Below are 72,089 nucleotides of genomic sequence, written 5' to 3'. Positions count from 1 at the left end.
CAAACCAATATTGTCATTTATTTAGGATTGCGTTAATTGATTTTTATTGAAATAATCCTCTAAAATTTAGTTTATTGCATTTTTTATTTATATTTATAGTATAATTTTTTAGTTTAATTTTAATTTCTAAAAATTACAAAGGTATTAGTTGGGCCGGGCCGGGTTGGGCTTGAAAATTAGTTCTCTTAGTCCGGCCCAACCCGATCCAAACCCGATGTAAATATAGTACGGACTAGGTTGGGTTTGGATAAAATAATTATGTAACAAGTCCGGTTAATCCCAGCCCGGTCCAGCCCATAAATAAGTCTACACTCGGACCAACCTTCATTGGTAAATAAAGATTGAACATCAGCTTCCTCAACTAAAACACAACAGATCATGACGACAACAACTATACATTTGAGTCTAATAAATGATCATCCCCAAGTCCTTAATCCAAACCTTCAAAACATTAGCAATCCAGTTTGTAGAACATCATAGTCGTCCATGATTAGTCGATTAAAAATAACAATAATTAAAATAAAAAGTTTATAAAAATAATAATGATTCTAATAATAATAATAAAAATAAAAAATAATTATAATTATAATACGTAATGATAAGTTTCATTAAAAAAAAGTAATGATAAGTTATTTAACTGAACTGATTGATACTAAAATTAAGTAATAGAAGTGGGCATCGAAAGCTTATGTTTGGATTTGGAACAAATTGGTTCATTGATTCTCCAGTATGGAATAAAGTTTGGAATCTTAAAGTGCCCCCTCAAGTTAAGAACCTTCTTTAGCGGGTTCTTGCTAACTGTTTCCCTTCTAAAGTCGCGCTGAAAGCCCGGATGGTTCCTATCTCAGATTTATGTGAGCTCTGTCATGGGGCGGTGGAAGGTTCTTATCATATTTTTTTCAAATGTACTATGACTCGAGCTATTTGGACTCTTTCCCCTATTGAGGATGTGGGAACCCAATTTCATAACATTTTTTATTATTTGGTGTTATAGAAACGACATTGTGTGGAATCGGATGGATTCACAAGCCTCGATCTTGTACCTTTCGCTCGGTTCCTTTCTACAGGCCTGGAAGAAAGCGCAGGCGTCGGTTTCTCCTTCAGACAGTCCGGCTGTGCCAAGCCCGACAGTGTGGCAGCATCCTCCAACAGGTTTTCTAAAACTGAATGTGGATGGTGCGTCATTTGCAGACGAGAATGTGGCTGGGTTTGGGTGTATCGTTCGGGATGAGTTGGGCCGGTTTGTTGCGGCTAAAAATGGTATCTTGGAGAATTATCAAGATGCATTGTTCATTGAAGCGCTATCGGTCCGTGAAGCTCTCAGTTGGATCAAATACCGTGGATGGAAGGATGTAATCATTGAATCAGATTCTTTGATCGTGGTACAGTCTATGGCCCGTCCGTTAGAGGTTTCATCTCCTTTTAATGCCTTAGCCAATGATTGTCATTTTTCATTGAACGAGTTTTTTAATTGCTCTATTTGATTTGTCTGTCGTTCCGCAAATTCTGTTGCTCATTTATTAGCTAGAACTATTTTACCTTTACATCGGGGTGAGTGGTTTTCTGTACTCCCTAATTTTATTTGTAATATGCTTCTTCTTGATTCTTAATATATGCTTCATTGGTTGTCAAAAAAGTAATTAAAAACAGAAACTTCATGTATTCTAATCATTAAATTCCATTCATTCTTATTGTTTTTTTTTTTGTAAATAATTTTTTTTAAAAAAATTATAATTATTTCACCCAAATAGAAAAAATAGTACAGCTTGACATAAGTAAAGACAAAATTACAATTTAGAAGTTTGAATCTGCATCTTCAACAAGGGCGGCTCTATGGGAGGCTGTATAGACGGTCGCTTAGGACCTCTTAGGAGATCCAAAAAAAATTTGAATTTTTTTTACAAATTTCAAAACTAATTTCAATTATAATAAAACAATTATTGAGATTTCAATTGTTGAAAAATTATCTTCGTAAATAATTATTATATAATGTTGGAATTTAATAGTAGTCATATATAGAAAAATTAGAATACACTCAACTAAGTGGAATCGAAAAATTGATAGCAATAATATAAATTGTCTCATTTTTTTTTGTAGCTTCGTCTCTTAACTATAATAGCACAACAAGGGGTTTCAAAATTTATTTCACAATTTTTTTCTTAATAATATAGAGATGAGATACAAATTTAGTCATATGGTTTCGAGGGAAAGTAAATTTAGCATCTACCTACAAAATAGTACAATTTTAAGTTTAAAATTACAATTTTAAGCTTAAGATTCACGCGATGATAGTTTTATTCGGTGATAGAAAAAATTTATTGGGTGGTCAACATGCTAGAGATTGAAAAATAGCCCGAATATAAAATTATACATGAAACAAAAACTCATCTTTCATTAATGAATCTCGAAATTGGATTGTTTTATACATCAATGTTAAATCAGTTTTCATCCAACGACCATATGGATAAATTCATATATAATATAACAATTAATTATTTCATTCTCTGCTGATTGTTAAAAAGTTTGATCTTCAATTAGTTCTCTTATTAAGTCAAGAATTAATTATATTTCATATATATTAAATTTAAATTTGTAAAAAAATGGAATATGGGAGCTGCCTATGGCCCCTAAAATACTGAGGCCACCCTTGATCTTCAATATCATAGATCGCGATAAAGCAATAATAGACAGTGCATGAAATTGTTTTTTGGCACAATAGAGAGAAACAAACTCCATCCAGAATCGGCTTCATATAGTCTTTTTTTTCTTGATACAGATTGAAAGCGATAAATGAAGGTTTTAATCGTAAACCAACAAAGATGTTCTTCTCTAGATAGACTAGAATGAGTGAATCTCAAGATAAAGGTATAAACCTTGAATTCTCAAAGAGAAAGAGTTGATTGATAAAAGTTACCTCATCCTTACAAAATGGGGGTTTAAATAACTCCCGAAATGACAAGAAATACCCCTCCTAGGGTTACAACAATGCACAAAGAAAGGGTAAGATTGGTAAAGCGTCCGGACAAGTAGTACAAAGGTACAGGTACGGATTGTCAGGGTTGTTAGTGATTTTCTTCGTGAGGAAGTAAGCCTGAGCATCCGCCTAGGAGTTGAGGTTGATACGCTGAAAGGGATACGCCCTTTCGTACACTCCTAGGATCCGCCCCGATGGGTACAACCTTGGGTGCATGTGCTGTTCGTGTGGCCTGTGGTATCTGAGGATCCGCCAGGTTGTGTTTGGGCGGTGGCTCTAGGTAGGATGTCCACATCATTCCCTCATTCTTTGAAAGAACTGGACACTGATTTGTTCTTATCAAGCCCCAAAAGACCATTAGTCTTCCATTGACTAAGGTCACGGATGTTGAAAGCTGGTGACGTTTTACCAAGCCAGTTTGGCAAAGCTATATGATAGGCATTGGCATTGACCTTCTTGGTGACTTTAAATGACCCATATTTCCTGGGTCGAAGCTTGCTGCTTAGGGCGTTGGCGAGTCTCTCTTTGCCTAAATAAACCATAACCTCGTCCCCAACTTTAAACTATAAGTCCTTACGGTGTTCATCCGCCTTAGCCTTCAATTTCTGGTTTCTCTCCACAAGAGTTTCCTTCACCTCCTGGTGCATCTGTACGTAGTCCCTGCCTAGTTGGTTGGCAGTCACGTTCCCTTTAGGAAGATGTGCTACATTAAGGGTATGATCCGGGATCTTCGTATATGATGCGGGTTTCGTCTAGCGGTGTGTTTACGGATGTAGTGTGATATGAGTGTGCTATGGGACTATGGATGTGGTCTTTCTAATTGCTCTAAATTCACTAGACGTCACTACTTAGGGGCAAGTGTACCCCGTCGTATCAAGTAATAATCCGGTTAAGACCGGGTATCGAATCCACGGGATTTATAATTACAAGTATTAGACTACTCGGTTTCGTATGTTATTTAAGCGGTGATTACTTTGGGGTAAAGTAAGACACAACTACAAACTACTCCTAACTATGGTGAGACAGATTCATGTAGCAAATACTCTGCGAAGTGCAATGGCGACGATAAGTTATAAATATGACAAACAAAGACTCCGAATATATACGATTAATGGTCTACTCTTGCAAAGACGACTACGTGTAGTTCGACCGATCCGTGAGGTACTTAGACTACGTGATTCCTAGTCAAGGCGTGTCTAATGCTGGGGATCAGAAACTAGGGCCCGTAAGTTCCGTGGTGTGTCAATTCCTACGGTTTCCGGAGCGTCACTTCCGGTAAGGCAACACCTATATGAATCCCTAAAGATAGCCCGGATGGCGTCAGAAGTCGCGTTCCCCTACACAATAGTCAATTATAAGTATCAAAGCAAGTAATAAACATTAACACGTATATAGAAACGGAAATTGCAAATCATATATTATAAATATGGAGAATAAAAATGATGAATACAACCAAGCCTAGTACATAGGAAGAGTGCAAGATAATTAGCAAGCGAAGAGGGAAGAATCGGCCCTCGGAACTAGCCAACCGGACTCAAGGCCGTCGCTTAGGACTTGGAGGTGGAACTCTCGAGCTTGGTGACGAATGATGGAGCGGAACGTTGATGGAACGCCGGAATAACCGAACAAGCTCTCGAGGTGGGAGAGTTTTTATTACATAAAAACTGAATCTAAAACCAAAACTATACAACAACTATCTAGGTAAGATAGAAGTAGAAGATAGAAAGTAGAAGGTAGAAGGTAGTGCTAGTCACTCTTATTTATACATCAAGCTAGGGGTAGAATTGTAACTTGACAAGGTACAAGTATGGAGCAACATTATTTGGTGCAGAAATCCCATAATACGCCCCGCGTATATGCCCATTCCGTCAGAAATCTCCTGCATGTGGACCAAATTCAGATCTTGCTGTCTCAGACACGCCCTGCGTGTCTTGCTATACGCCTTGCGTGTCTTGCTATACGCCCTGCGTGTTTGAGCTCCTGACGTTTTATTGCTGGAATTACCCCATGTACGCCCTGCGTATCCCAAAACACGCCCTGCGTATTGATAGTTGACTTAGGGGACAATGCAGTCTGACTTTCAGGATTAGGCCAATCATTTTCGACATGTGTCATACGCCCCGCGTAAGGTGTCATACGCCCCGCGTATGCTGAGTCATTTCCACATGGTGCATGCGGATAAGGCAATTATTTCTGACACCATGTTTTACGCCCCGCGTAAATGACGGTATGCCCCACGTAAATGATGATACGCCCCGCGTATTTGAGTAGATTTTCACTCCTTCCTCGTACCTGAAATACAAATCTTGAGGGCCGAGTTAGCTTGACGTTTTATTCTCTAAATTCAACTAAAAATAAAGGAAATTAACCGAAAGTAAGGAATTTATTTTTATTTTGTTATTTTATTAAAACACTCTATTTTTGTAATTAAACTTATTTATTTCTTCTAAAATTAAACCGTAAATCATGCTAAAAGATAGGGGTAAAATACCCCTATCAAACCTCCTCGGACTTTAAAGTTTTACTTGTCCTCAAGTAAAAGAAATCGAAAGACAAGGGATTGAGAAAATTAAGAAACAAACCGAAGGTTGGTTTTGCCAAGTGCGTGATTTCAAGTTACGGTTTTATGCAAAGGGTTTGGTAAGTACCTACGCCAACAATTGAGTACAAAACTTGTTTGAAACCTCCATGATCAAGATTAATAGGCAATATTAATGGGGGTTGATTATCTTTTGAGAACCCAATAGTACCTCACCAAGGGATTTCGCTCTTACGCTCAATTTTAGGTGGGTCGGTGTTTAGCACTCCTCTTTGCAGTTACTCGAAATCATGTTGAATTTGCATTTTCATCCGGGTTTTTCCTCCTAAAATATGGTTAGGCAACATTAAAAATGAACCCGGAAGGGGGTTGTAATGTGGGTGGCTTTTTAGTGGTTAGTTTAAAGAAACTCAAGTTCGAAAATACCGTTTTGTGATTGCACTGTGTTTTTGTTCCGGCCTTAGCGATTTTTACAAAATATACTTCAAAATTGCTCGGGTGGAGCTTTGAGAATGCCTTTTTGTTTTTATTGTATCCTTTGTTTTGATAGAGGCACAAAAACAATATTTTGAAGGCTTTTGGTGCTCGTTTGTTAAGGCCTTTGGCTTATTTCGGGTAATTTTGGTGCGATTTGATTTTGTCGGTATTTGAACAAGAGGAAAAAAGGGTTAAATGTTAAAAGGGTATTAACAAAAAAGTTGGTTATTAGGCTCGAAGGGGTTTCCTAAGGGTTAATGAAAACGAGAAAAAATAATTTAAGAGAAATTAGCCTAAGTGGGTTCATTTTATCATCTATTGCCTTTTTTACCAAAAATAAGTGTACTTAACCCGGTATTGGATGCAAATTCTATGAGTCGAGTTCTCGAAAAATTGTGAAAGAATTAGAGTTCTCGTACGAACTCTTTTAGGCTCAAAAATACCTCACAAAGATTCGGGTTTAAATTGTGTACTATCAAGTCTTCGCTAAATTCTCAACTATCCCGTCTTTATTGCCTTTTTAAAGTTTATTATGGAGATGACATGTGAGTTAAGACTCAATGCTTTTGTTTAGTACTAGCCTAAGCTTTTCATAAATTCTCTAACTTCAAAACTAAGACTAAAATTTCTCAATTAAACCATCCTTTGTGTTCCGATGTTTTTATTTTTAACGACAAATAACGGAACTTTAAATAATTTCCGAGGGAGGTAGTGTGTCGGAAAAATTTAAGAATCAATAACTTAGTTTAATTATTTTGTTGTTTATTTGATTTTTATTTTTGTTTTTGTTAGTGCAAAACAAACTAAAAGTGCGCGGTTGCACGGCCCTCCGCGTTATTAAAATGACGTCTATTCCAAGGACGTCGCAAAAGAAAAGAAAACAAAAATTAAATTGAAAGATAGAGGGTTATCTACCCTATCCCTCCTCACACTTAAAAACGCAATAAGTTCCAACATTGCGAAATAAATTTGAAGCACAAAGTGTAAAGAAAAAGAGTAAGGTAGAGAAGACTCCCTCAAACATCTTCCGAAGGTGGTGGATATGACATGTTCCGCTCCTGATAGTAATGACGTGTGAAGTGTTCGAGGTATCAATTCTCGAACTCGGTTGGCATTTATTTAAAATTTAAAATTTAAAATTCAAATTGGATTGAAAGATTATGAATGTAAATATATATATATATTTTTATTATTTTTATATATATATTTTTATTATATATAAAAAAAATTAAAGAAGAAAAAAAAACAAAATTTCAACTCGTTGCGGCCGGCGGGTGTCGCACAGCGGCGGTGCCCAGCGCTGCCTGCCAGCGTTGGCCAGCGCAGCGCGCGCCCCGCGTGCCGCAGCTCCTGGAGCTGCGGCAGCGCTTGCGCACGGGGCGTGCTGCCGTGCACGCCCCGCGTGCCGCAGCGGCCAACAACATTTTTTTTTTAATTTTATAAAATCAACATAAATATATTATATATATAAAAAAATAAAAATAAAATAAGATAAAAATAAAATAAAATAATATTTTCATTTTTTTCCATTTTTTCCATTTTTGTTTTATTTTTACCAACGTCAATACTTACAATTCTCTTCAAACTCGTCCCACCGAAACGATAAAATTACACGAACACCTAATAAAATGAAGAAAAAATAATTAATCACACAATAATAAATTAAATGCAAAAACTTAAAAGGTAAATTAAAGACAAAATTAAACTTTATTCGAGCTTGGGTTGCCTCCCAAGAAGCGCTACATTATAGTCGGTGAGCTCGACTTAGCATTTCATCCTAGGTGTATGCTTCCACTCGCGTTAGGAATGCAAATTCTTGAATAAACAATCCGTACCTACAAAACGGATTGTTAGCTTCAAAAAAATTTAACAAAAACCAAAAACTATATTTACAGAAATTATTGAAGAGTTTCGTTTGCTCCCTTTTTGACTCTTTTGGTAGTTCAAAAAGAGTGAAATATTCCGAGTTAGAATAACCCTCAAACTCTTCTAGCTTTGGATACTTTTCCATGGGTTCACACGCAACCAGCGCATCGATTAGGATTTCCGGTTCCTCGCAACTGAGGCGGCCTTCGAAATTTGGGGGGCTCTCTTGAGAAGGCTCAATTAACTCGAGCACCACATTTTGATCACCCGAATTAGCGTCTCTAATTGATTCGTCCGCGGTTGAATCGATACGAGACTTCAATCTAGCGATTTGATTTCCCAAATCCCTACAAAATACCTCAGTGTTAGATAATCTCACATGAATATCTTTAAGCATAGAGATTACCACATCGAGTTGCAAGGGTGATTATTGGTGCGAACATCCGTCATCCTTGTGGTCATCCCACAGATGACGACTATAAGGCATCATACCATGAAAAAGATCATTAATAACAACAAAATAAATTATTCACAAAAAGAGAAAAAGAAGTCGATTTAAACAATTTGTACAAAAGGAATGCTTAAACTAACAATAAAACGTTTTTGTCTAATATTGCAAGAAATTATAAATCCCCGGCAACGGCGCCAAAAACTTGATGCGGGTTTCGTCTAGCGGTGTGTTTACGGATGTAGTGTGATATGAGTGTGCTATGGGACTATGGATGTGGTCTTTCTAATTGCTCTAAATTCACTAGACGTCACTACTTAGGGGCAAGTGTACCCCGTCGTATCAAGTAATAATCCGGTTAAGACCGGGTATCGAATCCACGGGATTTATAATTACAAGTATTAGACTACTCAGTTTCGTATGTTATTTAAGCGGTGATTACTTTGGGGTAAAGTAAGACACAACTACAAACTACTCCTAACTATGGTGAGACAGATTCATGTAGCAAATACTCTGCGAAGTGCAATGGCGACGATAAGTTATAAATATGACAAACAAAGACTCCGAATATATACGATTAATGGTCTACTCTTGCAAAGACGACTACGTGTAGTTCGACCGATCCGTGAGGTACTTAGACTACGTGATTCCTAGTCAAGGCGTGTCTAATGCTGGGGATCAGAAACTAGGGCCCGTAAGTTCCGTGGTGTGTCAATTCTTACGGTTTCCGGAGCGTCACTTCCGGTAAGGCAACACCTATATGAATCCCTAAAGATAGCCCGGATGGCGTCGAAAGTCGCGTTCCCCTACACAATAGTCAATTATAAGTATCAAAGCAAGTAATAAACATTAACACGTATATAAAAACGGAAATTGCAAATCATATATTATAAATATGGAGAATAAAAATGATGAATACAACCAAGCCTAGTACATAGGAAGAGTGCAAGCTAATTAGCAAGCGAAGAGGGAAGAATCGGCCCTCGGAACTAGCCAACCGGACTCAAGGCCGTCGCTTAGGACTTGGAGTTGGAACTCTCGAGCTTGGTGACGAATGATGGAGCGGAACGTTGATGGAACGCCGGAATAACCGAACAAGCTCTCGAGGTGGGAGAGTTTTTATTACATAAAAACTGAATCTAAAACCAAAACTATACAACAACTATCTAGGTAAGATAGAAGTAGAAGATAGAAAGTAGAAGGTAGAAGGTAGTGCTAGTCACTCTTATTTATACATCAAGCTAGGGGTAGAATTGTAACTTGACAAGGTACAAGTATGGAGCAACATTATTTGGTGCAGAAATCCCATAATACGCCCCGCGTATGATGATACACGCCCCGCGTATATGCCCATTCCGTCAGAAATCTCCTGCATGTGGACCAAATTCAGATCTTGCTGTCTCAGACACGCCCTGCGTGTCTTGCTATACGCCCTGCGTGTCTTGCTATACGCCCTGCGTGTTTGAGCTCCTGACGTTTTATTGCTCGAATTACCCCATGTACGCCCTGCGTATCCCAAAACACGCCCTGCGTATTGATAGTTGACTTAGGGGACAATGCAGTCTGACTTTCAGGATTAGGCCAATCATTTCCGACATGTGTCATACGCCCCGCGTAAGGTGTCATACGCCCCGCGTATGCTGAGTCATTTCCACATGGTGCATGCGGATAAGGCAATTATTTCTGACACCATGTTTTACGCCCCGCGTAAATGACGGTACGCCCCGCGTAAATGATGATATGCCCCGCGTATTTGAGTAGATTTTCACTCCTTCCTCGTACCTGAAATACAAATCTTGAGGGCCGAGTTAGCTTGACGTTTTATTCTCTAAATTCAACTAAAAATAAAGGAAATTAACCGAAAGTAAGGAATTTATTTTTATTTTGTTATTTTATTAAAATACTCTATTTTTGTAATTAAACTTATTTATTTCTTCTAAAATTAAACCGTAAATCACGCTAAAAGATAGGGGTAAAATACCCCTATCAGTATACACTATCTCAAATGGAGACTTCCCACTACCTGAATGTACAACTCCATTGTAGGCGAACTCAGCTTGAGCCAGAACCACATCCCACATCCTAGGCTTATCCTTACACTTGCTGCGCATTAAGTTTCCCAAAGTTTGGTTGACCACCCCTATCTGACCGTCTGTTTGAGGATGGGCGATAATACTGAACTTCAGAGATGTATCAAAGAGAGCCCACAATGTTCGCCAAAAATGACTTAGGAACTTCATATCTCGATCTGAGACAATGCTCTTTGGTACGCCATGTAGTATGATAACCTCTTGGAAGAATAACTTAGCAGTCGATGAGGCATCGTTAGTCTTCCGACAGGGTATGAAATGTGTCATCTTTGAAAACTTGTCAACCACAACAAAAATGGAGTCCATTCCCCTCTGAGTTTTGGGAAATCCGAGGATAAAATCCATGGATAAATCCTCCCACATAGTCTTTGGAATAGGCAGCGGTAGATGTAGGCCGGCGTTTGTCATGTCCTTTTGCGGTCTGGTAGACATAGCATCATTCTACTAAATAGGCAACATATCTCCTTATCTTAGGCCAAAAGTAACGGGAACTCACTGCCTCATATGTTTTGTCCCGCCCAAAATGTCCACCCAAGCATCCACCATGTAGGTCCCGAATAACCTTCTCACAGATGGAAGTGCATGGTAAGCAAAGTTGGTTGCCCCTCATAAGATATTCGTCCATCAAGTGATACGCCCCATCACCATGTTGGTGCTGACACTTTTTCCAAATACTGCCAAAATCAGGATCCGCCCTGTATTCTCCTCGGATGTGTTCAAAACACTAGACCTCCAGGTTAACTGTCTTTAATAGTGCCATCCTCCGGCTTAGGACATCTGCCACCTTGTTCTGTTTTCCAGCCTTATGGATAAGTTTATAGGGGAACTTATCTATAAAGGCGGACCATCGGGCATGCATGGAGCTTCGGAGCTGCTTCTGACTTCCCAAGTACTTAAGAGCTTGGTGGTCAGTGTAGAGGATAAATTTTTTCCCCACCAAGTAATGTTCACATGTCTTCAACGCCCTAACCACAGTTTTGTCTTGCTTCACAGAGCTTTTCACTAAAATATGTAATAGGTCTCTTTTCTTGCATCAAGACGCCATCAATCCCAATTCCACTAACATCACATTTAACTTCGAACAGTTTATCAAAATCGTGATAGGCTAGTACGGGAGTTGTGCTCAACTTTTCCTTAATCAAGGTGAAGCTGTCCTCTTGAGCATCCACCCATTCAAACCCTCTTCCCTTCTTCAAGCATTCCGTTAATAGGGCTACTATAGAACTGAAGTTTTTAATGAAACATTGATAAAACATTTCTAGCCCATGAAAACTCCTGAGATCCCCCACGTTTCTAGGGGTAGGCCACTCTCTTATAGCTCTCCCCTCATCAACTTGGATTTTATCGCCACTAACCACGAACCCAAGGAAAACCAGGCTTTCCATGAAAAAATCATACTTCTTAGTGTTAGGATATAACTTGTGTTTCCTCAATAAGTCAAACACTACCTGCAAGTGCTCCGTATGTTCGGCCAAGCTCTGGCTATGAATCGGAATATCATCAAAATACACAACTACAAATTTTCCAATTATTGGGCGAAGCACATGATTTATCAGCCTCATAAATGTACTGGGGGCATTAGTCATTCCAAATGGCATACTAGCCACTCATACAACCTATCTCTGGACTTGAAGGCAGTCTTCCACTGATCCCCAACTCGAATTCGTATCTGATGATGCCCACCAAGTTGATCCAGCATATCATCTAGCCTTGGGATAGGGAACTTGTACTTGATGGTGATTTTGTTAATAGTCTTGTTATCTACACACATCCACCAACACCCATCCTTCTTGGGCGTAAGTAAAGCTGGAACGGCGCAAGGACTCATACTTTCCCTAACGTATCCCATCTCAATGAGTTTCTCCATCTTCTGTCTCATGATGTCACTCTCCTTTGGACTCATTCGATAATGTGGGAGGCTTGGTAAACTAGCCCCAGGCACAAGATCGATGTGATGTTGGATGTCCCTCAAAGGTGGTAAACCAATTGGCAATTCTTCAGGGAACAGATATTGATACTCGTCAAGCAGGCGGGTCACTTCATTCGACATCTCTCTTTTTCCCTCTTGGAATGCTTTGTGATTCGCCTTAACCATTACAACATACACCATCTGGCTCTCATGACACTCGCTAACGAATGATTTGTGTGTGGGACAGACTACTAAGGTAGACTTCTCGTTGATTTTTGGCTTTCTCATCATTGGCGTGAGTACAGACTTCACCCCATCCTTTATAAATCTGTAAGTATTCCGCCTTCTTGTATGGATGGCGTCCCTATCAAACTGCCATGGCCTTCCCAACAAGAGGTGGCAAGCGTCCATATCAACTACATCACAATATATCTTGTCTCTATAATCTCCAATCTCAATGGGCACTTTGCACCTCTGATCTATTTGGAGCTTACCCACGTTCTTGATCCATCCAACCCTAGAAGGGTCAGGATGCGCCTCTACCAATGACCCGAATTTTCGAATGGCGTTGCTGCTCATAATATTCTCTTAGCTGCCACTATTTATTATAATATTGCATCGCCCTCCTTTCACAAGATAGCGAGTCCTGGATAATTGGTGCCTCTAATCTCCCTCTACCCGGCTGGAGACCAACAAACGCCTTACCACGTGAATGGCGTGTCTCTCCTCATCCGCCTCGTCATATCTCTCCACCACGTTGGCGCTCCTCCGCCTAGGACACTCATTGGACCTATGACCTGGCTCATTGCACTTAAAACATTTAAAAGGTGCTGGCCTGGTGTATGGGTTGTTGTTTTTAGGCGGTATAGGTACCTCTTTGTAAGGTCTGGTATCTCCTCCAGACCCTCTTCCTATATTGTTGCCATTTGCCCCACTAGCACTCCCCACCTGTTTGCCTTTGTCATAGGACTTCAAATTATCTCTTCCTCCAGGCGTATGCTCAGCAGTGGTGGATCTCCTGGATCTCCCGGTCAATTGAGATTCGGCCTTAAGAGCTAAATTCCTGGCATCTTGCACTCGAATCACCATCTGTGTACCAATACGATCTTGGATGTTGTATCTCAACCCTTCTAGATACCTAGATGTCTTTTGACTTTCGGTTTCTGACAAGTTAGCCCTTGTCGAAAGTCTCAAGAACTTCGAGGTATATTCATAGACACTACGATTTCCCTGAGAACATCCTCTGTAGGAACTATATATGTACTGCTCATAATCTAGCGGTAGAAACCGCTCCCTCAACATCGCCTTCATCCATAGCCAAGATCTAATCGGATCTCTGCCCCCTCTTCTTCTTTCTTCCCTCAACTAATCCCACCAAACTGATACGCCACCCTTCAAACAATATGCCACCAGCCTCACTTTCCTTTCATCAGGAATCCCAGCATACTCAAAGAAACGCTCAACTTCAGATAACCAGTCTAGGAATCCTTCTATATCTAACTCACCTCCGAAGGATGGTAAGTCTATTTTTAGCTTAAAAGCATCATCTCTATCAAAGTTCCCTAGACCTGGGTCTGCCCTAGCAACACCCATATGTCGGTTGCCCATAGGACCAACATCCTTCATATTTCTAAAGGTGCCATCATCCCTAATACCCTCAAAATCATCACTATCTGCATTATATACAAGGACATAGTTGGGTCTTCTTACCTCAGGATCCCTAGGACCCATCAGTAGGGGCGGTACATTTGCCAAGGGCAGTCTAGGTGCGAGTGACTGTGGTGGTGTGGGTTGCCTTTGGGACTGTTGTTTAAGGACTCCTTCCCTCCTCTGGTTTGACTCTCCGGAGGCTGGTCTGATCAAGCCCAGAACCTCCAGTTTGAAGTTTTCCAGGGAAGTGGATAACTCCTGGAACCGTTGGTCGATTTTCCTTTGCCGCTCAATGCTGACTTGGATCTGCTTCATGAGGTGCTCCCTCAGCTCTTCATACCTCCGGTCACTGGCCTCCGTGGAATCTTGCGATTGTCGAGGTTGAACCATTGCCAATATAAGTTTCGGGTCAGGAAACGATTGGCTCTGATACCAACTCATACAAATTGAAAGCGATAAATAAAGGTTTTAATCGTAAACCAACAAATATGTTCTTCTCTAGCTAGACTAAAAGGAGTGAATCCCAATATAAAGGTATAAACCTTCCATTCTCAAAGAGAAAGAGTTGATTGATAAAAGTTACCTCATCCTTACAAAATGGGGGTTTAAATAACTCCCGAAATGACAAAAAATACCCCTCCCAGGGTTACAACAAGGCACAAAGAAAGGGTAAGATTGGTAAAGCGCCAAATAAGTAGTACAAAGGTACATGCACGGCTTGTTAGGGTTGTTGGTGATTTCCTTCGTGAGGAAGTAAGCCTGCGCATCCGCCTAGGAGTTGAGGTTGATACGCCGAAAGGGATATATCCTTTCGTACACTCCTAGGATCCGCCCCGATGGGTATAACTTTGGGTGCACGTGCTGTTTGTTTGGCATGTGGTATCTGAGGATCCGCCAGGTTGTGTTGGCGGTGGCTCTAGGTAGGATGCCCGCATCATTTCTCCATGAATGACTTCATGAATGAGATGATACATAAAACTTTTCTTTAATATAATTCATAAAATTTAGCTTTTCATGTTCGAATCATGGAGCTGGGAATCAGGCAGATCAATTAGGGAGCGATTCTGCACAAAATTGCGACAGACGAGTGTTAGACAAGGTGCCGACGGCCTCGCCCGGATGGACCGGGGGGTGGACACCTCATGGCGACGTAAGCGGTGATTGGCGCCGAAAGCAACCAATCGTGGAATCAAGCTGCTCGGCAGGACCGAAGCCTAGAGTATGGAAGAGTCGCCACCCACGAATGGGAAAATGAACACCGATCCCTTGCGGGAGACCGGTGAGGGTTCGGGAAACTTAGGTACGAGTCGAGAAGGCTAGCTCCTTTCCGGAAAAAGGCTACCAGGCACCCCGACATCGCCTGGTTATGAACCACCGGCCTCCTACTCAGCGTATTAGGCGATAACGGACTAATCGCATATTTCTTTAAGTTTAAAATTCATTTGAAACCTTTTCTTTCTCATTTTGAAAACCGTTTTGAGCATGTCATTAAAAGCCATTTTAGTAAAGAATCACCCATTTTGCATAAATTTAAAGTATATAGGAGAGAGAGGGGGAGAAGAAAGAATTGATTTATTCACAGCGTGATTTATGCTTTATATCGTATGTTACATCTACGCTAATCTCACTCCCAAAAAAACGAGTTTATTTACATGGTTCGTACCTTAATCACCGTTGGAACGATTTAGGTACGTTTCAAAACCCTGTTAATGATGTTCATTCGAATCGCCGTTGGAACGACTCGAGCGTTTGAAAACGTTGAACAAACGGTTTTAATCTAAAACGTGATTAAGCATACAAGTCAATTTATTTTGTGCAAAACCATTTAGTTAGGAAAACAATTCAAAACTTCGTTATTCACAAAGAAACAATTTTAAGTACAATGTTCGCTTAATCCGTCGTTGGAACGAATTAAAGTTTTAAAACGTGATGTTTTAGGAAACGGTTTAAAGTAATAGGAAAGCCTTTTATTTACATTAGGAACTTATAGAAAACTTAAGTTTAAATAAGCAAATTAAAATCTCTTTTTGTGGTTTATTTTCACCCTTTTCACTCAATTATCCTTCATTTGAATATAATGACAACAATTAATAAATTAAATCCAAATTCACCCAACCAAAACATTTTCCAAATCGTATATACATATAGGAAATTTAAAAAGGGAAGAAAGATATATATATATATATATATATATATATATATATATATATATATATATATATATATATATATAATAGAAATGATAATTATACGTATACATTTAAAAGAAAAGGTAAATAATAAAGACTATGATTAATAGATGAAAATGACACTAATATTCACAAATGATAAGAAATTAACTTTTAACCCCAAAACAACTATTATGACAAGTATATATAGAAAATAACCCTTAATAATCCCAAAATGGCAAATATGTATAGTTTAAATGAATTTAAAGGAAAATCTATATATATACATATAATTTTATCAAATCAAATTAATGAAAAATAATATCTAAACATGTTGAATAAATATAGATACAAAATAATTAAAAATAATTTGAATGCATATATTACATAATTATACATATATATATATATAAAGGACCAAAAGTCTAAAAGGTGAGAAAGAAGGATCAAAATAGCATTTTTTTTACATTTCAGCAGCTTTACCGATGGAAATTCCGTCGGTAAAGTGCCCTTTGTGACAGAAAATGGAAAATTACAGAAACAGTACCTAACATTCCAGATTTGTTCAAACACTTTAAATTAGATCTATTCTATCGTTTTGGACCTCCGAACTACCCAAATAGGATCATAGTCTATAACGGAGACTCTGAAAACGATGTTTTATTTTTAAAACGTTAATTAGAAAGGCTTTTCTAAAATCTATACATATACAACGTCGGAATTCCTGAACTACCCTCAAACGGGATCACGGTTCATATTGGGATGTTAAAACGAGGTTTTTTGATTTCAAAACCCAAACAAACGTTTATTTAATACGAGACGAGAATTAAATAAATACGGAAAAGTAAATAAATGTGATAAATAAATAAATAAAAACTAACAATAAAAATAAATGAACAAAATAATTAAAATAAATGACACGAGTCTAGTCCTCGGATAATACCTCAAGATCGGTATTGACAGTTGAAGTCGGTTGATTCCACGACGTGATTTTTCGGTGTTTTGGTAAAATATTTAACTTTTAGGAATTTCCAAATTTTTAGAAAAAAAATGTTTTTTCCCAAAAAAATCACTTTCTCTCTCTAAAAAATGTTTTAGAGTGAGAAGCTCTCAAAATCCCACCCCCCCTCAATGCATGGGGATCTGTGCCTTTTATAGGCACAGATCCCAAAAAAAATTTGGGCGTAGCCCGAAGGGCGTCGGGCTACGCCCAAAATGATTGGGCGAACGCCCATCCAGTGTTTGGGCGAACGCCCAACAGAACCCAACGTTGGGCGTGCGCCCAACAGATGTTGGGCGTTCGCCCAACAGACGTTGGGCTGGGCGCACGCCCAACGACGTTGGGCGAACGCCGGACGTCGTTGGGCTGGGCGCACGCCCAACGACGTTGGGCGAACGCCCGACGTCGTTGGGCGTCCGCCCGACGGATGTTGGGCGCACGCCTAACGTAGGTTGGGCGTGCGTGCCCCGCTGCCGGGCGCGCGTCCAACTGCCGTCGGGCGCGCGCCGGCTGCCGCTAAGCGCTCATCCAACGCCGCTGAGCACCCGCGAGCCGTCCACTCAACGACCGCAACCCCTACAGATCCTCTCGTGATTTTTATTATTATTTTTGCCTTAAATTATCAGAACCAACCGCTTCAACCGTCTTGTTATCGGTTTTCGTCACAGGTCCTTCGACTCGGTGTCTACAACGGGCAGGAACTATATCGGATGTTGCGGGTAATAGAATCGGGGCACATGTGGGGAGAAAAGGTGTTTCGAGGAGCGGGGAGGGGCCGAGGGGACAATCATAGCAGAGGAAAGTGGATCAAACTGGGAGCCAAAGCGTGAAATGTAACTTTGATGCGCCTTTGTTCATAGAGGAGGGGATCATTTGTGCAGGAGCAGTGCTGAGAGATAATGCAGGCAAGTTTCTAGACAGATCAAGCACTCATATGCAAGGTATCGTATCAGCTAAAATGGCGGAAGCATTGGCACTAAAAGCGAGCTTGGAGTGGCCATTCTCTTTGGGATATATCAGTATCACGTTTGAATCCAATGCAAAGGAAGTGGTAGACAGTATTGGAAAGAGGAAAAGAGACCTTACGGAGTCTGGTTCGGTCGATTTTTATTCATAACCACCCGAATTGTTTAGTGGCATTTGTTCCAAAGTTAACGAATAATGCAGTCCATGTTATGGCACCCAACACACATTCCTATTGTAGGTGTCGCGGCCTCGCCCGGAAGACCCGGGGGTGGACACCATTAACGACAGATGTTGTGATTGGCGCCGAAAGTAACCAATCGCGGAATCAATCTGCTCAGAAGGGCCGAAGCTCGGAGTATGGAAGAGTCACCACCCACGATTAGGAAATGAACACTGATCCCTTGCGGGAGACCTGTGATGGTTCGGGAAATTTGGGTACGAGCCGAGAAGGCTAGCTCCTTTCCGGAAAAAGGCTACTACGCACCCCAACATCGCCCGGTTCTGAACCACCGGCCTCCTACTTAGCATGTTAGGCGCTAACGGACTAATCACATATTTCTTTAAGTTTAAAATTCATTTGAAACATTTTCTTTCTCTTTTTGAAAACCGTTTTGAGCATATTATTGAAAGCCATTTTAGTAAAGAATCACCCATTTACATGAATTAGAATATGTAGAAGAAAGAGGGAGATAGAAGAAAGAATTGGTTTATTTACAACATGAATTATGCTTTAAGCTATACATTAAATCTAAATTAATCCCACTCCCCGAAAGAAGGTTTATTTATATGGTTCGTACCTTAATCGTCGTTGGAACGATTTTGATACGTTTCAAAACCCCGTTAATTTACTTGCTTTTCACTCGAATCGTCGTTGGAACGACTCGAGTGCTGGAAAACGTGAAAAATGCATATTCAACCGAAAACGTGATTAAGCATACAAGTCCATTTATTTTTGTACAAAACCGTTTAGATAGGAAAACGATTCAAAACACTATTATTTACAAGAAAAATGATTTTAATTACAAGGCGCGCTTAATCCGTCATTGGAACGGATTGAGGTTTCAAAACGTGATGTTTTAGGAAGTCGTTTGAAAATGATAAAGAACTAAAAACCTTTTATTTATATTAGGAACCTCTAGAAACCTTTAGTTTTAAATAACCAAATTGAAATCTCTTTTTGTGGTTTATTTTCCCCTTTTTTCATTCAATTAATCCTTACTTGAACACAATTACAACAACTAACAAATTACATCCAAAACCCACCCAATAGAATACATTTGAAATATATATACATATAAAAGTCAAAATAAGAAAGAATATACATACTTTTATATATATATATATATATATATATATATATATATATATATATATATATATAGCAGTAAAAATAGTAATAATACCTATAGATTAAAAAACATGTAAAAATAATAAATAGGTTCATAAATAAGAAAATAACCCTTAGCTCAAAATAGTTTTATACAAAATGGATTCATAGAAAATAACCCCTCAAAATAATAACTAATCACAGTTTAAATGAATTAAAAGAAAACATATACATATAGTTTTGCAAAATCAAATTAATAAAAATGATACACAAATATACAAAATAGGTAAATATATAATAATTAATTATTAGTCATATAACCCCAAAATGATTTTAATAAATTAGTTACATACTTATGCATATATATGTAAGAGACCAAATATCAAAAAGTTAAGAAAAGGGCTTAAAATGGTATTTTTTGATTTCCAACAGTTTTAGCTAGGGATTGCAACGGATAGGGTACCCGCGGGTAGTGTCAATCTCAAACCCTTACCCTTTTATTTTTTAATTACATGTACCCTTCCCATTACCCTAACGGGTATATGTTTTGCATCCCATACCCTTACCATTTAATTCACGGGTACCCGCGGGTACCCTTACCCGTTAAGAATCAATAAATAAAATAAAAAATATTACAAATTTAACAAAGTATAAATTTAATAAATCATCGATTTAAAAATTGAACAAATTGAACCTTAATCAATAAAAATAAAATAGTTTAGTGGTATCACTTAATGGTTAAAGAACAAAAGTTTAGTATTCAAATCTCACATCTTACATCCAAAACACAATAATATTTTTTAATATATAAAAAATTTAAGACGGGTACCGGGTACCCTGGGGGGTCTTCCCATACTTGTTCCATTACCCTAACAGGTAATGGTTTTGATCCCATACACGTCCCATACCTTTTTATACAGGATACGTCTAGTCCCATTAGGGTCGGGTAGTGCCGGGTACCCGCGGGTAGAGTACCCGTTGCCATCCCTAGTTTTAGCGATGGAAAATCCGTCGCTAAACTGCTTGAAAACGAAGAATTACAGAAACAGTCCAACAGTTTTCAGATTTATTAAAAAGCTTTAGATCTATTCTATTCTATCATTTTGGTCAGGTCATAGTATATAGTGGAGCCTCCCAAAACGATGTTTTACTTCAAAACGTTAATTAGGAAAAACACTTTTAAATTCTATATTTACAACGTTTTAGTCTCGAACTACCCTTAAATCGGATCACGGTTCGTGTTGGGACTTCAAAACGAGATTTTTATTTAAAACCAAAACGTTTATTTAATACGAGACTGAAATTAAATAAATGGGGAAAAAATAAATAAATGTGATAAAATAAATAGAATAAACAAAACTATAAATAAAATAAATAAACGAAATAAATAAATTAAATGAGTCTAGTCCTCAGATAATACCTCAAGATCGGTATTAACAGTCGAAGCCGGTTGATTCCACGAGTTGTGATTTTTTTGGTGTTTTTTGTAAAATATTTAACTTTTTGAAATTTTCAATTTTTTAGGAAAAAAAAATGTTTTTTCCCCAAAAATTTACTTTCTCTCTCTAAAAATATTTTTTTAGAAAGAGAAGCTCCCTTGATCCCCCCTTCAAATGCATGAGGATCTGTGCCTTTTATAGGCACGGATCCCGAGGTTGAGTGGACGCCCAACAATTGTTGGGCGCACGCCCAACAGCTGTTGGGCGCACGCCCAACGCTGTCGGGCGTGCGTCCAACACTCGGTGGCGTACGCCCAACGATCGTTAGGCGCTACCCAACGAATTGGGCGTTCACCCAAGGGGAGTTGGGTTACCGCCCAACGAGCGTCGGGCGTGCATCAAACACCCGCTGGACGAGCGTTTGACGTGTCGTGTGCCGTGTTTGGCGTCTGTGGGACGCTCGCCTGCCAGGGGACCCCTCGAACTTAGACTTGTGACAACTAACCCCCCAACTTGCTTATTTGGACCAAATAACCCCTCAAATAGGTTATTTCGGGAGTTTTTCTCTTTACTTAATATATCACTTGATTAGTTAGATGTAGCAAACGACAATTTGAAATTAATCTTTTATTTCTGATGTAATATTATGTTGAATATTTTTTGGGGTTTAGGGGTTATTTGTTCTAATAAATAAGCAACTTGGGGAGTTATTTATTACAATTGAGCAATTTGATGAGTTATTTGTTCCAAATAAGTAAGTTGAAAGGGTTAGTTGTCACAAGTCTAAGTTCAAGGTCAGTTACAGTATTGGGACAACTTAAGAGGTCTGGAAAGATATTACGCCTTCATTCATTTATATGTTTCTGTATTTCTGTGACAACATGCAGATTCAGGATGCATTCGTTCTTTAATAATAAAGAGTCCATTACAATTAAAAGAAAAAACTATATTTGTCTAATTAATTATATTCATGATAGTAGACTATCGCAACCACTGCTGGCCACGTTTATTCTTAATTATTAACTTATTAACATTATAATATTTCTTCAAAAAAAAAAAAAACATTATAATATCATGTACTTAATCGATTATATTGTTATTTCCAAATTTAGATAGACTTTTATTTTGACATATATCCATATTTCTCACTGAAGATTTATAAGATTGACTTTTACATGAATGACAGTGACATAATTAATTTCTTAAAACATAAGTTATTTCTTAGAAATTTGATTTATTAATTGGTTCAAAATTAATTTAATTAAGGTTTTCTTTTCTAAACCACGAGTATTTTTAAGGTACGTATAATACATCTTTTACATATAGTTTATTTTATTTTAACTTTTTGTAGCAGGTTGATTATTGATTATAATTTACGCACATTGGGGAAGCTATTTGAACATTTTATACAAGTTGAGGGAGCTATCAAGACATCTTGAAAGTTCAAGGACCAATCAAACTTTTTGGAAAAATCCAGATGATATTTAGCCCTTACTTTATAACCATCATTTATGGGTAAATTACACGCATGGTTACTAAACTTTACCCATTTTAACAGTGTGGCCAATGAACTTCAATTTTTAACAGTATATCCACTGATTTTTACACTTTTTAATACCAGTGGCCACTCACCGTCTCAAAACGACTGTTGACAGTCTCAAAATAAAAAAAACTCGAAGAGTTAATGATATTTTAAGGAACTTTAATTCTTGAATTCGTTTTGAGGTCATGTAAGTTTGTTTGGTTAGGAAAGAGATTAAATTTTTAGAGAGAGAAAGCTTCATGGTAAATGTCATACTGAACAACTGTAATTCTTGAATATTTTCATTTTGAACTTGTTAACGGTCATTTTGAGGAGTTAGCTAAAATTGAGTGGTCGCCAGTGTTAAAAAGTATAAAGTTCAGTGGCAATGTCGTTAAGAATTGAAGTTCAGTGGCTATAATTTTAAAATGGTAAAATTTAGTAACCATAGGTGTAATATACCCCATCATGTATGTAAAAGTCAATTAAAATGATGAAATGGAAATGACGTACATATTTATATTAATATTATATATTATCAATATTTGAAGCTCAATTAATTCTATAAATAGCTACCTTCATTCTTTGCATTTCCTCATCTCAAAAACATTCATAAATCAATTCTTTAGCTAAATATATAATCAAATATGGGTGTTGTGACTGTTGAGAGGGAAATTACCACTTCAGTCCCCCAAGCTACTATGTTTAACATTTTCTGCCCTGAAAACCATCATCTTCTTCATAAAAGTATCCCACATGCCAGTGTTGAGACCCACGAAGGAAACGGAGGACCTGGAACCATCAAGAAGGCTACTTTTGCTGCTCATCCAGGTAATTTAATTATAGGATATTGCTATTTACCGTCCCTAGATTATTTATCATTATCTCCATTTGGATAATTTTGCCTTTTTTATAAAAAAAAAAAAAATCAAAACTGAATTTTTTTTTGAGAGAATCGGCCAAAATTTGGCCTAGGCGGATGTGGCATCTGCCTAGACCAAATTTTACCCGGTGCAAAATCGTAAAAATTTTAGTGACGAAAAATATCATTCGATTTTTTATGACGAAAAATATAAAATTCTCCAATTTTTTAAGGTGGAAAATACAAAATCATCATAAAAAAATGTATTATTTTCATGAGTTAACGTAAATTTTAATGTTTCCGACTTGTAATCATCCATTTCCGGGGTTCGGGTTGTCACACATCAATTATTTTCATAATTTCAATTATTGTTGTTCGGGTTTATGATTTTGGAGAGAGAATTTTCACTTTTTGATCAAAATGATGAGAATGGCAAAAAAGTCCAAATAGAAGCCACGATAAGTAATTTGATAGTGGTATTTAGCAGTCCACTTAAATTACTTACTTAATTCAAAAGTTTAAAAAAAAAAAACTAATGATGTATATAGAGTATAGCCGTTTGATCTAAAAGTGATAAATGAATTGATTTTATATTAATTCCTGACATATCTCGTGCACAAATGCCTCTGGATTTATAGGGCGTACAACATATGCTCATCTTATTATGTGTTTTTAATTCCACCAATTAATGAGGGTGTCAAGATCTTAACAGTTTGGTCTAAAAAAACCTAATATCATCTCATGGAACCGTTTGAATTAAAAGTTTAAACTAATAATTAAGGCTCAATCATAGACAAGGACGGATACAGGAAAGAGCCTGAGGGGTCGGGCCCCTCCGACTGCCGGAACCACCATGACCAAGGGTAGTTCCGGGTCCTGTCTCCACAAAATTTGATATTATAGGATGCTAAATTGGTGATTTGATTAAACTTTGATTGGATATTTGATAAATTGAAAATTTGACCTAAAATTTTGATTGGGGATTGTTATATGATTAATACAAAATTAACTCATTGAGGTTGTATTTAATTATCCAATTTGAGGTGGTTCCGGACCCATCTGTCTCTAAATTTTTTTAATGAGGTGCTGAATTAGCAGCCCCAAAATTGATTCAAGAAGGACCAAATTCCTAACATTTTTGGCATGTTAGATCGTTCTTAAATCCAAATTTCTAAATTTTTTTGGTATATTAGACATTTCTTAAATCCAAATTTCTAAATTTTTTTGGATGCGCTTCTTAAATCCATATTTCTAATTTTTTTTTTGTGTGCATATTTGGCCCTTTCTAAATCCAATTTTTTTTATTAGAAATCTAGTTTAATTTTGAGAAGTTTTAAATTATACTTAAAATTTGATTTTTGACAACTCAGATTATATATATATATTATATAATACACACGGAAAAAAATTGAAGATTTAACAAAAAAAAAAAAAAATAACATGCACGTATCAGTCTCCCAACCGACCAATCCTGTATTCATCAATGTTATATTGATGTTATATTAATCTCTGACAATATATCATATCATTGATGCAGATCACGAATTCAAGTATGTTAAGACAAAAGCAGAAGCAATAGATAAGTCAAACTTTACGATTGGGTACACTATAATTGAAGCAGATCCATGGTCCGACAAACTTGAAAAAATAACAGTTGTGGTGAAAGTTGAAGCTTCCTCTAATGGAGGTTCCATTATCAAGAGCTGCTTCAAATATGTTCCAAAGACTAATTGTGAACTTGATGGAGCTGAAATCAATGCTAATGCAGACAAGATAATGAACTTCTACAAAGTTCTTGAAAATTAATTCAAGAAGGAAGATAATAATGTTTGTGTTTCTATGTTTGATGCTTTCTGTTTTCTGTCTCTTTGCTTTTTGGGCTTGTGTGAGGCCAATTATCTTTTGGCCTGAGATTGAGAATAAAAGTTGTATGTTGTGTTGTGATTTTCAATTAATCTAATGCATATGCATATCTTATATTTACACTCTTCCATGCTTTGTTGTATCTCTTTTTCATAATTTGGAGGCTTTTAGCCCGTCACGAGTAGGAGTGGCAATGCTGCGGGAGCAGAGACGAGTATGCATTTACTATTCCGTCCCCAAATGTTTATGGGACGGTTTCGGAGAATCCCCATTAAATGATTCGGAAATTTTTTCATTTTCATCCCCTCTTCATACGGTTTCGGAGAATTCTCATGCCCAATAAATTAATAATATTAATTTTTATATATACAAAAATTTAGTCATAATATTAAAAGATAACCAAAAACATTTAATATTGTATTGGTTACAAATTAATCTGTAAACAGTTTGCTGGTTACTCTTTAATCTGTAACTAGCAAACTAGTTACAGCAATTGTTGGTTACGAATAATGTAACCAGCAACAATTGCTGGTTATATTGCCCATGCACATATTTTTTTAATAAAAAGTTACTAATTTATTTTGATACATTGATATAAAAATAATGGTTAGAAATTAAAATTAATGATTTTGTTCGGGGATCCCCATGAGAATTTACATGGTAACGGAGCAGGGATCCCCACGGTGTGGATATAGTAATCCTCATCCCCATCTCTAATTAGGTTTCGGGGAAAAAAATTTCCCGTCTCCATCCCCATCCTTAATTTTTATGGTTATTTTCCATCCTCTTCTGTTCAGATAACCGCAATTTGCGGATAATCCCCTCCCCATTGTCACCGCTACTCACAGGCTAGACTTTGAAAAATTACCTCCAAACCTAAGGCTAAAATTGGCTGTCCAATATAGATTCCTATCTCCATCGCTATTGTGAATCATATATATATATAATTAATTAGAAAAATATAATTAAGGGATAAGTTTTTTTAATAATTTTTTGGGTAATTAATTTATTAGTCCCTATATTTTGATAAAACACACTGTTTAGTCCTTATATTTTCAAAAACACATGGTAAAGTCCCTATCATTTTTCTCGGTAAACTGTTTAGTCCCTAACGTTTTTCTCGGTGAACTGTTTAGTCCCTGCCGTTAGACTCTCATGAAGATTCTGTTAGTCAATTTGGATTTGCGTTCTTCTTTTCCTTTATTTTTCTTTCCTTTAAACTCTAATGCATCTGAAATCAACTTTGAGTGTTCTTCTTCTTGATTTTCTTCTTAATCGTTCAAATTCGCAAGCATTGAGTCTGTTCTTTTTATTGTTCTCCATACAAATAAATAGCTTCTTCTTCTAAATTGGATTTCCTCTTCTGAAGTTTGAAGGTAACTAATAAAGGGTAATTTAATCATTTTCAAAGTCATAAACGTTAAAAAATCTAACAAACAGATGGAAGGACTAAACAATTCACTGAGAAAAAGGTTAGGGACCTTACCATGTGTTTTTGAAAATACAGGGACTAAACAGTGTGTTTTGTCAAAATATAGGGACTAATAAATTAATTACTCTAATTTTTTTTATATGGTTTCATATTTCTTTGAGAATGATGGTGTTTCTTTTTTAACAAAATGGTATCTATAATTTTTAATGTTGGTGATATCATGCGAATATAAACTTATACGACACTTATGAAATCCAGACTATCACCCAAAAAAGAGAACATATGGAGTCACCACTGTGAAGCTGGTTAATACGATCTTGTCTTAAGATCTTGATTTAGGAATTTTCCAAAGACTGCATCAATGATCCACCCGTTACAACAATCACATCTGATCCAACAAATCAAGAACCTAGTAGGCTTGAGGGATATTGAACTCCGATATACGGTCACACATTCACCTATCGACATGTGTAGACACTGGAATCAAATGACATATGATAAAAACCTATAATAAACGATCAAAACCGTTATTCACCTAAAAGAAAAAAAATAAAATCTAAAAAATCAGAAAAACGGGCTGATGGCTCGTGGCCGACACCATGGGCCCATTTGCTCGTGGCCGAGCGCTCGAAAATATCTGGCGTCGGGCCCGTGAAAGCTGGCCCGTCGACCCCCTCATGGGCCGTGCGAATGGGCCCAGGGTGTCGGCCACGAGCCCTCAGCCTGTGACGACAAAGTCATATACCATGGGGCTGGACGACATGCCCGCTCCGAGGCGGGATGCCCGAAAACTGGGCGTCACGCCTAATTACTGGGCGTGACACCCGGAAACTGGGAGCTTAACTATGATAAAGCCCCGAACATTACTATCTGATAATACTTGTTGTTTAGGGGGAAAAAAGCTTAAATTAATCCTGAACAAATTAATCAAATTTATAAAAGATTAATTATGTCACAATCACTTATATAAAAGTCAATCTTACTATTCTTCTTTGAAAAAAGAGTGAGAAATATGGATATATGCCAAAATAAAAGTCATAATAACAATGTACGTTTTTTTTTTGGAGTAACAATATAATCTATTAGGTACATGATATGATTTTTTTTTTTTTTTTAAACAAGGTACATGATATGATAATGTTAATAATTAAGAATAAACGAGGCTAGTAGTGTTTGCAATAGTCTATCATCAAATATAATTAATTAGAGAAATATAGTTTATTAGTTGATATCTGTGTATCTGAATTTCTATTAGAGAGTTCCAACGTCTTGTTGCTTTCTGATCTAACCTATAAAATGGAACCAAACGTTAGAGAGGGGTCGAAGTCCGGTGAACCCGCTTTGACATTTAAGTCAATAAATGCTGAAGGGTTGGAGAGTAGGACTAGTTGTAAGTTGTAGTGTTAGGATCCATTTGTTTCACATGCTCTTGTTTACTGTTTGTTTGTTGCTACTGCTAGCTGTTTGTTGTTTTGTTGTTACCGATAGATATTAGATATTAGTTGATTTTTCTGTAAAAAACAATTGTTTCGAATTTCTATCAAACAATTTTATCTCTTGTTTAGACTTAAAAGAGAAAAAACAGTTTCGAAATTTGAAAACAAAAATGTATCCTAGGATGTAGTCATATCTGTCAATTTATAAAGCCGAGGCCGAATCTTTCTTCTTCTAGGAATCCTTTTATTATCAAGATTCATTCTTCTATTAGGAGTCTGGTTCTAGAAGAAGTCTTCTGTAGTGTTGAGTTCTTTGATATGGCTGATGGAGATTCCCTCTAGAAATAAAACGTTCCATAGAAGCTTCTCAATAGATCCGAAAGACATGTTTTGAAATATGTGGTGGTTGATCTAAAAGCTCCCAAAATACCACGTGTCTGATTCATTTTTATACGATTTCATTAATCTAAAAAATCAATAAAATTAAATTCAATATCGATTAGTATTAATGTAGTGTGTTTAAAAATCTTAACATGGAGAACTTCAAATATTCTCCGAGTAATATATTAACTAATTAAAAAACTAATGCATTATACTATATATGAAATTTTCAGTATCGAAAGAAAAAGTGTGTGGGAGTGTTTGATTACTCTGTTTGTTTTTCATAGTTGAAAAGTAGTTTTTTTTATAAATCAGAAAATCTTTATTTTTTGAAAAAATATTTTTTTTTCTAACAGCAAACGTAATAACGAACATCAAACAACAATAGCAAAAAGCAGGTAAACTAAACCAACTCTAAATAATAATTGATTGGTTGAGTATTACACACAAAAAAATTATAAAATTATTTCTAAATTATAACTTAATTGCATTGTTATGAAAACCGGACCGGTGGATTCAACCATGAACCGGCCAGATCTTTGGTCCGGTTAATACTGGTTTTAATAGGCTTAATAAACCGGACTAAACCGTTTAAATCGGTTGGGTTAACTATGAACCAATCCGGTTAAGCAGTTTGATCTGGTTAGTCATTCATCCATATTTAATTAAAAAACAAATTTCTTGTAAAAGGGATTCAAATTTAGACTATTAGTCATTATATACATCTTACCTCTAAATTAGCTTTCAGTTTATAATTAATAACAACACCATATGCTTATATATTATACTATTACTTAAAATTTACAATTTAAAATCTTATTTAATATTTATTTTTTATATATTTTGATAAATATTATAAAAATTTAATTACTTTTTACAATATGAACAAAGTTTACTCAGTATTTAAATTTTAAATATACATAAAATAAATTTAAAACTCTTAGTAAATTTTATAATTTAAATTAATATATATATATATATATATATATTATTTATGAGGTCATTTGATTCAACCAATCTGAATTAAATGGTTGAACCAATTAATCTCTGACCTAGTTATCAATTCGGTTCGATTTCTGATTCGGTTTCAAAATTATTGGTTAATTGGAGATTTTTTTTTTAATTCTAACCAATCTTGATTAGATTAACCAGATCTATGACAAAACATACATTTTAAAATACTTATGTCATTATCATTTAAAATCTAGAAAAGAGTGAGAAAGATAGATACATTTAAAAATAAAATAAGGTCAACTTTCTAGAAATAACAACATAATCTCACGTAAGATAATGTTAATAAGTTAATTAAATTCAAGTGAAACCATATATACAGTAAAACCTCTATATAGAAATACTCTATATAGGAATAACCTCTATTTTGTTATAAAAAAAACTCGGTTCCAATTTGAGCCAGTTATAAATAGGAATAACCCCCCAAACGTAATTTGTTATACACTTTTTAAGTCCCACTACTCTCTTGGACGAGCATGCCCACTAGGTAAAATGATGATAGGATATGACCAGCACACCTCGTGTCGTCCAATAGACCCATCTTCCGGTGACATGACATAGCTTACCCTCTATATGCTGGAAAACTTCATGTCCTCATCTCGTTAGGTGTGGCATTTTATCAAAAGGAAATGATTGGACAAATAGACCAATAATATCTCTTTTGCGCAGTGCCATTCAAGCAACTTTTCTTTTGACAGAGAGAAGCTTCAAGCCGAGTCCACTAACCTTCGTAACGTAAGGCTCTATCAAGCCTAATTACCAATCCCTAGTTAGTAAGCCGACTTCCTCTATTATCAGTCATTTTACGCTAAAAGCTCTGACAAAGGCAAGAAGCCTATGGCATTAGCAGCTGTTTAAAAGTCCCCCGCCCAAGGAAAAGAAAGCCGTAGATCGTGAACCCTCGGCTTTATTCGTATTCGTGGGAATTGACAACAGCTGCACGAGCCCTTCCCGCGTGCCATAAATGACCTACGAATAGGAAGAACTACAGAGGATAGTTCATTCGTGGAGCAGTATAAGGGCATATGGCACGCAAATGGAAGCTCCCCCTATCACCAACTAGCCTAAGCTTTGAGAGGAATATCCTTCTTCGAGGGTGTGGAAACAGCTGACTCTTTTTAGTCTTATCTCTTTGGCTAGCTTCTTCACTCCTTGCCCTATATTCGCTTCGAGTGGTTTCACCCCAATCCCTACTGGTTGGTTTAGTACCAGACTCTTAGCTAAGGCTGTTGGGGGAAGTCAGCATTTAGCTGCCAGATCAGTCCTATCTTTAGACAGGAGAGCCAAAAAACCCGAACCTGATTCTGTTCGTTTGTGCGACAAGCCTTATTGTGTGACAAGGACTAATTTTGTAATTAACCAAAAGGAGGTGGCAAATTTGTAAATAAAAGGAAAGAGAAAATTGTTTTATTTTTTTCTTTAAAATGTATTTTCCCAACTTTTCCAACCTCGTTTTTCAAAAAATTTTATACCGTTGGACTCGTCTTAATTAAACGGTCATTTTAAGATCCATGAAGCTCAAGTAAAAAAAATCCCGGTGAACGGAATCCGGGTGGGCGTTTTTCGGCAAGCAAAAAAGTGCTCATAAAATTCTCAAAAAATTTCAGAAAATATAAAATATTATTCTAAGAAACTTTAATTCTTGGGTTGAAGTGATATTTCTTACGGTTTAGTCCCAATAAACTTTTTCCTTAATTTTATACATTTTACATGCTTCAACAATTTGTTGGGTAAAAACTGTAAGGAATCTCGCTTTGAGCCAAGAATTAAAGTTTCTTAAAATAATGTTTTACATGTTTTGGAATTTTTTGATAATTTTCTGAACACGTTTTTTTGTCCTACTTACGTTGTTCCAAATCAATGTACCATTTGTTCCAACATAATACTTATATTGTTCCAACAGAAAATTGTTTTATTTCTTTTCTTTAAAATACATTTTTCTGACATTTCTAACCTCGTTTTTTAAAATTTTTTATACTATTAGACTCGTCTAAATTAAACAGTCATTTTAAGATCCCTGAAGATCAAGTAAAAAAAATTCCGGTGAACGGAATCCGAGTGGGCGGTTTCTGGCAAGAAAAAAGTACCCATAAAATTCTAAAAAAATTCCAAAAAATGTAAAACATTATTATAAGAAACTTTAATTCATCGAAGCGAGATTTTTTACGGTTTAGTCCCAATAAAACTTGTTCCTTAATTTTGTCCATTTTACATGCTTCAACAATTTATTGGGTCAGAACTGTAAGGAATTTCACTTTGAGCCAAGAATTAAAGTTTCTTAAAATGATGTTTTACGTGTTTTCAAATTTTTTGATAATTTTCTGGATACGTTTTTTATCCTACTTATATTGTTCCAAATCAGTGTACCATTTGTTCCAACATAATACTTGTATTGTTCCAACAGAAAAATGTTTTATTTCTTTTCTTTAAAATACATTTTCCCGACATTTCTAACCTTGTTTTTCAAAAATTTTTATACTATTAGACTCGTCTAAATTAGACGGTCATTTTAAGATCCCTGAAGTTCAAGTAAAAAAAATTCCGGTGAACGGAATCCGGGTGGGCGTTTTCTGGCGAGAAATAAAGTGCCCAGAAAATTCTCAAAAAATTTCAAAACATGTAAAATATTATTCTAAGAAACTTTAATTCGTGGGTCGAAGCGGGATTTCTTACGGTATAGTCCCAAAAAATTATTGAAGCATGTAAAATGGATAAAATTAAAAAAAAAATTTTATTGGGACTAAACCATAAGAAATCCTATTTCGACCCAAGAATTAAAGTTTCTTAGAATAATGTTTTACATTTTCTGAAATATTTTGAGATTTTTCTGGGTACTTTTTTTCTCGCCGAAAAACGCAAACTCGGATTCCGTTCACCGAAAAAAATTTTACTTGAGCTTCAGGGATCTTAAAATGACCCTCTAATTTAGACGAGTCTAATAGTATAAAAATTTTCGAAAAACGATGTTAGAGATGTCGGGAAAATGTATTTACCAATTTGCCACCTTGCCCTTTTTAATTATCATCAAAACTACGTAGTTTTGTTATGTCACACAATAAGCTCCTTGTCACAACTTAAGCCCTTGTCACGCTGGATCTCACCCATATATATATATATATATATATATATATATATATATATATATATATATATATATATATATATATATTAAGAATTCAAACTAAATTATGAAATATTGAAAAAAACTATTAAAATTATCTACGAGTTGAAAACACAAACTATAACTTGAAATTCTAGATATTTAGTATTCTCATTGATGTTTACATTTTTCCCATAAAACTCTTCCAATTATCTATATATTGAAAACCTAAATTCTAAATATTTAATTTGTTCCCTTAATGTCTATTGTTGTTACATTATATATAAACCATGCATGTCTATGATAAAAATTTAGAATTTTATGTGGTGAGAAATTTTATTATACCAAACTCTATTTAGTAATAACCTTCCAATTGTTATACGAATAACCCGGTCCCAAGCGTATTCTTATATAGAGGTTTTACTGTACATAGAAAGGTGTTGTCTATACCAATGTAGAAAGGTATTGTCAATGAGTTAATTTAGAAATAACAATGTAACCTTTTAAGGATAAAAATGTTAATTTCAAATAATGTCCTGTAGTTTCATAGATTTACAGATGGGTATTTTTAGTATTTTTTGTTACAAATGCAATCTTGTGATTTGTGTCGTTACCAAAATCAAGATAAATAGATGGAATCAACAAATTTATCAGATGGATACGTGTATTTTTCAAATTTGTATTTCTTCATCCATTGATACGAGGCATACATAAAACTTTTATTCCCAGGCCAAATCAACAATAATAATTGGCCTCACACATCCAAAGGAAAGAGGTACAGAAAACAGAAAGCATCAAACACAGAAACACACATTATTATCTCCTTGAATTAGTTTTCAAGAACTTTGTAGAAGTTCATTATCTTGTCTGCATTAGCATTGATTTCAGCTTCATCAAGTTCACAATTAGCCTTTGGAACATATTTGAAGCAGCTCTTGATAATGGATCCTCCATTAGAGGAAGCTTCAACTTTCACCACAACTGTTATTTTTTCAAGTTTGTCGGACCATGGATCTGCTTCAATTATACTGTATCCAATCGTAAAGTTTGCCTTATCTATTGCTTCTGCTTTTGTCTTAACATACTTAAATTCGTGATCTGCATCAATCATACATATATATGCATATTAATATAAGATTTATGATTGAATTTTAACTACGAGCTTGAGCTTTTAGTTCAAACTGTCACACAAGAAATCACTCTTTTTGTGAGGAAAATCTAGTGGGGAGAAATTAATCGCCATTAAAATTAATAGATTTGTAGGGAATATAATCAATGGCGATATAAAATATTCCCTATAAAATAAAAATCGATTGTGACAAACTTCTTGTCACCCAATATAACTCATTAATGGCGAAATATATTCCTCATAACATATATATCAATTGTGATGAAACATGTAAGTCAACAATGACGAAATATATATTTCTCATAACATATATATCAATTGTGTTGAGTTTTTCGTCACACAATGTCACTTTTTAGTGGCAATATCCCGTGGTCCCTATAAACTATGGAATTTTTGTGGTGAATTTTTTTCCCACAAAACTAAATATTAAACCGTATAAAATATTTATCCGTGGGGAAATAAATGAGATGAGTGAGGATACATATTTCGTCATAATATAATACCAATTGTGACGAAACTAAAATTCACCATAAATACCTATTGTGGCGCCTATTGGATGGCGAACTGGGGATGAAATCTGATTTCGCCACTAAGGGCTTTTATGACGAAAAATAGCATTCAGTGGTGAAATATTTCCCCACAAAATCCACGATTTCTTGTAGTGATGTTTCATAACTACATGGTATCAGAGCTTCTTAAACCAAACCGTGGAGGATTCGAATTGTGACAATCTCATTAATTTTTGAAATTAAAAACACATGGTGAAATGAGTCTATATTGTACACGTTGCAAACCGAGACATTTGCACGAGAGGGGTATCAGATATTAATATAAGATTTATGAGGTTGGGTGGACGCCAACAAATCGTTGGGCTTTAACTATCCATTTCAACTTTTAGTTCAAACAGTTATACAGCATATACATCATTAGTTTTTTCAACAAAAAAAAAACTTTTTTTTATGGAATTTTAAAAAAACTTTTGAATTAAGTAAGTATAATTAAATTACCTGGATGAGCAGCAAAAGTAGCCTTCTTGATGGTTCCAGGTCCTCCATTTCCTTCATGGGTCTCAACACTGGCATGGGGGATACTTTTATGAAGAAGATGATGGTTTTCAGGGCAGAAAATGTTAAACATGGTAGCTTGGGGGACTGAAGTGGTAATTTCCCTCTCAATAGTCACAACACCCATATTTGATTATATATTTAGCTAAAGAATTGATTTATGAATGTTTTTGAGATGAGGAAATGTAAAGAATGAAGGCAGGTATTTATAGAATTAATTGAGCTTCAAATATTAGTAATATAATATATAATATAACTATATGTCACTTCCATTTCATCACCTTAATATTTTTATTTCTTAATTAATTGCTGTGTAACATTAATATATAATTCAATTTAATTAATTACAAATTTTTATCTTCCTTCTTTCTATGTCACCGAGTTAGAGCATCTCTAACAATCTCTTAAGCTGGCTCTTAAGTTAAAATTAGTTTTTGGCCCGTGCGATGTACGGATTCATCTTAACATATAAATATTAAGAAAGATATATTCTAATAATTACAATTAATGATATGAAGGTGCTATATAAATTAAATATTATTATTTTATTTTCACATTTACTTAAAATAATCTTTTTATAGATAAATAAAATAATATAATTAAAATTAATAGATTATATATTTTATTATATTTTTTATCAGTAAAAAATGAGGAAGTGACACCTCAGCTCAATCGTTAATATTTTATATTATATATAGATATATATGCAGAGAATTAGAGAGATTTTATGGATTAATTTAAATTTTGTAGAACTCTTAGAGATAGTACGGATAAAATAATCTTTTTATAGATAAATATAATAATATAATTAAAATTAATATATTATATATGATATTATATTTTTATCAGTAAAAAAGGAGAAAGTAACACCTCAGCTCCATCGTTACTGTTTTATATTATATATAGATTTAAAGAGAGAGAATTAAAAATAAGCCCCAACAACAATGTTATCAGGGACCAAATAATATATAGATTGGATGATGGAGCATAAAATTAATCTAATGGTGAAAACACACCAAGTAAGGCTTACTTTGTCAAAAACAAAGTAACCATAGCCTTTACCTAATCTATTAAGTCTTATGTACATATTGTGTGTATATAAATTGGGCTTAAAGCACTTTTTGGTCCCTGACCTATCCAAAATTTGTGCATTTGGCCCCTGATCTATTATTTGGTCATATTTGGTCCCTAATCTATCAAATTAGATAAAATTCAATCCATATTGAATGAAAAATTAACTTTGTTGGAAAATTAACAGCAGTCACCAATACAAAAACGACACGTGACACATAAATAAACTTAATTTTCAACTGGAGATGGCAACAGTAACTATTTTACACAATAAAAAAAAATCCTAAAAACTTTTTCTAGTGTTCCGATAGAGTGAAAATTAAGTTTATTTATGTGTCATGTGTCGTTTTTGTATTGGTGATTGCTGTTAATTTTCCAACAAAGTTAATTTTTCATTCAATATGGATTGAATTTTATCTAATTTGATAGGTTAGTGGCCAAATATGATCAAATAATAAATCAGGAGCCCAATACACAAATTTTGGATAGGTCAGATGCCAAAATGTTCTTTAAGCCTATAAATTGTTCCCCAAAAAAAAATTAAGTATATAATATAATAATGTTTAATAATTAAGAATAAACGTGGCTACTAGTGGTTGCAATAGTCTACCATCATGAATATAATTAATTAGAAAAATATAATTAAGGGATAAGTTTTTTTAATAAATTTTTTTTATATGGTTTCATATTACTTTGAGAATGATGGTGTTTTTTTTTAACAAAATGGTATCTATAATTTTTAATGTTGGTGATATCACATGCGATACTTACAAAATCCGGACTATTACCCAGAAAAGAGAACATATGGAGTCACCACTGTGAAGCTGGTCAATACAATCTCGTCTTAAGTTCTTGACTCAGGAATTTTCTAAAGACTGCGTCAATGATCAACCCGTTACAACAATCACGTCTGATCCCGCAAATCAAGGACCTAGTAGGCTTGAGGGATATTGAACTCCGATATATGGGCACACATTCACCTATCGACAGGTGTAGGCACTGGAATCAGATGACCTATGATGAAAACCTACGATAAACGATCAAATCCTCTATTCACCTAAAAGAAAAAAATAAAATAAAAAAAATCAGAAAAAACGGACGAGGCTCGGAAAAATCTGGCGTCGGGCCCATGAAAGCTGGCCCATCGACCCCCTCATGGGCCCGTGTGAATGGGCCCAGGGTGTCGGCCATGAGCCCTCAGCATGTGACGACGAAGTCATATGCCATGGGGGCTGGATGACACGCCCGCTCCGGGGCAGGATGCCCGAAAATCGGGCGTCACGCCTAATTACTGGGTGTGACACCCGGAAACTGGGAGCTTAACTATGATAAAGTCCCGAACATTACCATCCGATAATACTTGTTGTTTAGGGGAAAAAAGCTTAAATTAATCTTGAACAAATTAATCAAATTTATAAAAGATTAATTATGTCACAATCACTTATATAAAAGTCAATCTTACTATGCTTGTTTGAAAAAAGAGTGAGAAATATGGATATATGCCAAAATAAAAGTCATAATAACAATGTATTTTTTTTTTGGAATAACAATATAATCTATTAGGTACATGATATGATAATGTTAATAATTAAGAATAACGTGCTAGTAGTGTTTGCAATAGTCTATCATCATGAATATAATTAATTAGAGAAACATAGTTTATTAGTTGATATCCGTGTATCTGAACTTTTATTGGAAAGTCTGAACGTCTTGTTGGGTCTTCCTGGTCTAATATGTAAAATAGAATCAAGGGCCAGAGAGGGGCCAAACTCCGACAAATCCACTCTGATACCTAAGTTCGTAGATGCTGAAGGGTTGGAGAGTAAGACTAATTGTAAGTTGTGGTGTTAACGTATCATATGATGTAGTCATACCTGTCTATTTTATAAGGCTGGAGCCAAACTCTTCTTCTTTTAGGAATCCTTTTGATATAGATTGAAATCGGACGTGAAGGTTTTGATCGTACACCTACAAAGATGTTTTCTCAAGCATATGCTTGAAGGAGTGATTCTCAAATAAACTAGAAGATAGAGCTGATTAATATTATAAAAGTTGTGTTTCATTACAAATAAAGAGGCTTATATACCCCTTAAGATAAGTAATGATACTAAAATGCCTCCACTAGGGTTACAAGCCAGTAATAGAGAACAAGGGTGGGATGGGGATAAGTAGTACAAATGGTAAAAAGGAAAATAAACCTAATGGTAAAACAGTAAATAGGATAGTGGCGAAATAGTAATTCAGAAGATGCCAACCCTTGTCCCCTCTATCTCTAGCTTGGAGATTAAGGTAACCAACACGCCGAGTGAGGGTGTCACACAGCATGTGGGTGCCTTCTTGCCCCTAGTGGTGATTTCGTTCGAATTCCACGTGCCGTGTTGCTGATGACTCGTCATCTGACTTGCCGAGTGAAATCTCCCACACACCGAGTGGGATGTGACTCGATGCGTCACTGCACTTCTGAACTTGACTCATGTTGGCTTGGCCTCACACAGCGTGCGAGGTAGTTTTGCTGCCTTTTGCGATTTGGCTCCTTCATTTTAACCAGTGTGGGAGCTGTCTGCATTTTAATATCAGGATTCATTCTCCTATTATGAGTGTGGTTCTATGAGAAGTCTTCCATGGTGTGGAGTTCTTCAACCTAACCGTATGGAGGTTCACTTTAGAATTGAGACGTTTCATGGAAGCTTCTCAATTGATCTGAAAGGAATGTTTTGAAACATGTGGTGGTTGATACAAAGGCTCCTGAGATACCACGTGTTTGATTCGTTTTATACAAATCAATAAAAATAAATTCAATATTGATTAGCACTAATGTAGTGAGGTTAAGGGCTCGTTTGTTTCACATGCTCCTGTTTGTTGTTTGCTGCTACTGTTAGCTGTTACTGATAGGTAGCATATATTAGTTGTTTTTCTGTAAAAAGCATTTATTTCGAATTTTTACCAAATGCTTTTTGCCTCCTATTTAGACTTAAAAGGCAAAAAGCAGTTTCGAAAATTGAAAACAAACGAACACTAAATCTTAACAAAGAGAAATTCAAATATTCTCAGAGTAATATATAACTAATTAAAAAACTAACGCATTATACTTGGTATGAAATTTTCGGTCATGAAAGAAAAAATGTGTAACAAGGTGTTTGGTTACTCTTTTTTCTCCTTTTGTTTGTTTTTTCGCTCCAAAAAGAAACTTTTAAGTATTTGGTTAGACATATCTATTTGTCTTTCATAGCTAAGAAATAGTTTTTTCTTTTTTATAAAAGCAGGGAATTTTGTTTGTTTTTTTTTTTTTAAAACAACTTTTCCCAACAGCAAGCAAATAACAGGTAAATCAAACGAACCCTAAATAATAATTGATTGGTTGAGTATATTGCCTAGAAAGAATTTATAAAATTCTTTCTTAAATATAAAGCCCCGTTTGTTTCACCTGTTTCTATTTGCTCTTTATTGTTACTATTGATTGTTTGCTGTTACTGATAGTTAGCGTATATTAGTTGATTTTTCTGTAAAAAAAAATAGTTGTTTTAATTTTTTACCAAATTTTTTATCTTCTATTTATTTAGATTTAAAAGGTAAAAAAAAACAATTCTAAAAATCGAAAACAAGAGACTTTTTATTTATTTATTATTATTTTAACATATTGATTCGATTAACCGGATCTATGACAACACATAAATTTTAAAATATTAATTATGTCATTATCATTTAAAATCTAGAAAAGGGTGAGAAATATAGATACATTTTTAAACAGGGTCAACTTTCTAGAAATAACAGCATAATCTTACATAGGATAATGTTAATAAGTTAATTAATAAATTCAAGTGAAACCATATAGAAAGGTCTTGCCTATACCAATGTAGAAAGGTTTTGTCAATAAGTTAATTTAGAAATAACAATATAACCTGTTAAAGAATAAATTTTACAATGCTTCTAAAACAACACATCCAATCGATTAATATTTTTTTTTGGTAACAGTAAGAAAAAGAAAGAAAGAAAAAAAAAACTCAACCAGGGATGGACCTGGGGAAGGCAATCCCAACATTATCCTCAAGGATCAATTGGCCAACAGAGCTTGAGGGCGAACTGAGCTTGGTTACACCTAGTGGGGCCGCATGAGCGTCAAGCGCAAGTCTGTTAGCAACTCTATTTTGCTTGCGGAAAATATGATGAATCTTGACCTGGTGAAAGCCGTTGAGCAGTCTCCTAATACATCCAACAAGGGATGTAGCCTCATTATCCGGCTCCACTGAGAGCTTTGAGGCTCCCAGAGACGAGGCTAAACAAATACCAGAGTACAGCCCCCATAACTCCGCTTCGAAGGGAGAGCCTGATCCAATGTTATGGATGAAACCTGCAACCCACAGCCCGGATGAGTCACGTATAACTACACCTGCAGCAATATTTCCCTACTCCTAGTAAGAGCCATCATAATTTAACTTCAACCAGCCCTCATGAGGTCGAGACCACCTGACCAATTCCTCGACTCTTCTGGTCTGAATCCCAGCATTACAGAGCGCCAAGAAACTGGCTTTATAGGCCCGCACGCTATCTTTTATGACTTCAACGGGATATCCAATCGATTAATTGATATCACATGTATATATTTATATTTTAACACTAGTTACCTATCCTATACAGTAAAATCCATATAAATTAATATTTTTGAGATCTAAAAAGTTATTATTTTATACGGGATTATGAATTTATCGATAAATTAATTTTTATAAATTTATATAATTATTTTATTTTGTTCATTATATTTTTTAAATTAAAAAATTAATTATTTTTTGATAATTAAGAAAAGAAAATAAATAAATAAATAATTTACGATGATATATTGTATCTAAGTTTATTAATCTTCTATTAATTATGTCTTAGAGTAGTTATATGGGATTGTTTGTTGCTTTTACGCGGTTTAGACAATGGTTGTCACAGTTTTGTAAGGCGATTAGTGAATCAAGCAACACATACAGTAAAACCTCGATAAATGCATATCATTGGGATCGGAAAAAATATTCATTAAGCGAGATTATTTATTTATCAATAAATGAATAAATTATTCATTTATTGATAAATCAATATTTATTATTTTATAGATAATTTTTCATTGTAAAATGCATACATTGCAGTCATGGAATCGCCTACAGACAAAGAAATTATCTAGTCAATAATGAACAATGATGATGGAAATGATTCAGAGCCAGATGATAGTTGCGTTGTCGCAAATGTATCGTTAAAAGAGGCCTTTCAAGCAATGGTCAACTTAAACAACTATTTGCTACAACATGAGCAAAATATACCAGAAGTTGTGTTTGCACTACAAAAAGTTAAGGATGGTGTTCATTTTGGTTTAGGTGGAAAGGAAAAACAATCAACTATATAGATGCATTTTTTCAGAAGAAATGATTGTTGGTCCCTGGTAATTAGTTCCAAGGGGGGGTTAGGAACTAATATAACTTTTTCGCGTTTTAATTAAGCTGACTGGAAGTTATTTTGAGAGTTCATTAACTCAGCTTTTGGTCAGCTTTGTGAGATATGTTTGAAGACAGCTTTAGTCAGATGTTGACTAAAGTTGTTTTCTTGTGAGTTGAGAATTGACACTCTTGGAGGTCAGCTTCTAACTCAGCACCACTTATTTACTCAAGGTCAGATTAGGAAATTTATATACTGAGTAAATATAGCAAACAACACATACAATATAAGAGAGAGTTCAGAGATTACTCAGTATCACTTATCCTGGTTCGGCCTCTCTGCCTACGTCCAGTCCCCAGAGTCCTCCGGGATTTTTGAATCCAATACTGAGCTCTTTAACGGTAGAGCACAAACCAATTACAAGACAGTTGAATATGCAAGAGTACCTTCCTCTATTCGTCTACTCAACTCCTACTAAGTGCTACAACCCAGCACCTAGATTTTTCTACCACTGAATGCTTACAACCAAGCACTCAGCTTAACACTCTCAATATTCCTATTGATCACAAACTTGTTCCTTTTATGCTAAAGAACACTTTAGATGATTATACAACAATCAATCTAGCATTTACACAGAGAATAAAAAGTTGGTGTAAGATCTTTTTGTATTTGAGTGCTTTCAAGATTTTCTCTCTTTGTATTTTTCTCTTGATGCTTCAGTGATGATCCAAGGTTCTTCATTGTCCTTTTATAGAAGGAGTTTGCAAATTTGGATCGTTTGAATTGTTGTTACCGTTAACACCAAAACGGCTCTTTTGGGGAACAAGTTCTGGTCAGCTTCAGACTGCTCCGCCATTCCCTTTCTCTGTTTTCTTCAGGCGTCAGATTTGTCTTCTTGCGTCTGGCTTGTCTGTTTGTGCCAGTTGTCTTTTACCAATAATCCAATGACCCATAACTCTTGGAATTAGTCTTTTATGTGTCTTCGAGGTTCCAATTATTGGTGCAGAAGGTTGGCAGACTTTGTCCTTTAGTGAACGAACCCTTCATGCTGTCCTGACTGTCATTCAGCTTTCTTCGTAATATTCAGATGTTCAACTTCTAAGCTGAGTTCATTCTTGGTCAGCTCCGTTCTGTGTAAACGCTTCTGAGGAAATCTTCAATTTTAGTCAGCTTCGTTTTTCTTCTGAGTCCTACTCCACTCAGCTTACATTCTGTCATGCTGAGTTCCGTTCTACTCAGCTTTGCTTGTGCTGACTTTTGTCCTGTCTTTACTTTATATATATTTTTGCACTCAAGATTGAACAAACACATTAGTACAATTAAATCAAAGCATTTAAATTTAATTGCCTCTTAATCATGGATGATTTTGTCAAATCAAAATCTTGTGGAAAGGTGTTTCAACAATGATTTCTAGTTGATTGATTGAAAGATTTTGGTATACACACACTAGATTGATAGCCTTGCTTCGCTTCGGGGCAAAATAAATCTAATATTATATGTTACAGTATTATTTATTCAAAGACAATATTTTAATACAATATCACTAAATATAATCAGAATTAACATAGAAATGCTATTAACAATCGTTGCTACTAAATCATGCTAAAGTTAAAAAAAAAACCCCAAGTAGATTTTAAGTCGGCCTAAAATTTATTAGGAACTTACAATCCGTGAAAATCCTTCTGCTCAAACAGCCAAATCTGAATCCGATCTTTCTGCAAATACCAACCCAAAACTCAAGGAGGGAAAAAACATAATAAATGAAAATAAATAATAGAATACAATCATCCTAGATGAAAGATTGAAAGTGTACAAACTTACACTTTGAAGGAATCTGAAAATCAAGTTCTGATGTGGCGCAATCCAGTAAGAGCCAAAAGAAAAAGTAAGAATTAAAACCAAACAAAAATTTGAGTGAATTAGCGATTCTAAAAGCATAAAGAAGTATCAGAATGAAAACGTACAATGGACAAACCAATGAAGTAAGGAGACAAAGCTAGAGAGATGGAGAGTTCTGGGAGGAGGCGGCTGAGGAGATTGAGGGCTAGATCGAAATTGGAAAGGCAATGTGTGGAAGGCATCGATTGTAACCCTACAGTTGAAGAATAAAATTACTATATTACCCATACAAAACGATGCCGTTTTGTTATAAGATTGAAGGGTTTAGGAAATTACTTAAAAGGACCTTAGTTTAGATAGAAATATTAAATTTGAAAAGTTCAATTGGAAAAATTGGACAAATTATTCCAATTGTACTGTTGAACCTCTTCACTTTTATAATATATATATATATAATTATATGTAATTCAATAATTATTAATTTATATTTTCATTAGGCCCTTAAGGATTTAAATATTTTTATTACTTAATGCATTTAGTGAGATTATTACTTTAGTCCATTGGCTCTAGTTGGGACCGAAAGAATTTATTATATAAACGAGGTTATTACTTTATCGAACATTCATTTATCGAAGTTTAACTATATATATATAAGGCAGAGCTTCTGATTCTGTACCTGATTGCAGGGAATTCTTTGTAACTATATCGTTCTTGCTTAATAATATATTGTTTTATTAAAAAAAAGTAAATAAATATGACTTTATTGTTTTCGTAGGACAGCGTGGCTCTCTCTAAAATATGTCTTTCAACGAAAAAATCCCGCCATTCCTATTCTTCTTCTCTTCTTTTTTCATTTTCTGTCAAAGTCTCGTAATCTATCAAATCTATAAAATTTCCTACTTTGTTGATTTACTTTGGAGAGGATGTCTAGAAACTCAATGTATGAAGGAAAAGAATGTGACTGAATTGTATTATTATCTCAACAGAAATTACAACAGAATGAATCTACAGAATATGATCATAGTTCTATTTATACAGGAAGAATAACAACTAACAGATTCTAGAAGCTTCACAACAAACTAACTAACTTCTGTTGCTGTAATCCTCTGCTTTAGGCTTCACTATTTTATTCTGAGTCTATTAATTGTAACATTCCCCCCTCAAACTGGTATGTGATTCACAATACCAAGTTTGAATAAGAAAGAGTCCAATTGTGCTCTTGTCATTGTTTTTGTAAAGAGATCTGCGAGTTGGTTAATGGTCGAGATATGAGGTGTAATAAGAAAACCTTGTTCCACATAGTCTCTAACAAAGTGTATATCTATGTCAAAATGTTTGGTCCTTTCGTGATCTACTGGATTTGCTACAATTGCTATGGCTGATGTATTATCGCAGTAGATTGATATTGGTAATGTAACTGGAATTTTGAATTCCTTCATCAGGAAAGAAATCCATTTCACTTCTCTAGCTATTACTGCAAGACTTTGATATTCCACTTCTGCTGAAGAAGTGCTTACAATGGACTGCTTTTTGCTTTTCCAGGCTATCATTGAAGCACCAATGAAAACACAGTAACCCATTGTTGATCTTCTTGAGCTCCTGCAAACTGCCCAATCAGCATCATAGTATGCTTTGAGTGTTAGAGATGTTTGCCTTGGATAAAAAAATCCCTCTTCCTATCGTACCCTTAAGGTATCTCAAGATGTGAAGAGCTGCTTCCATATGATGTTTGTGAGGTTCAGATATATGCTGACTTAACTGTTGAGTTGAGAAACAAATGTCAGGCCTGGTAAACCCCAAATACAACAATCTCCCAATCAATCTCCTAAATTTGTCTGGTGAATCAAGCTTCTCTGTAACCTCATAATTTTTGTATCCTGATGGTAGTGGAGAAGATGCTATTGTTGCTGCAGTAAAATTTGCATCTTTTATGAGATCTTTTATATATTTTGTCTGTGAAATAATCATGCCAGACTGTGATCTTGCCACTTCTATACCAAGGAAGTATTTGACATATCCAATGTCCTTGATTGTAAATGCCTTATGTAAAAAAGCCTTGACATTGATTATTTCTTCTTCCGAAGTGCCAGTTATCAGGAGATCATCCACATAAAGAACAATAGCAGTATACTCTTCTCTTTCAACTTTAGTATATAAGCAGTAATCAGGTTTTGATCTACTAAAACCAAATTGCAATAACTTAGTTGTCATCTCTTTATTCCATTGTCTTCCAGCCTGTTTCAAGCCGTAGAGAGATTTGGTCAATTTGCATACTTGACCTTTCTTTGCCTTAGCATATTGTTAAGCCCAAAATATACCTAAAATATCATCAATAATTACATCAATATTTCTATGAATTTGTGCTGTTTATATCTGTTTAGAATACTTTTACTCTCGAATATGTTTATTTCATGCAAGGTACCTAAATATTTGGTAAAAGCCAAATAGGAACTAAAAAAGGTCAAAAACGAAGGAAAAACCCTAAGTTAGGAGCCAAAAGACGAAGAAATCAGCACACCAATACAAGGAAGACGAGAACGAAGTCAGAAACAGGAGAAAAATTCATATTCTCGGTTGAGAATCCAAATTCTCGGTAGAGAATTTTGGGGCCGCGACCGAGAATCTCAAATTCTCGGTCGCGACACGCGTCGTCCAGATCTCCATCCCTTTCGTCCGAAGGCTGAAAAATCACTTCCCCATTCTCGGCCGAGAATTGCCATTCTCGGTAAGATCAGCAGCCTTTGCAGCACAACAAACACATGTTTAAATTCCAAGAAACGCGTTCGTTCGGGTGGATAGGAACGTCTCTTCGCAGCGGACACGACCCTCCACAACGGACACGACACTTCAATCACGACTCTTCAACATCTATAAATAAAGAGTTGATTGAGAGTTGGAATATAGAGAGAGTTAGATTTTAAGATTAGTGTAGAGTTATGCAGAAACTCTGACTCAGAAATGAGTCAGAGATTGGAGTTCATTTCTGTTCAAAGCAATATGATGTACACACATTGTTTATTCAATAATAACAAGTTTAGTAGCGTTTAGACATTGTTCCAATTTAGTTTTCATTTTGGTAGTAGACCGACCCAGTCTCTATTACGAAGATTCAACGAGAAGATTGGGTAGAGGATCCGCCCCTGAGCCTGACAAACTCTAATGAAACCCAAGGAAAGGATTGACAACCCGTTCACTTGCAAGTCGTCGAATGTTTCCATGCTCAATGTTCTCTGTAAACTTGTATCAATTTATATTTCATCTAATAGACTCCGTTCTATTCGATAGATTTTTATGCAGCACTTATGGTAACCAATCCACTAAAGTGACTGCTGGTGTTTTCATTAAAACGTATTTAATTTAAAATCTTTACAAGGAAACTTTGTTGAACACTTAGGCAAATTATTATCTCGAAAGAGTTTTAATTTGATTAAGGGCAATTATCCCGGAAGGGTTTTGTCATGTTCAAAGCCAATTAATTAAAGGTTCCGTCATTTATTTCATCTTTATAATTCGTACAAAGTTTAAAGTTGTTTTCTTTGCTTAATGCAAACAAATACATATGTTTACTTTTCTAAAAAGTACTGAACGTTCCTATCTTACAAATTCATTCTTAAATCAGAATATTCTCTAACGTTTTCATACTCTAATCTAATTCTCATTCTAGCAATTTCAAAACCAAAACCGATTAAACGATTTTTCCATATTATAAACCTAAAAGTAAATTTAACCGATTATAAGTAAGTTTTGTTCGAAAAACGTTCCCTGTGGGATCGATATCTTTTATTACTACAAGCGTATACCGTGCACTTGCGGAAATCGCTCAACAAGTTTTTGGCGCCGTTGCCGGGGAACGTCAAATTTTTTAACAAAAACTTAGATTTTTCGTGTTTTATTTCGAACCTTGGTTTATAATACATTTATTTATTTATTTTCTAGTTTTATTTTATTTATTGAGGATGGTCACTAGGACTAAATCCTCTTTGTTATTTAACATTTGCAATTAGATGTTTGCAGATAAAAAAAATTCAAGTTTTTTCACAGATAACCTGGAGATTTGATTATCAATGAAATTCACAGAAGGAGTCTACAGAAAAGAAATTCGGCTAGCAGATACATCATAGAAGGGAAATTCGAATAATCTCTTCCGAAACACCTTTAAATCTTTTCTATACACTTAACCCTTCACCAAAACATCATATCTCTTTGTAAAAACAATTTATCCAATTCCTACACTAAACCCAAATAATTTCCATTTTTATCTCTACCTTGAACGCCTACATCTTCTCAGACAAGATATATCAGAAGTAGGATGAAATTACTTTATCCGCCAAGAAGGAATTGTATACTTTTAATATAGTTTTGAAAGTTTCGGTTCATGTGCGTAGTTCTAGTTCGTGCACAAAACTAGAAGTTCGGGCATTCAACCGCAATCAGTAGATCTTTAAATTGAGAAAATGTTTAAAAAAAAACATCTTATTCCAGGTAAGTTAAATGGACAGGACCATTATTTAAAACCGGTCTAAGTAATTGATTATGTCCATGATTTTGATTCTCCTTGAGAATTCTTAAGGATTATCACATTTTTTAGTTTTTAGTTTTTCATATTTTTAATTCTTACATGTCATTTTAGTTCAGTTTATACATTAGTCTTTAGTTTAGTAATAATGGTGAGATTAGAAATAAAAATTTTGTGATCATTAAACGATATTGAATTAAAAGTTACACAAAATTTAAGTTTCATAATTAAAATCTCTACTGTAACTTTTGTTTGATGTTTTGAAAATTTCTAAACTTACTGAGAATCGGTTGAGAATTTTACTTTCTCTGCCTTATAAATTTCTGAACTTACTGAGAATGTGAATTCTCAGTAGAGAATTCAGAATTTTCAAAATTTCAAGGGAAATGAAGAAATTTTTTTTTTCTGAACTTACCGAGAATCGAAATTCTCTGCTGAGAATTTAAAATTCTCGGTAACTTCAGCGAGTTAAAAAAAAAAACTTTGCCGCGACCGCGAATCGCCATTCACGGTCGCGACACGGGCGTCTATCAGACCTTTATCTTTTCTTTCTTCTTCAGTTCATGCACCATTTCGAAAAATTAAGCTTCTTCATGTTCAAATGGTGTGAATTTACACATTTTTAATCCCAACAGACACCTTGAATTGTCGTGGATTGATTATAAAGTAATTGACAAAGTTCAGACTTAAATAATTAGAGAAGATCAGATTTCAATACTTTTCATCTCTTTCAGACAAAATCTGATATTCTTCTCCAATTATTCAATCTTTCAAAAAGTTACAGAAACTTTTTCTTCTAAATCCAAACACATGACTACCAAGCATCAATCTTCCAAGAAGATTACTGCTGCACGCAACAAGCGTCCTGATTTTTTAGAATGCTATGATGCACCATTTTCCATTTACACACATAATGAAGAACGAAGATATTATAAAACTATTTGTTGTATATAGGTTTATTTTTGTGTTTGTTCTTTCTGTTCTTTGTATATATGTTCTTCTAATTTTAATAAAACTGTCAAGTTTGATTCTTTAATTCTTTTTGCTTAAAACAGTTGAACCTTGTCCAAGAATCTGTAATTATTTTTCATAAATCTGTATTCATTTCAGAAATGTTTCTGAACATCTGACTTTTCATATATTTTACATACTCATACGGTATAAGCATTCATAACTATTGAACAAGTTCATGAACATTCATTTTATATGATAAATCTGAGTCTTGTTCTGCACATATGTTTTTCAATTTTGATAAACATATCCACTTTTGATTCTTTGGTTATTTTTATTAGTATATGTTAACTATGCAAATTATTTGACTGAATCTATATATATGTTGATATGGAAGAATATAAACTTCACCATGATTTTTCTGCCAATAATTTTACTTTGTATCAGTTTCAATGCTTCAGAATTAATATGCATAAGTGATTAATAAATTTGATTTGTTTAATTGTTCATTTGTTTGTTTTTGTATATAGGATCGTTTTTTTTTTGTTTTTTTTTTTCTTTTTCTCTTCTTTCTTGTATATATGTTCTTGTTTGATTTATGTACATATGAGTTCCTGCAATAAGAATTCATTTCATTTCATACTTTAATCTTCTATTCTGGTTTATGTCTGTTACAATTTATAGACTATTAGCAAATAAATCTATCCATATATCTTAAAAGCTAATAAGTTAATCATTATTAACTATTGAACATAATAGTGAATTTTCATTTTAAATTAAATCATCAAGTTTACTTTTTATTTGTTGATTCATTTATGTTAATCATGATAATTATTTAACATATATCCGTATGCACTTATCAAAATGAAACAGTATATCTTTTCAATGAATCTGTTTATCATGTTTAAATACTTCTGTGTTAATTTCATAAGGATAAACCTTTTGATTTTCCTTAGATTTAATGTTATTTATTTTAGTTTTTGAGTGCAGGTACAGTTTATATTACGTTCAGGACACAATTAATCAACAAAATTGCACAAACCAAGTCCAAATGCACAAAATCAGGCACTTTTGACCAATTCTCTACCAAGAATTAACAATTCTTGGTAAGTCCAGCGAAAACAGGCCGAATTTAGAGCAATTTGTTCTCTGAAATTCGCATGCCACGACCGCGGCTAAGCATTCTCGGTTAGGCACGTGGTACAAGCACTATTTTTGATAATTTTGCAACCTTTTCCTCTACCTCCATTCAACATTATTTCAGATGGGGTTAGGCACGTGGTACAAGCACTGTTATGGACATCGTGCATAGTGAAACAGACATTATTGTATTGGTTACTCTTTCCTACTCTAAAAAGACTGAGCGGATTACATTTAGGATTTCGGTTGATTTTATGAAGTTGGGGATGACAAGATGAGTATTTGGTTTGGATATCATACAAAAATAATTTATTGTTAAGCCATCCATTTTCCATCCAATCCGGTTTGGACATACTTTGACTAGTTTGGATGGATTTAATCCCAAGAATGCTACTAGCACACTTATTAAAGATCGTTGGTTTTAGTGATAGATTAAATTGGATTTACTTTTGACAATTGAGTCCATGTTTCCGTTTCCACCAATAAGCACGTTCATTTGCGTACTTTGATTACGGGTATTGTTTTGGATGCTACGAGTATTATGGATTAGTTTTCAATCACTTACTCCTAATTGTTGTTCGATATTGGATTTTGCCGCAATTTTACACATCCATAGTGGTTACCCACTGTTGGCTAGTTTTGCAAGTTCGATGTTGGTACTTCAAGTTCACATGGTAATGATATTCAGAAGGATGATCATGCGCACACACATTTTGGTGGGCATGAGGATGAAAAGGATGAAGCAGGTGAGGAAGCGGAGCATGTTGAGCCATAAACACAAGCACAAAGACATGTTGGTGATGAGCACAGTGTTGATCAAGTTCATTTGCGAACAAATTTTGAACCATATGAATGCACCAAACCGCCAAGTGAATTTGCGGTTAGATGATATTGTTGAAAACAATCAAGAAATGAGTTCCAGAATTTACGCGGTGGATGCCACTATCCATACTTTGAGAAGCGAGCACACATCACCATGACGCCAGTTATTATCATTTTTCCGTCGTCAAAACGTAGTGACCGCACCATCTCCACCGGGTTCCCTTCACAAGAATAGGTTTATCTTATCTTTTCTGAACTCATTTATTTTTATGTTATTTTTGATTAAGTTTGGTCCACTTCCAATTTTTATTTATGTTGGCAACAATCCATTTCATATTCATCTCTTTTCGTACAATTTTGCTTTATTTCGTACAATTTTTTCGTGTTTTATCAATTTTTGCACCAATGAGGACATGGTCCAATTTAAGTGTGGGAGGAGATATTGCATATATCATTTTGTTTTTAGTACGAATAAATGCAACAAATAATTTTTAAGCAACATTTATAAATGCAACACTTGTTTTATGCAAATACAACATATATTGCAACATAATGTATTTAATATTATTTTTCATAACTTTACATTTTTATATGTTTAAAATATTTTAACCTATGATTATTTTTAGGTTATCATTATCGATAGAAATGATATTTCTATACGGGCAACATTATTTTTCAAATTTTTCACAAATCTCCGATACGATTTTAAGTAAAAACGTCTCAAGTGAATGTATTTTAGTTAAATAAATTCTTTATTTTCGATCTCTATTTTATATCATGCAATTCATGATACAATAAATCTTATTTTAATTTTTCAATTAGGTTTATAGGCATTAAATTGAACTAAAAATTTTAGCTCGGTTTGATTTCGTCTTACATTAACACCAATTGAAGTTTTTAAGGAAACTTTAGCCATAATACATGTTGAATTTTAAGTCAATATAGGATGAATGTGCTATCTTTCTTTTTCCCAAATTACAATTTTATAAATTCATATTAATTAATCAATTAGTTGAATTCTTAACTTTTGGCCACGATTGAGACCAACATTATCACAATCGAGGTATGAAAGGGAAGAAAATTAAGTACCGTTTACTTTTGGCCACGGTTGCGACCACCCTTATCACAATCGAGGTATGGAAGGAACGTTTAAAGCAAAAATTATAAGCGTGTATAAGTTTAAAGTAACGATTGCGTCCACCCATGGCATGGTCGGTACCTCTTAAGCAAACACAAAGCAATAAAATACGTATAAAGTTACGATCAAGACCATCCTTATCTCGGGCATAACTAATTAATTAATTAACCCAAGTACTTATTTAAATTTAATATATCTCATATATTAGTTTAGGTGTGGGAAAGAAATTTTGTGCTTTGAAATGCCTTGAGACGAAAGACTCAATAGCATGCGTGCTTATATCGTCCCGAATGCTTCAATTCAAAATTGAAAATACAAGACGAATGATATATCGTATATTATATTAAGTTAGTTTGATGTTTTGCGTATAAATTTGCCATGCGAAGCTAGTCTTTTCGGCTTAACTAATTCAAATGGTAATACAAAGATATATGTTTTATTTTCATAAAGAGATTAATTAAAGAATAAATTCAGTGAAATTTTGCTCGGGACTAGCAAAAGATTAAGTGTGGAGATTTGTTAAGCCCAAAATATACCTAAAATATCATCAATAATTACATCAATATTGCTATGAATTTGTGCTGTTTATATCTGTTTAGAATACTTTTACTCTCGAATATGTTTATTTCATGCAAGGTACCTAAATATTTGTAAAAGCCAAATAGGAACTAAAAAAGGTAAAAAACGAAGGAAAAACCCTAAGTTAGGAGCCAAAAGACGAAGAAATCAGCACACCAATACAAGGAAGACGAGAACGAAGTTAGAAACAGGAGAAAAATTCATATTCTCGGTTGAGAATCCAAATTCTCGGTAGAGAATTTTGGGGCCGCGATCGAGAATCTCAAATTCTCGGTCGCGACACGCGTCGTCCAGATCTCCATCCCTTTCGTCCGAAGGCTGAAAAATCACTTCCCCATTCTCGGCCGAGAATTTCCATTCTCGGTAAGGTCAACAGCCTTTGCAGCACAACAAACACATGTTTAAATTCCAAGAAACGCGTTCGTTCGGGTGGATAGGAACGTCTCTTCGCAGCGGACACGACCCTCCACAACGGACACGACACTTCAATCACGACTCTTCAACATCTATAAATAAAGAGTTGATTGAGAGTTGGAATATAGAGAGAGTTAGATTTTAAGATTAGTGCAGAGTTATGCAGAAACTCTGACTCAGAAATGAGTCAGAGATTAGAGTTCATTTCTGTTCAAAGCAATATGATGTACACACATTGTTTATTCAATAATAACAAGTTTAGTAGCGTTTAGACATTGTTCCAATTTAGTTTTCATTTTGGTAGTAGACCGACCCAGTCTCTATTACGAAGATTCAATGAGAAGATTGAGTAGAGGATCCGCCCCTGAACCTGACAAACTCTAACGAAACCCAAGGAAAGGATTGACAACCCGTTCACTTGCAAGTCGTCGAATGTTTCCATGCTCCATGTTCTCTGTAAACTTGTATCAATTTATATTTCATCTAATAAAGTCTGTTCTATTCGATAGATTTTTATGCAGCACTTATGGTAACCAATCCACTAAAGTGACTGCTGGTGTTTTCAATAAAACGTATTTAATTCAAAATCTTTACAAGGAAACTTTGTTGAACACTTAGGCAAATTATTATCTCGAAAGAGTTTTAATTTGATTAAGGGCAATTATCCCGAAAGGGTTTTGTCATGTTCAAAGCCAATTAATTAGAGGTTCCGTCATTTATTTCATCTTTATAATTCGTACAAAGTTTAAAGTTGTTTTCTTTGCTTAATGCAAACAAATACATCTGTTTACTTTTCTAAAAAGTACTGAACGTTCCTATCTTGCAAATTCATTCTTAAATCAGAATATTCTCTAACGTTTTCATACTCTAATCTAATTCTCATTCTAGCAATTTAAAACCAAAACCGATTAAACGATTTTTCCATACTATAAACCTAAAAGTAAATTTAACCGATTATAAGTAAGTTTTGTTAGAAAAACGTTCCCTGTGGGATCGATATCTTTTATTACTACAAGCGTATACCGTGCACTTGCGGAAATTGCTCAACACATATCCTTCAGGTGGAAGCATGTACAATTCTTCCTCAATGAAACCATGCAAATAGGCATTATTAATGTCTATTTGATGAATTGGCCAGTTGTGAGCTACTGCAATGCACAGAAAGGTTCTAACCGTCACAACCTTAGCAACAAGTGAATGATTCATTATAATCAATGCCATACACTTGATTATAACCTTTAGCAACTAATCTCGCCTTGAACCTGTCCACACTTCCATTTGGATTTCTTTTGATTCTAAAAACCCATCTTGATGCAATGCCTTTCTTCCCTTCTGGCAGAAGAACTAGATTCCAAGTGTTGTTTTCTTCCAATGCTTGTAGTTCCTGTTGCATTGCCATAATCCACCTTGGATCTTGTGTTGCCTCTGCATATGACTTAGGTTCCTTATCTTCAGCCAAATTAACTAAGAAGGTAGTATGTGAAGGAATGAAAGTTGGTAAAGGACATAAGTTTTGAGAGTTGTGCACTGCAACTGCTACAAAATCATTAAGCCAAGTTGGTTTCTTTATAGCCCTTTGAGGCCTACTGTTGTGTTCATGTTCTGCTGTATCAATATTTTCTATTATGTTCAGTTGTTGTGCATCAACACCTTCATCTACATTTGTTGTATGATCAGCAGTATCAACGTTCTCTATCTGCTCAGTAGGCATAGGGTCAGAATGATTTATCTGTTCATTTGAACCTAAAACATCAACATTAATAGAAGAAAAATGATTAGTAAAGAATCCATCTTTTTGTTGTTGAGGTAAAACAACTTCTTGCTTATCAGAATCCACAAGCAACTTTGGATTTGGCTTGCAAGGAAAAATATGCTCCTCAAAGATAACTTCTCTGGAAACTTCAATATTTCCTGAATCCAAATTGTATACCACAAACCCCTTCTGACCTCCTTTGTAGCCCAGAAAAATACCTTCATAAGCTCTAGGAGAAAATTTATCCTTGTGCGGATGGACATCTGTAATATAGCATTGACAGCCAAAAACTCTAAGGTTATCATAATGAGGAGTTTTGTTATGTAATTTTTCAAATGGTGTAAGCCATTTCAGACTTTCAACGGGTAGCAGATTGATGATATGAGTAGAGCCATAATTGCTTCTCCCCAGAATTTGTTTGTTACTCCAGACTGAAATATTAATGATCTAGCAACTTTCAAAAGATGTCTATGTTTTTGCTCTACAACTCCATTCTGTTGAGGAGTGTAAGGACATGACTTTTGATGTAGAATACCAAGATCACTAAAAATGCTTTGACAATGCTTACTGGTAAACTCTGTCCCATTATCACCGCGTATAGTTTTTACCTTACAGTTGAATTGATTATGAACAAGTAACAGAAACTTATGCAATGCCAAGCTTACTTCTGATTTTGACCCTAATAATATAGTCCATAAAGCTCTTGAATAATCATCAACAATGGTTAGCACATACTTTGCACCTGAAGTTGATTCTCTATGATATGGACCCCAAAGATCTACATGTATTAATTCAAGAATCATTTTAGAACTTGTTTGACTGCTAGGGAAAGTAAGCCTATGCTATTTTGCTAATGGACAAACATTGCAAGACTGTAAAGTTTCATTACTATTCACTGAAGATACATGTTTCAACTTTTGCCATGATACATGACCTAGCCTATAATGCCACAACAAACTGCTTTTCATTACAGAGGAACTAGATGCACTACTTTGCATTGAATTAGCCATATACTTCTTAGTACTTGAAAATTTCTCCAAAACATCTGCTTGGAAGGATCTTTTGGTAAGCAAATAAAGCCCATTCTCCAAAAATTCAACTACAAGTATCTCCTTAGTCCTCTAGTCCTGTAACACACATGTTCCAGGATAGAAAATAACAGTTATATCTGTTTCCTGCAATAGTTTCCCCACTGACAACATATTATATTGGAAGACGGGAATATGAAGAACATTTGTGATTTTTAGCATGCACAAAAATTTTACTTCTCCTGTATGCATAACTTTTCTATTACTTCCATCAGGCAAAGTTACTGATCTGGGCAAAGCTAAAGGTTGATAATTCTCAAAATGATCCAAAACAGAACACATATGATAAGAAGCTCCAGAATCAATTATCCATACAATATCTTTAGATAATTGTTTAGTAGTCTAAACATTACCTGCAAAGCCTGAGACGCAAAAATTAGCAGTTTCAGTTGACTTTCGAGCACCCATAAATTTCTAGAATTCTTTTTGGAACATTTGGGAAAATAATGCGGATTGATCTAAGGCTTCCTCCACCTCAACGTCTTCATCATTTGCACTGCTGCTAGCCATGTGGGCTTGTGCATTACCTTGCTTTCTTCCTCCTTTCTTTTTAGGCTTAAACCAGTCAGGATAACCTTTGATCTTGAAACAATTTTCTCTCAAATGCCCAGGTTTCTTGCAGTAGGAGCATGTCAATTCTTCCTTCCCTTTTACATCTTCAGCACCATGTGTAGAACCAGTCACCATGTTAGCAATTTCAATCTTGTTAGTAGACATTCCCACATTTTGTTTCTGCCTTTCCATTTTCTGGATCATTGCATAAGCCTTGTTTACAGATGGCAAAGGCTCCATCATAAGTATCTGATCTCTTGTACTATCATAAACATCATTAAGGCCCATGAGAAATTTCATCAGATTGGTTGCTTCAATCATATCCTGCATTTTCTTAGTGGCTGTACCACAATCACAAACGGGAATTGGACTTAATTTTGATAAATCCTCCCAATATTTTTTCAATTTGGTGTAATACACACAAACTGAAAGATTGCCCTGCACAAGAGTACTCAAATCCTTCTGAATTTGGTAAATCAAAGGGCTATTAGTCTCACCAAATCTCTGTTCCAATTCTAGCCATAACTCTCTTGCAGTTTTGCAATATAAGAAAGATTCAACTAAATCCTTCGAAAGTGAACCCAAGATCCAAGATAGGACCATGTTATCAGTTCGTTTCCATTTCTTGTACAAATTGACATCAAGAGGAGAAGGTTTAACATCATCCAAAACAAATTCCAATTTATCTTTGGCAGACAGACCAATTTTAACAGCACGAAGCCAGGAAAGATAGTTGTTGGATGTGAGAGGAGCACTTACCAGAGAAAAGCCAGGATGATTATCTGAATTTTGCAAATCCATGAATGAGTAATCACGATTTCTGGAATTCTCATGTTCACCTCGGTTGTCTCCACCATTATTTCCCCCTCCTGGATTTTCAATGTTTCTGTTATTCACCATTTCTTCTGCTTGAGAATGAGAATCAATTTCTTCTTCTTCTTCAACAAACAAATCTGCAAATGAGTTAGCTTTGCGATTTCGATCCTTCTTGACCATGAGTGATTAATCAAGAATTGCGGAATTTACCAGGAATTATTCTTTCCTCATAGCTCTGATACCATCTAGAAACTCAAGGTATGAAGGAAAAGAATGTGACTGAATTGTATTATTATCTCAACAGAAATTACAACAGAATGAATCTACAGAATATGGTCATAGTTCTATTTATACAGGAAGAATAACAACTAACAGATTCTAGAAGCTTCACAACAAACTAACTAACTTCTGTTGCTGTAATCCTCTACTTTAGACTTCACTATTTTATTCCGAGTCTATTAATTGTAACAGGATGAAGGAAGTTTGTCTTCGTTCTTCCTTCTCACACCGGATTAGGTTCCTATGTTTTTTATTATTGTTATTTTCTTTTTAGTCTGTGTTCATATATTTTATCGGATCTCTTTATCCATCTGAAATGTATTTGCTTTCTAGTATTTTGTCGTTTATGTTTTTTTTCGGATTTAGCAAGAGCGGAAACAGTTTATCTTGTCCGAGAATCAATAAATCTACGTGGTTGCAACAAAAAAGGACTCAGATTCGAATGTTTGGAATGACCTAAATGATGAAGTTTGGATTGCAAATGTTTTTCTACAGATTTGGATTTACAAGAACTATGTTTTTTTTCTTTTTTGTATTTTTTATATCTTTTATAGTTTTTTTTTTTTCTTTGTAGTCATTTTCATCAATTCGTGGATCTTGTATTTACTTGTATAATGTTTTATTCCTTTTTTTTTATTTATTATTATTATTATATTTCTTCTTTGTTCATGTAACGAAAGATTTAAGTATTTTGCTAAAGGAAAAAAAAAGATGACTTTATTTTTTTTTATAGAAGAGATGACTTTATTTTGGCATAAATAGGAAGAATTTTTAAAAATATAATTAGGTAAGTAGGATGTTGCTTCACATGAGATAATTATATATTCTCCTTCTTGGTCTTTGTATAAAAAAATGAGACTATTAAACTTTATATAAAAATAGACAAAACGACAACAAATGAATTGGTATCTATTAAAAGGGTTAAGGTGCGAAAATGCCCCTAACGTTTTGGGTTATGAGCAATTTTACCCCTAACGTCTAAAATGGTGCAATTTTACCCCTAACGTTTTTAGCCAAGAGCAATTTTACCCCTAACGTTGATAATTTGGGTCAATTTCAGAAATAATTCATCAAACTGTCTGCTCAGTCATGAATCTTGCCATCTATACTTCACACGTACGTCATTTTAACACTAACAAATGACAAATATATGTTGGGATGTGAAAAAAATAAAAAAAAATATGCTGTCTTTTGTACGAATTAGACAAAAAAAATTAAAAATTCACCGAATTTATAAATATTAATCTTTAATTCTATTATTAAATTACAAAAAACATGAAATCATTTTTTTAGAATGAATTGATATGAAATTGGTGCAAAATAAGGAACAAAAATATCTGTGTTTTATAATAGTGTCTGAAATTGACTCAAATTATCAACGTTAGGGTAAAATTGCTCTTGGCCACAAACGTTAGGGGTAAAATTGTACCATTTTAGACGTTAGGGGTAAAATTGCTTCTGACCCAAAACGTTATGGCTATTTTTGCACCTTAACCCCTATTAAACTTTAAGGCTTAATACATCATCTGCCCCCTGAACTTGTCCAAAAAGATTGATTGGTCTCCTGAACTTTTAAAGTATCCTGATGGCTCCCTCAACTTACATAAAATGTTCAGTTAGCCCCCTGAACTTGCATAGAATGTAATCAATTGATCATTCGGTCGAAAAAAATAAGTTAAATGCGGAAGATATATTCCACGCATCTTAGAATGTTATTACATAATTCAAAAATAGATTAAAAATGAAGTTATTAATTGTTCAACTATAAAACTTGTCTTCTCTAATATTAAAACCGCATAACCCGATTTTTGGTCGTTTTACTTTTTTTAAAACTCGTGCAATACATATTCCGTATTTAATTTACTTTTTTTCAACTGAGTGATCAATTGATTACATTTTGTGCAAGTTCAGGGAACAAACTGAACATTTTATGCAAGTTGAGGGGGCTATCGGAACACTTTGAAAGTTCAGGGGGCCAATCAAGCTTTTTAGACAAGTTCAGGGGGCAAATGATGTATTATGCCAAAATTTAAAGAGTTAATTACAACTAGATGTCATGTGGTTATACGGATTTTATAGATGGATACATATGGTATGTTTTTTTACAAACGCAACTCTGTAGTTTGCAAAAATTTTATTTTTTTACTTTGTCAAATTTGGCCGATAATGACCTTAAAATGAAAATTTTCCAGAATTAAAGTTGTTTGTATCATATTTACTATGGAATCACATTTTTAATTTTTCAAAATCATAATTTTTGGAGTTTTCTCTCTCTAAACATTAACTTTCTCTCTCATAAAAAAACAACACCTAAATGACCTCAAACTTAAAAAGTTGAAGAATTAAAGTTGCTTAAAATATTATTTAACTATTAAAATTTTTTATTTCAAGCTCGTTATCGACCAAATTCTGACAAAGTGTATTCAAATGAAAATTTTACAAGCCACATAGTTACGTTTGCAAAAAAAAAAAAAAAAGACAGATATTCATATGCAAATCAGTGAAACTACATGCATCTATATATAATTAACCCAAATTCAAATTCTTTCATTAAAACTTGTTTGCTTTCTATCAAACTTTGAACATCTGTTATATATATTTGGAATAAATGTCAAAACTTTAACATATGAACTTTTTTGGACAGTGCAAACAAATTGATAAACAGAATTTTACTTTTAACGTTTCAAAATCAAAATCACTTTTATTTTTTCGTAAAGAAAAGAATTAAACGTGTAGATTTTAACGTTATTTGATTGTCACATTTAAACCTGTTAGTGTTTAACGAGTTTCCAGAATTTATCTATAAAAATAGATTGGTTATTTGAACTTTGTTAGTATCTAACTATCTTCCTAAACTTGCTTATTTCGTATCACCAGTTCCTTAAACTTGTTTATAAAAATATATTAGCTCCATACACTTTGCAAGTGTCTCACTAGCTCCCTAAATTTACTTATTCCGTAACAACTAAATACAAAAACTTATTAAACCTAACTTCTAAGAATCATCTATTCGAGAGATAATTTTTTTTCTCTTTTCCTTCCTTTCAACCTATTATAAGAGTTAGTGTTGTAGGTTTGAGAAATCGAATGGATGAGGATCGAAAGTTAGTATTATGATTTTTGTATTTAGTTGTTACGGAATAAACAAGTTCGGTAAGTTGGTGAGACATTTGCAAAGTTCAGGGAGTTAATCTACTTTTATGGACAAGTTTTGGGAGCTGATGATACGAAATAAACAAGTTTAGGAAGTTGGTGAGACACTAATAAAGTTCAAAAAGTCAATCTATTTTTATGGACAAGTCTAGGGAGCTGGTGATGTATTGAGTTTTTAATTAACTTATTAACATTATCATAGTGGTGAGCAGAACCAAACCGAAAACCTAAAAATTGAAAAAACCAAACCGAAAAAACCGAACCGGACTGGACTAAATTGTACTTGGTTTGGTTCTTATTTTTTAGATAATTCGGTTTTCGGTTTGGTTTGGTTTAATTTAAAACCGACAAAACTGAACAAAATTACATTGAAGGTAAAAAGCATAATTAAGTCTCTGAACTTTGTTTGTTTTAAGGATCAAGCCTCTGATCCATTATTTTTCCAAATTGAGCCATTGATCATTGATTCTGTTATGGAGTCAGACCTTATTTTAACTTTTCCTCCAGTTTGCGCAACACGAACTTTTGAGGGATTAAGCATGTTGACGTTGACATTTTCACTTCCGTGTGGACAAATAAAAAAATAACTTTCTTGACTAGGGGAGAAAAAGTAAAAAGTAAAAAGAAATTAGAGAAATCGATTTCCACGAGGTTCTTTCAATCTGGAAATCGAGCTTGGAAGAACTTGCTAGCATGGATTTTGGTATTAGGGGAGAAGATTGATTCGGCGATTCTAATGCTAGAAATCGCAAAATGGGAGAGGAGAATATTGAACTTGGAAGAACCTACTAGAAATTGATTTATGTAATTTTCTTTTACTTTTTACTCTTTATCTATGCTGGTAAATAAACTCTTATTTTTATTTGTCCACGTCAATAGGAAGGATCGTCCTAACGGTGTGTGTTGTCCAAACTCGACGGAAAAGTTAAATAAGCGTCAAATCTATAACAAAATCAATGATCAAAGGCTCCATATTGAAAAATAATTGATCAAAGGTTTGATCCTTAAAATATGTAAAGTTTATGACTTAATTATGTTTTTTTTTTTAAAGTTTATTTAAGGCTTTTAGCTTTTTATACTTATTTGGGCAACATTGCAATTTGAGTAAGTATAGAAATAGAAACTTGAATCACACCTTAGTTATTGAAAAAGAGTTTATGCTTACTGAATTTAAAATTCTGTAACTAACTTGCAATCTGACTTTGATTAATTAATTATTTTGGTATTTCTAGAAAATTAACCTTATTTTAAATGTATGTATATTTCTCACTCTTTTCTAAGTTTTTAAATGATAATGACATAATTTTTCTCAAAAATAATAATAATAATAATCACATAATTAATATATTATCTGATTTTTTTTCTTTTTATCATATTATTTAATTTTAATATTTATTTTTAATTATTTTAAAATAATTATTTTACTTTTAAATAGAAGGTTCATATATTTTATATGATTAATTTTATTTCAGTTTTATCATTAAAAAAAAATATTTCAGTTTCCTCATTTCTTTTTTTTGATAGGAAATGCTAAAACTTCATTAAAATATAAGATTGATAGTACATGATGCCAATAGTAAGGAATAAAACCTCACATACATATAGGCTAAGCCTAATACAAGAACCACAAGGACATGAAAAAGACTACGAAGAGCAAGAAGAAGACTACGAAGAGCAAAAAGTACCATTAAAGGTACAACTAAAATAGAAAAACGTTGAAGCATATATTTATCGGAATCCAAGATACGCAGCAGAACAACGGTAGTCCAATCTTCATGCTTTGAACCATTCTAAAATTTCGGATCTATGTCATTTCTTTTGCAACCACGTAGATCCAGTGATCTACGGATAAGATCTACCTTTTCTGCACTTGCTACAACAGAAAAGGTTACAAAAACAAGAGTCTTAAACAACAGATGTATTTCAAACGGATCCAGAGATCGGATAGAATATAGATCCAACTAAAATAAACTGATACACACCAAAAGAAAACAACTAACACAAAGAAAAACAAAGACAGGGGGAGGAGGAAGAAGGAAGACAAGCTTCCTTCTTCCTCCTCAACTTGATAGAGATAACTTGGGCTTTGTTATGAGGAAGATGGAAAAGAAGGGAAAAAACTGATATTTTCCAGAAAGAATGAGGAGCAGAGAAGGAGAGGGCGTCGACGGCGGATGAGAAACAAGAGGCTCATTTCAAACAAACACTCACGAAGGAATTAAATGTATATTTTTTTCTTTATGGAACTGAAACAAACAAAAAAAGAAATTCAATCATTCCATTCTTTTCTCCTTGTTTTCCTTTCTTGATTCCATTCCGTGTTACCCTTACACGAATGAAACGCCCCCTTATTATTATTTATACACTTTTATTATTAACACCAAAAAATTCTTATAAAGTATAATGCAATTATTTTTTAATTTGTTATATATATTACTCCTAGCATATTGTTGAATTTCTCCCGGTTAAGATTTAAACTTAACACTGCGGGAGTATTTATTTACCTACTTTTCACCTCATTTTTTGCATTTTCACTTTAAAATGTAGTTTTTGATGTTTGGGTAGACAACTCTTGTTTGAATTTTACAGCTGAAAAGTAATTTTTTACGAAAGCAGGAAATCCATGCTTTTTGGAAAATCAACCTTTTCCAAAAGTAACAACAAACAACAAGTAGACAGACCGTAAATTAAAACTAATCCATATTGAATTTTCTTTTATTGATTTATTTAGACTAATATTTGTCTAATTAATTAGTCCTGTATCATTTGCTCTGAATTTATCTAAAAAATTTGAACTTGATCCCTGAATTTTCAAAGTGGGCGGATGGTCTATCCACTTAAGTTGGACATCCAATCTGCAACAAGGGATAAATAGATAGATTAATTAAAATGCGGAAAATTGAGGATGGACGGCCATTCCACAGCCTAAAATGAATAATCGGGACAATTTAACTTTCTTTCTCCTCCAAGATAGTCATTTTGACTCAATTTTTTTTGGATGAAATTTTGACTCAAATTAAGGACAATTGATCTACGCAAAACTCTCTTCCTCGAATCCAAACAAGAATAAATCAAATTCCTTGTTAATAAATTTCTAAATTCAAATAGTTCATATAAATTAGGGTTAATTATGAGTAGATGTTCCGTGGTTTTGCTGATTTACAGATGGATATATGTGTTATTTGTCTGTAACGACTTCAAAATGAAAATTTTTAAGAATTAAAATTGTTTAATATCATATTTACTATGAAATCATATTTTTAATTTTTCAAAATCATAATTTTTGGAGTTTTCTCTCTCTAAACATTAACTTTCTCACTCATAAAAAACAATACATAAATGATCTCAAACCTAAAAAGTTGTAGAATTAAAGTTACTTAAAATATTATTTAACTCTTGAAATTTTTAATTTGAGGTCATTATTGACCAAACCCTGACAATGTGAACCCAAATGCAAAATTTTACAAACCACGTAATTTTATTTGCAAAAAGAAAAATACCACAAATACTCATATGCAAATCGATGAAACTACAAGACATCTACTTATAATTAACTCAATCATCTTGTCGGGAACAAAAACCATAGACATAAAAATTGATAAAAAAAGAAAATGTATCCAGAAGCGGTTTTTTGTTTTAATTTACACTTATATATAGGCGAAAGGTATCATTAGGTCCCTGATCTTTTATTTTTTGATTTATTAAGCCCTTAATCTTGATGACCAAATCAGTAAGTTGTGAACATCTAATTTTGTTAAAAATACATTATTAACTTCATCTGTATTTGAAATTATTAAAAAAAATATTTTTTACAGTTTGGATTAAGATTTTTACAGTTTTTCTATAGTCACATGACACATCTAAAACTGCTTTCAAACAGTGAAAAAATACAAATTTCGAATGGAGGTACAATGAATAACAGTCTATTAACCAAATTTTATGTTCAAATTTACTTTTTATGGTCATTAAGGGCTTAGTGAGACCAAAAATAAATGATCAGAGACTTAATGTATCCAAATAAAAAATCAAGAGTTTAATGAACCAAAAAATGAAACATCAGGAACCTAATGATACTTTTTACCTCATATATTACTCTGAAAATATTATTTAATTTCTCCTAGTTAAGATTTCCCTAACTTAGGATGCTTTCTATGCTTACTTTGTTTTTGACAAAGTAAGCTTTACTTTGTTTTTTCTACCGTTAGATGAGCTTACTTTGTCAAAGTTCATCATCATCCAATGATGGAAAAAACAAAATAAAACTTACTTTGTCAAAAACAAAGTAAACATAGCCTAACCCTTAACTTTAACTTTTTTTTTTTTTTTTTTTTTGAAGAAAAAAGGAACTTTATTAATAGCTGCTGTCAGCAAGAACAATAGAAACTAGGGGAGGAGGACAATTATGTCATTCCTCACGAATAGACTCAGAACTGACCGCTCTAGCTAAGCTATGAGCCGCACAGTTCGCTGAACGTTTAACAAAAGAGATAGATGTATTATCTAGCTTGCTAAGTAAATTAACACAATAAAAAACAATGTCTGATAAGTAAGAAAGAATGTGGTTTCCTCCATGAATGGCCTGAACCACGGATAAGCAATCTGTCCGAACTTCCGTATTGGTGATGACATTGTCTTTTAGCCATGAGAGCGCCTCCTTCACTGCCATTGCTTCAGCGATGATTGGTTCAAAACAACCTGACAATGCTCCATGGGAGGCAAAACTGCATTCCCCCCTGCTATTCCTTATTAGAAAGCCGAATGAGCTATAGCCCTTGTCCGTGAAGATTCCTGTGTCAACGTTGCAGGCTGTTTTACCTTCTGCTGGTCGACGCCAAGTTGGAACTGCAGCCGTATCACCACGAATTGCAGCAGCAACAATTGGTTGGGAAGCAGATTTGCGAGACTCACTTGCAGCGCTCCAATCTGCAGCATCACGTGCAGCATGTTGTACTACATTTATAGCAGAAGACTGAACTTGCTACCAAACCTTCCGATTCCTATTAGTCCATAAACTCCACAGCAGAAAAACTTGTTTGTTTCCTGAGGTACCATTATCCACATTGATCAAATTATTCACCCATGCTTCAATACTCCACACATTGTTCATCCGGCCATCTCCAAAGAAGCTGAACCATACACTTTGAGCAAATGGACATTGTACAAACATATGTGTTTCGTCTTCGCTGGTTAGATCACAAAGTGGGCACAACGAAGATAAATTGTTATGACGACGCTGAAGGTTACTCAGTACCGGTAAGCAACCTGACAAGAGTCTCCAAAGAAAGTTCTTTATCTTAGGAGCAGTTTGTAGCTTCCACAGGTTGTCCCAGTTAATGGTGTTGTTTTGCTCAGTCTGGGGAATTTCGCTAAGCAATCTGTAGCTGGACTTTACTGTATAAATACCCGTTGCCTCAAACCTCCAATACCAACTGTCATCTGTCATTGTGTTCCGTCGAGGTATAGAGAAAATTAACCTCTGATCCCGCAAATTGAATAATACATGTATCAGAGGCCGATTCCATGAGTTATCTTCGCTTAGGAGATCGTGGACACTACCAATAGGAAGGTCACTGAGAATTGCAGATGTGGTTTTAGGATTTATCAGATCGGGGAGCCAAGGATCCTCCCTAATACGAGTCATGCACCCATCTCCAATCTTCCGTTGTAAACCTTTTACTAAAAGCTGTCGGCTTGAGTGGATGCTCCGCCAGACAAACGATGGATTGTGGCCAACGTCTGCATGAAGGAAGTCTGTTGCAGGAAAGTAACGGGCATGGAGCACACGAGCCACAAGAGATTGAGGGCACTGCAAAATTCTCCAAGCTTGTTTTGCCAAAAGAGCCATGTTGAAATCACGAAGCCGTCTGAACCACAGGCCTCCAAATGGATTGAAGAACTGATTTAATAAGCACCTCCTTCCCCGCCCGTGACAGAAACTTCTCCTTCCAGTTGTTTAGGCGGTTGCGGATACGCTCTTTAAGAAAACCAAAAGCATGGGTTCTATTTCTTCCCACAATTGCCGGTGCTCCAAGATAAAATCCGAGCTCATGAACTTCAGGGATACCCAATACATTGCAAACAGCAGTTTTATCAGCAGTACTGGAATTCGAGCTAAAAAATAGCGCAGACTTACTGTAGTTGATGCATTGACCCGATCCTTTCTCGTATGCTAACAGGCATTGGTGAATTATAGTATATTCTTCAGTGTTGGCGCGAAAAAGCAAGTAACTATCGTCTGCGAAAAAGAGATGAGATATGCTTGGCGCTAGCCGTGCCACCTTACAGCCATGAACCAACCCAGCTCTTTCCTTAATCTGTAGGAGAGAGGATAATCCCTCAGCACAGATGAGGAAAAGAAAAGGGCTAAGGGGGTCTTCTTGCCTGAGTTCGCGGGATGGGATAATTGGACCAATCTCCCTACCGTCATGGGTAATCGTATAGCTCACTGATTCCACGCACATTTTCATCCAGTTGATCCACATACTACTGAACCCCATTATCTGTAACATATCCCATAAAAATTTCCACTCAACCCGATCATACGCTTTGCTCATATCTAGCTTTAGTGCTGAGATTCCGTGCTTTCCTTGCCTTTTATTTTTTAGATGATGGATAACCTCATATGCAGCAATAATATTATCAGAGATCAGATGACCCTTTATTAATGCACTTTGACAGTCTGAAATTACTGATGGTAGTATCTTCTTGAACCGATTAGCTAACATCTTTGATATAATCTTAAACAGGATATTACAGAGAGCAATAGGTCTAAGGTCCGTTACCTTTTCAACATTGGGTTTCTTAGGGATAAGAACAATCAATGTTTCGTTTAGTGCAGTAGGTAGCTGGCAAGATTGAAGGATAGAAAGGCAATCGGAAACGACGTCAGCGCCGATAATGTGCCAGAACCTTTGAAAGAACGCAAGGTTCAATCCGTCGGGTCCGAGACTCTTATCTGGATGCATATCAAAGCATGCAGCTTTCACCTCATCTGCTTCGAACGGTTTGCATAGGTAAAGATTATCAACTGCTGATACCCGCGAATTGACACTAGAGAAAATTTCATCTGCTATACTGCCTGTGCTGGTGAAGATATTCTGAAAATAATTAAACAGGATGTCTTCTAGACCCGATCCCCAGTTGCATGGAATATCTGCATCGTTTCGAAGTTCTTTGAAGGAATTGTACCGCTTTCTAGAGGAGGCATAGGAGTGGAAATATTTAGAGTTAGCATCCCCTTCCTGAAGCCAATGTAACTTAGCCCGTTGCCTCCAAAAGTCCTTTTGTTGCTGTAAAACATTTACATAATCAGCCCTCACAGTTGGAAACAGTTCAATCCCCAACTGATCAGAGCGAAAACGCAGCGCTTCGGATTGCGCTCTTAGACTGTCCACCCGTTTTTGTAGATTACCATCAACCGACCTGCTCCAAAGCTTTAATGCGTTGGTGCACTCCCATAGTTTAGCAGTGATAGATTTCCCTGCGCTTGACTCCCATGAGCCCCGAACTACATCCGTGCAACCTCTCTCTCTGGACCACGCATTCTCAAATCTGAAATCTTTTAATTTTTGGAACCTTGAGCCATATTTTAAGATGGAGCAATAGAACAGAATGATCAGAACACGCCGCTGATAGGTTCTGTAGAAGCGAGTTACCGAATTGTTCCTTCCAATTTGAATTGACAACAGCTCTATCAAGTTTTTCCTCTACCCAGCGCTGAGTACCCCTCCCCGTCTCCCAAGTGAACTGATATCCCTTCATTTGAAGAGTAGATAAACCACAATTCTCAAGAGTTGACTGAAAACCTTCCATTAACCAATATGGTCGAATCTGTCCTCCCCGCTTCTCATCCGGACTAACAATGTCATTAAAATCACCGATGCAGCACCAAGCTCGGTTATTGTTGCCTAATAATGAGCTCAGTAATTGCCAAGAATCCCTCCTACGACTCCGTTCCGAAAAGCCGTAAAAGCCAGTTAATCTCCATTGTGGAACTTGAGGGATAGAGACTAAGACATAAATAAAATTTACCGAAGCAGATAAAACGTCAATATTGACTGAGTTGTTCCACAGTAAAGCAATACCACCACCATGACCCCTACCATCCTGAATTATCAAAACCAAGCTTCTTAGTTACTTTTATCACTTTAACCTACCCTTAACTTTAACTTAGCACTACATTAATACTAATCCATATTGAATTTATTATTATTGATTTTTTTAAACTAATAAACTATATTTGACTAATTAATTATATTAATGATGGTAGACTATTGCATCCACTGCTAGCCACATTTATTCTTAATTAATTATTAATTTATGGGTAAAGTTCAAAACAAGGATTGCGGTTTCACACTTTTAATAATACTATTAAAATTATCTTTAACAACCTGAAATTGAAAATTTTCTAGAATTAAAGTTGTTCAATGCCATATTTTCTATGTAACTACATTTTTTATTTTCGAAAATCATCTTTTTTGGAACTTTCTCTCTCTAAACATTAACTTTCTCTCTCTTTACCAAATATCATCTAAATAATCTCGAAATAAAAAAGTTGAAGAATTAAAGTTGCTTAGAATATTAGTAGTTTTTTAAATATGTCATTTTTGAAATCGTCAAGGGTGATTTTAATAGTATCAATCGAAAAAGTCTTATTTTGCTAAATTTAAAAACTTCAGTCCTTGTTTTGACAAAAAGTAAAGCACAGTCCTTTATCTAAAAATTAGTGAAACCACGTGGGTTTTATTTGAACTTTACCTTAATTTATTAACATTACATTACAATATCATGTACTTAATCGATTATATTGTTATTTCCAAATTAAGTTGACTTTTATTTTGGCATATATCCATATTTCTCACTCAATAATTATAAGATTGACTTTTCACATAAATGATAGTGACATAATTAATATCTTAAAATTTAAGTTTTTTCTTTTATAAATTTGATTAATTAATTGGTTCAAGAATATAATTTAAGGTTTTTATTCTTAAACAACGAGTATTTTCAGATAGTTGTGTCAGAGATTCCTACAAGATCTATGATGGCCTAATACAATACTAGTTTTCTAAATTTGTCTAAAATAGTAGATTGATTCCTAAACTTTGCGAGTGTTTCACCAATTCCCTAAACTTGCTTATTTCGTATTACTAGTTCCCTAAACTTGTCTATAAAAGTAGATTAACTCCCTGAACTTTGTAAGTATCTCACCAACTCCCTAAACTTGCTTATTCTGTAACAACTAAATACAAAAATTTATTAAACCTAAATTCTAAAAATACATCTTCATCTATTCGAGAGGTAGTTTTTTTGCTTCTCCTACCTTTCAACCTATTATAAGAGTTAATGTTTTAGGTTTGAGAGATTGAATGAATGAGGATCGAGAGTTAGAATTATGGTTTTTGTATTTAGTTGTTACAGAATAAGCAAGTTTGGGGAGTTGATGAGACACTTACAAAGTTCAGGGAGCTAATCTACTTTTATGGACAAGTTTAGGGAGCTGGTGATACGAAATAAGCAAGGTTAGGGAGCTGGTGATACACTTACAAAGTTCAGGAAGTCAATCTACTATTTTGGACAAGTTCAGAGAGCCGGTGTTGTATTACGCCATCTATGATTGAGTCAAATGGTCGAGGGTTCGAGTCCTGATAATCCCATTAATTTGTGAAATTAAAAACACATATGGTGGGATGAGCCTATCTCACAAATTCCTTGTTGTGCTACATTGAGAATATTGTTTTTAACAGTATTGAAGATGAAACCATTTTACTACATTTTCAAAATTCGGGGTCTCTAATACTAAGTTTGCCACCCATCGATAGCTCTCCCGCTGTTAAAAATAGGTACATTTATCGGTAATATAGTATATGTAACAAATACTTTTTAACATTTATCAATATAATTAAAATTTTATATAGTTTGATTTTACTTTTTAATATATGCATGAATATTTTTTTTTTCTAATTTTAGATTAAAATTAACCCCTATTCGGAAATCCAGGATCCACCACTGGTCATAAGGTTAGAAATTCCTAAACTAGCTTCAATCCTCAAATCTCTTTTCTTCTTCAACCTAAATAAAATCACTTCTAGGGTACATAGGGTTTGAGTGGCGTGCGATCAATCCCGAGCAAAGAGAGAAAATAGTGTATTTATAGGCTCTGTTTGTTTGGAGGAAAATATTCTGCAGGAAAATATTTTCTTAATTTTTCAGTGTTTGTTTGGGCAGGAAAATAAGTCAAGGAAAAATAAGTAGTAAGTCAATGGAAAAGGAAAGAAGAAATAAGTGAAAGTGTTTTACCATTTTCAAAAGGGTAAAACATTTTCCGCAAAACATACGCATTTACAGAAAAATGGAAAAAACATTAAAAAATATAAAAATACGAAAAATATGAAACATGAATAACGTGAAAACGTTACAAAACACGATAATATGAAAAAAAAACCCGCAAAAAACACGAAAAGGTGAACAAACTCGAAAAAACACAAAAATGCAAAAAAAGAAGCAAACACTTGAAAAGTACAAAACATGAACAATGCGAAAAAGTGACAAAACACGAAATATACAAAAACATGAAAAATACAAAAAAACACGAAAACGTGAAAAAATACGAAAAACACGAAAACGCGAAAAATGCTAAAACACAAAAACGTGACAATATGTGAAAAACACGATAAACATGAAAAGACGAAAAATGCAAACAAAACACGAAAACGTAAAAAAACAAGAAAACGTGAAAAAAAGAAAAACATGGAAAAAAACGTGAATAACACAAAAAAGTAACAAAATGCAAAAAAAAAAAGAAAAAGGGAAAAAGAGAAAAACCGAAAAACTAAACGTGAAAACACGAAAACGTACAATTTATAATAATAGATTTGAAGGTAATGTTGTCTTTTGAAAGAAAAATTATATATTCTATTCTATCTTATTCTATCAACCAAACATATGAATACTTATTCCTAAGAAATTTCTATTTCATTCTTTGCTATTTTATTTCTTTGGAATAGCAATTCTATTCCATTCCGCGAACCAAACGATACCTTACAGTTTATATGTGTTTTTTGTGCTTAATTTGTACTTAATACATGTGAATCTCTTTTTTATGTTTTTATATATACAATTGCAAATAAAAAAAATACAAAAAATCTATATTTAGTAGTTGGAAAATATTTTCCAATGTTGTTGCCAAACGCAGAAAAATATTTTCTTTTCCTTCACAATATTTTCTCTGCATAAAATTTTTCAAAACACAATATTTTCCTCCAAACAAACGAGGCCTAAGTGTTGTTAAAAGTGGTGAACAGTCTAACCACTAACGGGGTGTTTGTTAGGAGGGATATAGGAGGTGAGATAGGGATAAAAAATACGAGATAAGTTATCATGCGTTTGTTTGTGAGATAGAAGAGTGAGACAGATGAAGGATAAGTCTCTTATCCCTCAAATCCTATACCCAGGAGGGAGGTGGTATAAGGAGGTGGGATAAGGTCCTGCGATTTTAATAGGATGGAAAAGTCCATCTTATCCCTCAAATTAATGTTATGTAGTTTAAATAATGTTAAAATAGTAAAATATATTATTTTATCCTTATCCCTATCTCACGTACCAAACATTGAATAATAATTCTCGAATTATATTTTTATCTTTATCCCAACTATTTATCTTTGTCCATATCCCAATCTTTATTCTTATCCATATCCCATTAATAGAATACCAAACGCTCCGTAAAGTTATAAATTTATGTTGAATATGATATTGGATTTAAATTTTTTTTACCGTCATAAAATTTCAATCTAGTAAATTTCTAAATGAATCATCGTATATTTAATTCTGGATTTAAATGATTGATTTACCAAAAATCTTCTATTCAATTATGGATCAACTTCTGAGATAGAGTCAGTCAATCGGCAACGAGGGATA

General features: G+C 34.6%; 2 protein-coding genes and 1 long non-coding RNA gene across 3 annotated transcripts; 1 reads left to right on the top strand and 2 right to left on the bottom strand.

Annotated features, from left to right (window-relative positions):
* The first annotated feature begins 22,983 nt into the window (after window positions 1–22,983).
* LOC136230676 (major allergen Pru av 1-like) lies at window positions 22,984–25,228 on the top strand. The gene is made up of 2 exons (XM_066019830.1): window positions 22,984–23,206; window positions 24,775–25,228. The coding sequence occupies exons 1-2, from the start codon at window positions 23,023–23,025 to the stop codon at window positions 25,041–25,043; spliced, it is 453 nt and encodes a 150-aa protein (XP_065875902.1). The 5' UTR covers window positions 22,984–23,022; the 3' UTR covers window positions 25,044–25,228.
* Window positions 25,229–33,109: 7,881 nt separating this feature from the next.
* LOC136230932 (major allergen Pru av 1-like) lies at window positions 33,110–34,820 on the bottom strand. The gene is made up of 2 exons (XM_066020143.1): window positions 34,597–34,820; window positions 33,110–33,558 (listed from the first exon to the last, which is right to left on the bottom strand). The coding sequence occupies exons 1-2, from the start codon at window positions 34,778–34,780 to the stop codon at window positions 33,290–33,292; spliced, it is 453 nt and encodes a 150-aa protein (XP_065876215.1). The 5' UTR covers window positions 34,781–34,820; the 3' UTR covers window positions 33,110–33,289.
* Window positions 34,821–41,517: 6,697 nt separating this feature from the next.
* Window positions 41,518–43,192, bottom strand: LOC136231051 (uncharacterized). Its single transcript, XR_010689652.1, has 3 exons — window positions 43,098–43,192; window positions 42,955–42,981; window positions 41,518–42,848 (listed from the first exon to the last, which is right to left on the bottom strand). It is a non-coding gene; the product is annotated as an uncharacterized lncRNA (long non-coding RNA).
* Window positions 43,193–72,089: the final 28,897 nt, after the last annotated feature.

Source organism: Euphorbia lathyris, chromosome 5 (assembly GCF_963576675.1).
Source record: "Euphorbia lathyris chromosome 5, ddEupLath1.1, whole genome shotgun sequence".
NCBI classification, from domain to species: domain Eukaryota; kingdom Viridiplantae; phylum Streptophyta; class Magnoliopsida; order Malpighiales; family Euphorbiaceae; genus Euphorbia; species Euphorbia lathyris.
The sequence above is the reverse complement of the archived record's forward strand: the minus strand, read 5'-3'. Positions and strand labels throughout refer to the sequence as shown.

Excerpts from the sequence above, each read along its gene's own strand:
- LOC136230932 (XM_066020143.1), bottom strand. The coding sequence starts at position 34,780 with ATGGGTGTTGTGACTATTGAGAGGGAAATTACCACTTCAGTCCCCCAA. Across the intron at positions 33,559-34,596 it reads TACTTTTGCTGCTCATCCAG|ATCACGAATTTAAGTATGTT; the intron begins GTAATTTAATTA and ends TGATTGATGCAG.
- LOC136230676 (XM_066019830.1), top strand. The coding sequence starts at position 23,023 with ATGGGTGTTGTGACTGTTGAGAGGGAAATTACCACTTCAGTCCCCCAA. Across the intron at positions 23,207-24,774 it reads TACTTTTGCTGCTCATCCAG|ATCACGAATTCAAGTATGTT; the intron begins GTAATTTAATTA and ends TCATTGATGCAG.